Source organism: Adiantum capillus-veneris, chromosome 21, assembly GCF_014529385.1.
Source record: "Adiantum capillus-veneris isolate H3 chromosome 21, ASM1452938v2, whole genome shotgun sequence".
Taxonomy (NCBI): Eukaryota; Viridiplantae; Streptophyta; class Polypodiopsida; order Polypodiales; family Pteridaceae; genus Adiantum; species Adiantum capillus-veneris.
In genome coordinates, this window is record NC_140951.1 from 52279468 (window position 1) to 52343559 (window position 64092).

At 42.7% G+C, this 64092-nt stretch overlaps 1 protein-coding gene across 3 annotated transcripts; it reads right to left on the reverse strand.

Annotated features, from left to right (window-relative positions):
* Positions 1-28388: 28388 nt before the first annotated feature.
* On the reverse strand, positions 28389-45771 carry LOC147430950 (serine/threonine-protein phosphatase PP1-like). Of its 3 annotated transcripts, none has more exons than XM_086493482.1 (5): positions 45213-45771; positions 43925-44484; positions 43631-43852; positions 32500-32565; positions 28389-28743 (listed from the first exon to the last, which is right to left on the reverse strand). In XM_086493482.1, the coding sequence occupies exons 1-4, from the start codon at positions 45388-45390 to the stop codon at positions 32560-32562; spliced, it is 966 nt and encodes a 321-aa protein (XP_086349608.1). In that variant the 5' UTR covers positions 45391-45771; the 3' UTR covers positions 28389-28743; positions 32500-32559. The 3 variants fall into 3 exon arrangements, with proteins under 3 accessions (XP_086349608.1, XP_086349607.1, XP_086349606.1); XM_086493481.1 differs by lacking the exon at positions 32500-32565 and having other exon boundaries at positions 45213-45396; positions 45577-45770; XM_086493480.1 differs by lacking the exon at positions 32500-32565 and having other exon boundaries at positions 45213-45769.
* Positions 45772-64092: the final 18321 nt, after the last annotated feature.

The window sequence follows — 64092 nt, forward strand, 5'->3', positions numbered from 1 at the left end:
CCTCTCATCCACACTCCCTCGACCTCACTCTCCCCTCCCTCTCTCCCCTCTTGCTTTCCTCCACTGGTGGGCCATCATTCTCTCTCTCTCTCTCTCTCTCTCTCTCTCTCTCTCTCTCTCTCTCTCTCTCTCTCTCTCTCTCTCTCTCTCTCTCTCTCTCTCTCTCTCTCTCTCTCTCTCTCTCTCTCTCTCTCATTTCTCTCTCTCTCTCTCTTTCTCTCTCTCTTTTCCTCACTATCTCTCTCTCACTATCTCTCCCTCCATCGATTTACTCTCTCTCTTGCTCTCTGTGGAGACCACAGCTCGAAGGCGCATAATAATATTCTCTCTCTCTCTCTCTCTCTCTCTCTCTCTCTCTCTCTCTCTCTCTCTCTCTCTCTCTCTCTCTCTCTCTCTCTCTCTCTCTCTCTCTCTCTCTCTCTCTCTCTCTCTCTCTCTCTCTCTCTCTCTCATAACCCAACACCCTACTCTCCCCACCCGTTGACCTCACCCCCCTCTTCCTCGTTTCCACGGGCGGGCCACCCCGAGCCCAAAGCCTCTCTCTCTTCCTCTCCCGCGCTCCCTCGACAGGCCCGCAGGCAGCCAGCATGGTAAAACCTCTCTCTCTCTCTCTCTCTCTCTCTCTCCCTCTCTCATAACCCAACACCCCTACTCTCCCCACCCGTTGACCTCACCCCCCTCTTCCTCGTTTCCACGGGCGGGCCACCCCGAGCCCAAAGCCTCTCTCTCTTCCTCTCCCGCGCTCCCTCGACAGGCCCGCAGGCAGCCAGCATGGTAAAACTCTCTCTCTCTCTCTCTCTCTCTCTCTCTCTCTCTCTCTCTCTCTCTCTCTCTCTCTCTCTCTCTCTCTCTCTCTCTCTCTCTCTCTCTCTCTCTCTCTCTCTCTCTCTCTCTCTCTCTCTCTCTCTCTCTCTCTCTCTCTCTCCTCAACACCGCACGACACACCCTTCCCCCACCCCTCAACTCTCGCTCTTCCCATCACTCCCGATCTCTCCCCTCCCTCGTTCAGTTCATCCTTGGAGCGCAGATACGAGGCCTCTCTCTCTCTTACTCCTTATCCACACATACACATACACTACCCCCCCCCCCCCCCCCTCAATACCCCTCATCCCCTCCTCGTCTTCGTCAGATACTCTCTCTCTCTCTCTCTCTCTCTCTCTCTCTCTCTCTCTCTCTCTCTCTCTCTCTCTCTCTCTCTCTCTCTCTCTCTCTCTCTCTCTCTCTCTCTCTCTCTCTCTCTCTCTCTCTCTCTCTCTCTCTCTCTCTCTCTCTCTCTCTCTGTGTGTGTGTGTGTGTGTGTGTTCAAGCACGTAGGAGCCGCAGGGTAAAACTCTCTCTCTCTCTATCACACACACACACACACACAATCTCGCCCTCACTCACACACCCTCCTCACGCCATCTCTGTAGCAGGCAGCATGTTCAAAAAAAAAACCATAATATAGATATATATATATATATATATATATATATATATATATATATATATATATATATATATATATATATATATATATATATATATATATATATATATTAAATATATATATTTTTTGCCTTATATCCCCTATCCCATGCACACCCTTGCCGTATACACTCACACACTTATACGCACACACACCCCTATAAACACATAAACACATACAACCCTAATTCCAACAATTGGTACCAGAGCAGGTTACTTCCTCCCAGGCTTAGTCGCCAACAGCTCCAGCACACTCTTGCTAGCTTTCTCCTATTTCTGTGACCTTTGGCGAGCGTTCGCAGGTTGGCAAAAATTTTGGGTTAGCTCATAGAGCTGAGTCTGCTCAGATTTCTGATTTGGGCTCATTTTGGCCACCGTTTCCACTACATGCAGGTCTGCACAAGCAATTATGTCATTTTGTGGAGAATTTTTGTCAGTGCCAAATACTGCATAACACGTCCCATACTGTCTACTGTAGGTTGTGCTATATAGCACGTGCTAGTCTCACTCAATTTCTCCTCATTTCGGGCAGTATTCACATCAGGTGTAGGCATTTTCCATGGCTGACAACAACACATATGTGTTTAAGATGTTTGCTGCTGAGGACAGATTGGATGGGGACAATTACCCTATGTGGGCTTACATGATGCAACATGTTCTTGTGTCAAAGGGCGTCTGGAATATTGTGCAGGGCATTGATGTACGTCCTGGTTTTGAGGATGTAGGCAATGTTGAGGATGTTGCAGGTCTTGCTCCAAGGATTGTTGCTATTAGAGTTGTTTTCCCTACAGTAGAACAAGCTTGTTGGGATGTAAAGGATACGCATGCTCATGCATTCATTGCATTGTCTGTGAAGCGCACCATTACTCCTCACATTCGTTCAAAGAAATGTGAAAAACACGCTTGGGATATTCTAGCAGGTCTTTATGCAAGCCGCAGTGACGCTAAAATTGCTTTGCTGCGTAAAGAGCTAGAGTCAAAGATTATGCATGAGGAAGATGATATGAACACTTTCCTTGCTGGTTTCAAGGATACCAATGAGCAACTTATTTCTGCAGGTGAAGTCATTTCAGACAGTTTTCTTGTGCGGATTGTTCTTGATGCCTTACCAGATTCTTACCATACTTTTGCTAGTACTTGGAAACTTATGACCTAAGGAAATCCTAAAGTTGTCAAGTTTGATGAATTATGCACATTACTGTTGCAAGAGTCACTTTCCAAAAAAAACAAGACTAGGCAGCGTGCAGTTGAACAGGCTTTTATTGCTTCTCAAAGAAAGGGTGGTAACAACAATGCAACCACTTCTTATGGCTCTATTGCGAGTGGCAAAATTTTTGTTCCTAATGCTTCTGCTGGCAGCAATTCGTCTGGAAATTCTAGTGATAAGGGCAAAAAGAAGATGCCTTGCCATTATTGTAAAGCTAATGATCACTTAATCAAGCAGTGTCCTAAGTTGAAGGCTAAAGAGGTGAAGAAGAAAGAGGGTGGTTCCACCGCAAATGCTGGTTCCACTACAAATGCAGCCATTGTTGAGTCTTCTATGAAAGGAGACTCTGATGCTAATGTTGATGCAGAATGGGCTTTTAGTGCAGAGTGCACTTATCTTGTTGTCCATGATGCATGCGTGTCAATTGTTGCAGATTCATATGTGTGGTATTTCAATAATGGTGCTACAAAGCACATTACCTCACATCGTGAATTTTGCACCTCTCTTGAGTCTGTCCCTCATGGGAATTAATTCACTTGTGCCAACAATGCCTCTATCCGGTTTAGGAGGTTGGAAAGATTGTGCTTATTGCTGCAAATGGCAGTTCTTTCACACTTGTTGATGCACTTTATGTACCTGGGATCAAGAAGAATCTTTTACCTGTATCTACACTTGCTAGACTTGGAGTTGTAGTCAAATTTGTGGATGACAGATGTACAGTTCATGATCTCAGTTTTGGTGATGAAATTGTTGCATCTGGCCTTTTGTGTTGTGGGTTGTATAAGCTCACTTTGTATGATAAGTGTGGACAAAATTTTGCAAATGCAGTTGTAGATTCAAGGGCTGTTTGAGATGTAAAACTATGGCATGCATGTTTTGGGCATCTGAATTTTGCCAATTTGCTGTGTTTGCAGAAATCTGATATGGTTGCTTCTTTGCCGCCTCTTGAAGCAACTGTCAAACATGTTTGTGAAGGCTGTATTTTGGATAAAATGCAGTATTCTAAGTTTCCAAAGGATGGTTCAGTTAGGGCCACATGCAGGTTGCAGCTTGTGCATAGTGATGTTTGTGGGCCCATGCAAACTCCATCCTTGGGAAATTACCCGTACTTCGTGACTTTCATTGATGATTACTCCAGGCATGCATGGGTATTTCCGCTTAAAACGAAGTCTGAAGTTTTTATGTACTTCAAACTATTTTTGGCTAAGACAAAAAATGTCTCGAAATGTACTATGGGCACCCTCCGTTCCGATCGAGGGGGGGAGTATATGTCTCATGAATTTAATGCATTTTTGTCTAGTCGTGGGATAAAACACCAATGTACAATGCCTTATACGCCTCAGCAAAATGGTGTTGCTACGAGGGAAAACGGGTCACTTACTAAAATGGCACAATGTATGGTCAAAAGTCAAGCTTTGCCGCATTCTTTTTGGCTTGAGGCCATCATGTGTGCCACTTATGTACTTAACAGGTGTCCTACGAAAGCTTTGCAGTCTATTACTCCATATGAAGCATGGCATGATAAAAAGCCTTCTATTGAGCACACGCGTGTTTTTTAATGTTTGGCATATGCTTTGGTGCCACAAACACAGCGCAGAAAACTGGATGATAAGGCTATCAAATATATTTTTGTTGGTTATAGTGTTGAAAGCAAAGGTTACAAGTTGTATCATTTGCAAACAAAGCGTATGTTGGTTTCACGGGATGTAATGTTTGTGGAAGATTCTGTTCAGCCCTTGCTGTCATGTACTAGAGACAGTAATGTAAGCTCAAAGGACATTTATGACACTTTGTTGCCTCTTTTTAGTGGTGAAAGTTTGAATGTAAATTCCAATGAGGCAAATGTATAGCCTATGGGGGTTTTTGAAAATGTTACAGATCAACCTATTACTGATGCAGATGTACTTGATGAGGAAAGGGCTGAAAATGAGGAGGCTAGAGGTATGCCAAAATGGTTGGTGCATACATTGCATGACAGTAAATTGGATGCACCTTTGTCTAGTCATACTCGTTGAGGCTCTCGCCATGCATCTTATTCATCAGATTGTTATGCTTTGGCTATGTCTAGCTTACATGATATTGAGGAACCTCTCTTTTTTTATGAATCACAGAATTCAAAAAATTGGATGGCTACCATGCAATCAGAATATGATGCACTTATAGAAAATGACACATGAACTTTATGTGATTTGCCTCCAGGCAAAAAGGCCATTGGTACAAAGTGGGTTTACAAGTTGAAATGCAAGCCGGATGGTGAGGTTGATCGCCATAAGGCTCGACTTGTTGCAAAAGGCTATGCGCAACAAAAAGGCATAGATTATGAAGAAACTTTTGCTCCCAATTGTTGTATGACTACTGTTATTTCTAGGGCACATGTCATGCCAAACATCACTCATGAGGTCTTTATATTTCAAAAATTTGGAATGGAAAATAAAGAGTCAATTATTGACAAATTGACACCCGATCCGAGAGAATGGGCCATGGTGGAAATAACTGTGAAGGCAAAGTATTCCCATGGTGCTACACCATGGTACAACACTCGTGTGAATTGATTTCTCAACTTGTGTTGAAGGTGATACCTACACTACATATTTTTACATTAATGTATATCATTTTCAATATGGTTTTATATTTTAGGATGACTTCAATGCATTTATGTCCAAAGAGAAAGCAAAGCTATATGCACTTGGACTAAATGTTCTTGAGAAGAAGAAGCGACTAGACAAGGCCACAAAGGTGGAGGAGGAACTATTTGAAAGATACGGGATACAAGTGCCTATCAATCTCCAATCCTCTAAATGGTGACGAGTTCTTCGAGTTGCTATTTGACATTAAATGGGATGAACCTGGCAAGCTAAAGATCAAAAGAGATAAGCTATATTATCTAGCAAGATCAAGGATAACTCACGAGAGGTAATCAAGCTCTTTGTTTCTCATCTGATAATAATGTTGTTGATATTTAATTTTTCCATATGCTTGCTTGATATGATTTATTGTAGAAAGAAGATAATTTTGCACCTCATAAGTCTCATTAAGTCTAAAGATCCACAATATCCTCATTTTGGTGACTACAAACTTTTTTAGAGTTACATGAAGAAGGAAACTTATTGGGCTCACTTGCATGGGGAGGCTAAACTTATGATTGAAAGGTTACAAGTAGAAGGTCCACAACTTCCAAATTATTTTGACCTATTCAACAAGATGAGCATTAGGAATCATTTTTTGCAGGTAGATATGTAAGCATTGTATTTAATAGATTATAGACGTGTTTGGATTTACACAAGATCAACTTGATTATGTTTTTTGCTTGTCACTATGTATGTAGGTTGTTTTTAATCTAATGGACACGGTGAAGTCTTCTGACACTAGTGAAAAAATGTTGAAACTTGTGTTTTTGGCTAAGAGAGTAATTTACAAGTTTGTATCTTTGTCTTACACTCTTTAGCAACGTGAGATGGTCGATTTTGTTTTAAGTACAGCTATGTGATGGTTGAAAATTTTGAGAATGCATTACATTTAGGTGTATAAGAAAATCCTTAAATCCCACGTGGGAGCCCAATATGAGATGGACGGTTTTTTAAGAAAAGAAATTATGTGATGGATGAGTGTACTGATTACGGCATTAATTTTGTTGTTCAAGAAATTCCTTGAACCTCATGTGGGAGCCCAAGATAGGGTGGATGGTTTTCTTTTGACAAAGAGGTATCCGTACAAAGGAGACTGTGGAAAAAAATTTAAGATTTATATTGTTTATATTTATCTCTCTATTGTGATTCTATTTCATAAGATTTGCAAGAAGAGGCCACTTGAATCATTTGCCATGGTTATGTGATTGCTGGCCATACTGAGTATGATATGGTTTAGCTTTTGGTTTGTATGAAAATCCTTAAATCCCTTGTGGGAGCCCAACATGGGGTGGTGGATGGTTTCTTTTGGTAAGAAAGATATGTGATAAGTGACCATATTGAAAATACTTAAATCCCATGTGGGAACCCAAGATAGGGTGGGCTTTTTTTTTTAATTAATTGCCATGGTTATGTGATGGTTGAACATATTGAGTATGGTTTAGCATATAATTTGTAAGAAAATCTTTTAATCTCATGTGGGAACCCAATATAGTGTGGACGGTTTTTTAAAAGTGGTCTCCATACAAAGGAGACTAGCAAATTTTTTATAAATCGTATGTCTTCTTTAATATGTATTGCTTGTGATTCTATCTAATTCTATTTGCATGTGTTTTTTAAAGTGGATGATGCTTTAAAAATTGTCTCGATGGATTAGGCAATTCATTGATGAGGAGCAATAGGATGCAACCCCACCAACATTCACTACAGACTGGATTAATGTGCGTGATGAGAATACCATGTCCTCTCCCTCTGTGCTTGAGAGAAAGGTGACAACATGGGAGGAAAATGTTTGCTCTTGGTGGTTGGATTATCCACTGGGAGTTGTTCCAAAGCAAGAGATATACTTACGGGAGAGTAAGTACTTCAACACTTGTGGCTCTTATTTTCTTGAGGATGACCATATTCTTTAGTGCTAACATATGTCACATTATGTTGTATGGTTGTTGAGGTGAAGGGTTTCAACACAAGAGTGATGAGTACGTGGAGGACACATTCACTTTCTCTCATTTCTCATGAAACTACCCAATACACCATTGGGAGTGGGTCTCAAGCTACTCCATTAGCAAACAATGCACTCAAGAAGTGGGGCGCAATTTTTGGGCGAGCAATTTTTGGCGAGCACTTTTTAAGAATCGGGCGAGCAGATTCCCAAAATAAGGAACAATCTACCCATCTCTCTCTCTCTCTCTCTCTCTCTCTCTCTCTCTCTCTCTCTCTCTCTCTCTCTCTCTCTCTCTTTTCAACTAAAATTTGATTGTCGTTTCATGAACAACTTACATTCAAACAAAAAACACCATGGATTCATTCAATACACTATTAATAAGAGAAACAGAAGTTCCCTACACACAGTTCTGGTCTATTTCATATAGCAAACCCCAAATCTATGTGTTCCATTGCATCAAAAGTAAATACATATGGGGGGGGATACATCGTGGGTGATGTGGATGAAAGAAGGGCGATGGGGAGCCATATGCTCTGGGAGGAAACCAAGGTCGTGCCAATGGGGGCAGTACACCAAATGGTGGGGGAACTCCTCCAAATGGCAGAGGGTACAAACTATATGTGGGGGGGGTTGTAGGTAGTGAAAGAGGCAATGGATCAACTCCGGGCAGGGCCTCAGATGTGGAGGCAATGAATGCACTGGGAGACGGTCCAGTTGCACGACATGCCAAAACTAGGGCCATGAAACTGGGATACGGTGTTGCTACTGCCCCGCCCTGACTGCTGAGTGGTGTCGAGAAAGGTGGCTCGAGCAGATGAAGCTGCTCTGACACCTACTTCGGTTGCTCAGCTACCTGAGCTCTGACAATCCTATGAAACATCATTGTCAAGCCTAAATCGGAAGGTAGGCGCTGAGCTGGCTCCAGACAAGCACTGAAAACTGCCCAATCCTTCTCACAACTGATGCAATGCCTACGTAGTAGTAACATTGTGCTGCCAATGTCCCCACTCCTGCAAAACAATCCAACACAGCATCTCCCATGTCTGTGAAGGTACCTAGTAACCATCTACAAAAAAAAAGTAATCTTTAGATTTATTATACCTATAATTTTATAGGAACAATCAGAAAAATTTCCAAAAAGTTTCTACCACCTAGCAAACGCTGGACTCCTCTCAACACCTCTACGATAAGGCCGGCCTATACGATCAAGCATCCACTGTGTGGAATCTGAACCTAGTAGCTTCTCCCACAACGTGTCGTCATCTGCAGAGAAGCCACGTACATTTGTTGCAATCTCTCCATCCGCTCGATCATACCTCGGAAGCCGATACCCACCGGTTTTAGGGGGTGAAAAAATGACCAGCAACAAAGTACCAACCTAAGAATGGAAGTAAAACATTATTATTTTGAAATGAAAACATCGAAGTTACTATTCATTATCAAAACCAAAAAAAAAACATACCCCCTCTAAATAGTCCTAAACAGTCGTACAACTAGATTCGGGCAGCCATATGTACAATATCCTCAACAACTGGAAACCAGCTCCCTCTATCTTTGAAGTGACAATGGATGGATGTTATGCACGACATGTCGCCACAACCATGCCATCTACCAAAAGAAACTCGGTTTCCAGAAGGAATGCAGCATCCACAAGCTCACTATCCCATTGGTTCCATAAAGGAACCCCACCCGTGCTAGCTGCATGTGGCCTAGTGTGTAAGGGAAAGGCCATGTACACCAAACGTACGCCACCCAATCTCAAGCTGGGGTTCATCTGCCCTGTTCTTGATAGAGAGCCCAAGAATCTACGTAATGACTGCATAGAACTGCATGCAATCTTTGTTAGCACTAAAATTGTGCACATAACTATGATTGTAAATTAGCGTGGCTTACCTGTCATTGTACAACACATCTGGAATAGCTTTTGCCAACTCCTTGGCACTAGCATGCACTGCAAGGTGGCATGGCTCTACATGCATATCTGTATGTAGATCAAATATATCTTTCAAGCAATGCTAAAGAGAACAACACAACATTAACCATTTTCATGTACCTGGATGGTTATCTCCCACACCTCTGGCCGTGTCTGATAGGTCCTCTCCAGCCCTGCCATGTGATGGTGAACATGGAGGGGACTCCTGAATGCCCCCCACTGGTCTTGGAGTGAAGGATAGTGTCGGTACATTGTGTCTCATAGCACCAAGGCTATGAGCACTATCACTGACTTCTACAGAATACTCCACAACCACATGCTCTCACTATCACTAGAAACTACAGCCCTCTTCTTTCTCTTCCCACGTTGCTTGTCAGCCGGTTGTGCTTGCGAGTCTTTCTTTGAGGCCTGTTTCTTCTTGTCCGGTTTCTTTGATGTGTTTGGAGATAGAGCATCCTCTATCACAACCGCTTTCTTCTGTGACGCAGTATGCTCTGCTATTAATTAAAAAAGAACAGTTATTGAGCCCATGTTGTATTGATGCATGGCAAAGGTAAAAACTATATTGAATGATACCTATGTATAGCTCTTCCTCTTTGGGTGGGTACTCCTTGTCCGGGTAGTCCAGCCACCAAGGACACTTGAGCTCGCTCCCTTTAGCCGCAAGTCGTCTATCCAATCCTCAGGATATAAGCCCGTCTCCTCTCTCTCCGACATGCACCATGAATCATTGGGGTGCTTGGGAATGGGAAATATAAGAGCATCTCTCCACCATCTACAAGACAGACCACAATGTTTTGAGCCACCAAGAACAAGATTAGTGTGTCCTACTACATTCTTAATTTGTCAATTAAAGATGTCAAACCTATACAACAAGCATCGTGCCGTGCAAGCAAAGTGGGGTTGCTCTTCGGGATCCTGTGTGGACTTGATTCGAGCACTCCACTTCTTGAAGGCCTTTTCAAAGTGCTTGCGTCTGTATGTCAGTAATGTGTGGGCAAGTGTGCAACCATGCCTACCTTCATCCTTCTCGTGTTGGATAGAAACATCATGATTCTCGGCCTCCATTTTCTCGGCAATCTCAAGCACTCTCCTGCAGCAAATAATAAGTCACAAGTTAGATTATCAACAAATTGCTAGCTGGTGCACATAATCACAAAATCTAACCTTTCCAATTGCCACCAATACACGTGATATCGAAGCCACTGGATCCAGGCCTTCTCCGTCAAACCTATGCCATTCTCCTTCAAGGATGCATCACCGCCTTGGAGCAAATCAAGCAAGCGGGCACTTCCTAGAAAAGGAAAAGCGAGATTTATTTTTCATTGCTACATAATAAAAAGAGAAATATATTGAATGATTTAAATGACATTTACTTACTCTTTCGGGCTAATGTGTGCACGCGCAACCTCTGCCACTCTCGAGGGTGTCATTTTCGTGGTCTTCTCGGTCCAACCTGTAAATGATATACATTTCTGGAAAAAATCATTGCCATTCTCTAGATTTGCAATGGTGGCTATCTCAAGCCCTTTGCGTGTAAAATATTGCTCCGTTTGAGATAGCGCTAGATTGATGCTTTCCTCGTATGCGTCAGGTTGATGCTTTCCTCGAATGATTTAAATGACATTTACTTACTCTTTCGGGCTAATGTGTGCACGGGCAACCTCTGCCACTCTCGAGGGTGTCATTTTCGTGGTCTTCTCGGCCCAACCTGTAAATGATATACATTTCTGCAAAAAATCATTGCCATTCTCTGGATTTGCAATGGTGGCTATCTCAAGCGCTTTGCGTGTAAAATATTGCTCCATTTGAGATAGCGCTAGATTGATGCTTTCCTCGTATGCATCATGTGCCAACTCGTAGTCAAAACTCCCTTTTGATGGCAGGCCTTCCGTTTTACTACTAAACATATGATCGAACTCTTCCTATCATTTGCCAAGGACTCAATCAAAATACACATAATAAGATTTCGCAATCAAAACATATTCTCATTTAGCATTGGTTTTAAGCATACCTTCCAAATTAGTTGCGGAAGGACAACCATTGGCAATTTTAGCCACTTTGACTTGTTTGGACCTCTAAAATTCAAAGCCCTTTCTGCTGCCAAACGCGCTCTTGCGGGGAATTTTTACAAAAGTGAAGGTCCACCAACCCTAGCTTTCTCATCATGAAAATATCATGCGCAGTTGTGTGAGGCACTGAAACCCTTGTGGCCCTGTTTAACACTCGATTGTAATTTACATAGCTAAAAAATAAGATGCATTTACATTCACACAAAAAAAGTTGGGCCTACCTATTCATCATTCCCAAAACCAATAGAAACTCCGTTGTCTCATGGGGTTGAAAATCAACTAGAACGCACTCCACCTTTGGTGCCTTCTCAATTGGGATGTCGTTCTCGTTTTTGTCCATGCCTCCAATCGGTGATTACCATCCCAAACCACAAAGTACCTCTCGACCATGTGACTAAGCTCAGGGATTTGACGAAGCTCCTCATCCAAACCATATGGCATTGCAAGATCCCTCGAAGTGTGACCACGACGAGAAAATTGTTTGTGATCCTCTCTAGGAATCCGTTCACTAACAATAAATCTTGCCATGGTTGGCTGGTAGCTTTTGTTTGCTGTGGAGAGTTGCAAATCGGCCACATGGTCATCATGCGTGCAAATGGTGGGGTTTGAAAGAAGTCGACATAGAGGCAAGTGTGGAAGTTTTCCATCGTATGGTGCTCTATGAGAATCCACCCAGCCCAATGAAATGTGCTTGTCGATCACATTTCCAAACGCTTCATCTCTTACATCTTCAATTGTGGTACCTGTTTCCACACGATGACTAGGTCCGGCGCTTGATTGTGTTGTTCCATCCACTCCAGTTACGATGGACACAATGCAATGTAAAGAACTCAAGGCTTGAGATTGTTCGGTATCCTGTGTGCATCGTGAAAGTACTTCTTGCGATGTACTAACATCAACCTCATCCAGGCACCAGTATTTTTGGATTGATTTCTTGTTCTCATGCTTGCGCTAAAGAATTAAAGAAGATAGATATAGGTTAGATTTATGAGAAATTGTAGGTAAAAGTTTGAGAAAGATAAGTGAGCAAAAGAAAACTTGAGAGAGAGAGACACAGAGAGAGAGAGAGAGATATCTGCAATAGAAGAAAATAGACATGAGGAAAGTGAAAAGAGGAAGTCAATACTCTTTATAAAGCTTTCATTTTTATTTATTTATTTTAATTTTTTAATTTAATTATTTTGTCCTTGTGTGGGTGGGATAGAGGAGAGTGAAGGTGTGTGTGTGTGTGTGTGTGTGTGTATGTGTGTGTGTGTGTGTGTGTGTGTAGGCGTGTGCGTATGTGTGTGTGCACGTGCACGTGTGTGTGTGTGTGTGCACGTGCACGTGTGTGTGTATGCATATCCATGGGCGTATACGTGTGTGTGTGTAGGCGTGTGCGTATGTGTGTGTGCACGTGCACGTGTGTGTGTGTGTGTGTGCACGTGCACGTGTGTGTGTGTGTATGCATATCCATGGGCGTATACGTGTGTGTGCACATACACGCTGCACGCAGGCACATGCGTGTGGTGTGCACACACACATGCTGGCACACATCGTGTGTGTGTGTGTGTGTGTGTGTGTGTGCATACACACGCACCTGCGTGGGCGCGTATGTGTGCGTTTGTGTGTGTATGTCACACACACACACATGCTTTTTGCAACGTGTATGTGTGTGTGCGGACACACACACGTGGCAGTCCACGTGGCCACGCAAGCCGCAGCGTGTCTACGTGGACTTCCCACATGTACCTTCGATGGTCGATGATACACGTGGCAGGCCACGAGCACTGCCATGCAAGCAGCACGCAAGCCACGTGGCATGCCATGTGTACTGCCGTTGGGCGATAGTACATGTGGCACGCCACGTGGTGCCTAATAAGGCTCCATGTGGCATGCCACGTGTACTGTCGACCTACCACGTGTACCGTCGGCTAACGATGATACACGTGGCAAGTGCACGTGGACATGTGGCAGCCTGCATGGCCTTGCGTGTCCATGTGGACTGCAACGCATGCGATTCTATGTGTGTAATTTGCCTCTGGCCAGAGGCGGACACACGCCCCTGCGTGGGGACGTGTGGGCGCCCATAGCCAACGCACTGGCCATGGGCGCTTGGCCGCCCATCGCCAATGCCCCGCCCTCCCCCGCCTCCGCCCCCCCTGTGAATGTACCCCTTCCCACCCATGGCCAACGCGCCGGCCTGCAAGCCTCCGCCCCCTGCCCCCCCCCCCCCGATAGCGCCCCCGCCTCTGCCCCAAGTAGCGGCCCTGCACGCAAACCCCACCTCGCCTCGCCCTGGCCCCCCCTTACCCCGCCTCTACCCCCGTTAGCGATAACGCACACGCCCTCCCCCCCCCCCCCTTCCTCGCCGCCCGAATGGCGTGGGAGGGGGGCAGGGCGTACTATCTCCTAAACGTCCTCGTTACCTCACTTTCCAACACTTCGACTTCCACTTACAGCTTCTTGCCCCCCTATCCTTAGCACAACCGACTACTCACACATCTCCCTTACACATAAACATTGAAAAAAAAAATAGAATAATTAAATTCACGTGATCACACAATCACAAACAAATATTTTGTAACAAATATTTTTAAAAAAATTGTTTTGTATTTTTTACATTAATTTTTCAAAATAATAAAATAATATTGATTTTTAAATTTATAACGGCTATATTATTAGACGTGAGTATATAAACAATTTGTTAGTTTATACAATGTGATCTTGTGCTTAATTATTTGCTTAGCATATTATTATGGCTTGCTCTTTATTTTTCCTTGCTAAAGAGTTTTCTTATCCTTACAATGATAAATTTAAAATATCTGAATCATTTCTTTTAGAATTAATTTCTCCAATGCAATTTACAACTTTAGATGCAGTTATCGAAGTTGGTGATATTGAAATAAATTTGCCTCTTGAGAGGACGCTCAACAATTTGGGTGAATTCATCTATGTACTGGATGAACAACTTTCACGTAAATACAAAGTCAACGTATCCCATCAAACACAATATGCAGGCTCACCTAGCATGACTCCCATTGCCATTGTGGATAGTCCGTCAAAGGTGCAATTCGATTAAAAGGAGTTAATAGATCTACGTACCCCCCCCTCGAGTTTTGCTCTCAAATAGCTTCAAAAGGAGTACAAGACAAAAACTCTTACAGGCCGAAAAGAAGGGCACATTGACAAAGCTTTTAATGCAAATACAACAAGTGGAACAAGTTACAGAGATTCCAAGGTCTTACAATGGTGATCTCGTTCTAGAATTTCCATCTACCATGAGAAAGTTGCACCATATGGATGCGATGGAGCATAAGTACGATCCTCATTTGTGGTCGAAGCTACAAACGTCCAATATTGTTTTTCCAGGTGTAGTGCGTCTTAGTCATTGCATAGGATCTCTCAAGTGCATGAATGAACAATGTATCCGCTTGGTTAATTATCATATTCCCAATACAAGTCATTTCAACATGTACATACAAAAGGCAACTGCACCCGGACAATATTGTAAGATTGGAGATAAGAGCCTTACATGCCACTTTTGTAAGGCATTTGCTTTCTGTATTGCAACATGTGATTGTGTAGTATACTATGTCATGCCATCCGATGAGATTGCCACTAAAGTCATGATTCATCATGACACACATCGACACGATGTGTGCAGAGGCACATCCAAAACACTAACGGACAACACCAAGGTGATGGTGCAAAGGATTTTGACTATTGACCCACACCCGGGAGCTAGGAAGGTTCAAATGTGTTTGGCAAAAGAAATTATAAATATAACACTTCTTTGCAACAACACCAACGAAGGAATTTTCGGCGAGCAACAGCTATTTGCAATCGTTGAGGAGTTGGGGCCATTGGTGCCAGATAATTGGTATGAGCATTTCCTAGATTCTGATTTCCATGCAAAACTCTATGCTAAATTATTTTTTATCTAAACACTTTTAACATTGTTAGTTTTCGGAGGTCAGTATTTATTTTACGTAGAGGGGTTGACAAAGAATCTTTTGGCATTGATGCACTCCTAAAGCTAAAGCGAGACTGCACATATGAGTTTTTCCATGGAAGCCGATTTCCTGGTCAAGGTACGGAGGGGGAGAAATGTTATGTCTTCAAAATGTCCACAATTGGTCCAGCATCCGGTGTGGACCTAGTGAACCAAATGAGACAAGATCGGGATGGCGATCTTCGATGTGCGTGGATCCAGTTTGATCACACCAGACGTGTTAACGAATGGGTGACTATGGCCTGTCATGTCTATGATCCAAGGTACATGGTGAACCTTAAGAGCTTTGTGGCTTGCCTTTGACTCTCTCTAAAACAATTTGTTTGCAGCATGCAGGACCTTTTGACTATTGCAACTTGTGAAATGAAACAGGAAGACATAGAAACGCAATGTTTGTTTTGGGAGTACCTCAATATGTAATGATATTGTGTGGGTGTGACAAAGCTAATTTCTTTGGCTTTATGGCAGATGAAGCTCAGGAAAATTGGAATGAAGTTCGAATTGTTTTCAATGGTGGTGACAAGACCAATACAATGAGCGGTCGAGAGCGTTCTTGTCTTTTCCATTGGAAGCAAAGCTTGAATCAACACACAATGAAGTATGTGGTGCAAGCTTCTAAACACACACACAAAGAAATGTGTGAGAAGTGGAGGCAAGCACCAACAAAAGAGGCTGCAGCAGCAGAGGCTCGTCTGATACGTCAATGGTGGCATAACGGTCATTGCATAGACCGTAACATTCCATACATGGATTCATGGCTTAGTTGGTGGGAAATTCATATTGCACATTGGGATGGCTTAGTAGCTCTGATGGACCAAACACTCCACGCACTAACCTTGTGGAGAGCAAGCATGGCAGCTGGTTAGCAGGGGAGGGTTTTCGTAAGCGTATTTCATTATATGATGCATGTACAACCAACCTTGCGAATTCCATCTTACAGAGCACAAAGGCCATTTCATACAGCCATGGAAAACACATTGGGAAGGGTCCAACAATACAAAAGCTTACAGAACGCCATGAAAAACGTCCCATCCAAGTGATAAGAGCGGTGAATGCGGCTATTGAGGGCACTCCAATGTATAAACAACCAACTCCATTGACAGGAGATAAGGAGACATCAAGGCAAAAACGCAAGCCAAATGAGGTTATCAACGTGGAAGATGATGCATCGCATAGGCCTAAGTACAACTTAGTCACCAAAGATTGCAAGAAGTGTGGAAGACCACGTAAGATAAACTTTGCAGAAGAAGGGATATCACAAACCCCAAAACGAAGTATAGGTTCTGGTGGGCAGTATGTAGTTGAGCGCGAGGTCAATGAGGCAATGTGGGCCATATGCCGAACTCCACAAGGTAGTAGGGTCACATGTAGCGGAACGCCAAGAGGAGGACGTTGGTGTGGATGCAGTATAGCAGGTTCTAGCGTTGGTATACCAGCCCCATCTTTTGAAGGATATCAAAAACATCCAAATGGTGTGGTGCGTCAATGGTTTTGGTTTTGTCCGGATCATGTCTTGCATTTCCATATAGTAGATCAGAACATTGAGCCGCAGCCTCTGCATCCACCACACACTTGGCCCGTGCATGTGGGCACCAACCTATCGGAGGATGAGGTGCAAATATTGCATGAAAGGGGGTATCAAGTGGAGCTCAGCAAAGATGGAGTATCTAATGTAACGTCGGTTGCTCCTGCACAAAATATGACCAACTCTCCTTTCAAGTCAAAAGATACATCCACTCCTGAAGGCTGTGCAAGAGCCACAGTGCAAGATGGTGTGCATGTACAGTATCGAACTTCCATTTTCAAGGATGTTGCTCACAAGCTCGGTTTAGCACTAGCCCTGAGAGCGAAGGTCGTAGAAGAGATATGTGCAGCAGATGGTGTTAATGAGGTCTTCAAAGTAGAGACCAAAAGTGAAGATGGTCATGCCGGGATGTACAAAGTTTGTATTAGCAACCAGCCATCGTGCACATGTCCAGACTTCATGGAACGGGTGTCAAAGCAAAAACCATATCTTGCATGTAAACATTTGTATTTTATTTATCTACGTGTGCTAGGGTTAAGCCAAAATGAGAACATGTTTATCCATCAACCAATTCTTGCAAATGCTGATATCTTAAGGGCACTAAGCCGAAGCTGAACCTATCCAGGCATCGATGCATAGCATTTGTCAATTCTCACATTTTCTTAGTATGCTTCACCTGGACAACTGTACTAGTTTCTAATTTTATCTTATGATGGCCACATTTTGATACATTCATTTGCAGTTTTTTTTCATATTTGACTGGTTGTTTATGTGTCAAATTGTGTATAAAGTAATATAATATTTCCAAAGTGGCTATAAATTGCCATAGCTTCAATTATTTTTGTGAAAAGCGTCCACTAGCTTCCATAGCACACCTCTCTTACTTTTCACGATGTCCGACGATTTTGAGAATAAAATCAAGTATGTGTGGGATGCCATGGAAGCCATTCCGAACAGAGAGGCGTTGTATGGAGCCGACTGGTTTAGGGAGGCTCTAAAGACAACAATCACTGTGTATCGCCTCTATCAATGCTGCAAGGAACTCAATATGCGGAGCTTACTAAGCTTGAACGAGAAGGGACAATTTGCTTTCTCTTGATGGAAGAAGATTGGACTCATCATAGAGGAGGATGAGGAGGAAATGATGCAGCAGCTAGGAAACGTGGTGAATCTTCATTTGCCACTCGAAGGTAGCACATCTACTCCTAAAATCGGGCCTTCCAAGAGATGAATGCTTCTTGCCTATGTAATGCAAGTGCAATAAAATGTAACTTTCTATTATTAATGGGTGTTCTTGTTTTAAGTACCCTTGTCTCTGTTGTTTTTGAAACAATTTGTTTAGCTTCCATATCTTTGACTATGTCTCAACCTCCCTAATACCTCTCTCTCTCTCTCTCTCTCTCTCTCTCTCTCTCTCTCTCTCTCTCTCTCTATGAAAAAGACGAAAGAGTCGACAAGGAGGAAGACAGAATCTTTTTAAGAATCTGCTCACCTGATTCCTAAAAAGTGCTCACCAAAAATTGCTCGCCTGGAAATATCCCCCCAAGAAGTGTAAAGGGAAAATGGAGCCTTGTGGTACATCTAGGATATCCATTGATTCCTCTATGCCTCCCATTATACCATCTACGGTTCCCTTCATGTCCTCTTTGGCATCCACTACACCTCTTATGGCACCCTCCTCTAAGGAGCCCACTACATCCTCGTGGGTGCATGCTACTTCTTTTATTGCAGAGTCTTCACTTGGGCGTGAGGGTTGGGAGAGGAGGCCTATCACGCGATCTATTGGTAAGTTTTAAACCATTGTTTGAAAATGTGTGTTCCTTGTTTTCTAGTTCAATGCTTATTAGAATAATGACTACAGGGCTCCATTAGTTGATGTTTTTCTTGTGGATATCTCTCAAATTGATAAGTTTGCCCTTGATAGGTAGATTTGGGTACTAATTACTTATTTACATGCTATGTTGCATAGTTCTAGAATCTAAACGTGATTCATGTTTAGTTTTCTTATAGCATCAATAAGTTTTTTATAACACAAAAGACAAATCTATATAGAAGAGACAGTGTGTTGTGTCGTGAGGTTGCTAGGTTTATGTTTGCATATTTTCCTACAAGTTTACTTATGGACGGTTTAGGACCGATCCCATTGAGTAAGTAACTACTCTTTGGAATAGTACCTAAAGAACACTATGGTTGTATGTTTACAAACCATCAATCTATTTTGTAGAGGGCGTGAGTGTTCCCAAGTGAAGCACATTTTTCAGGGATCTAGTGATGGGGTGCATGGATCTTGCACATGAGTTTTTGGTCGATGACGGGTTTTTGGTGACCCTATGCATGGCATAGCACATTGGAGATTTTATTGTAGAAGCATCGAGGGTAGGACTTGTGCTCCTCCATACATGGATCCTCATGTGTAATAAGAAGGCATATCGACATCCACTCACTAGAGAGGCAGTGAGATAACAAACTTAGTTTCCTTATTTAATATCACAACCAAAAACATTGTAACTAAGTCACTCATTCTTTAAGTTATTATTTATGGAGGTACTTGATCTTACCATGTGTCTTTGGTATCGTGTTGGGCATCCCGTACCGTGCTATGATAGACAGGTCCGAGGGAGAAGATTGTGGAAGTGCGCATGTGGGGAAGCGTGAGAGAGAGAGAGAGAGAGAGAGAGAGAGAGAGAGAGAGAGAGAGAGAGAGAGAGAGAGAGAGAGAGAGTAGACCACAAACGCAAGATATGGTGAAGAGTGGGGGATCAATCCCCCCATGGCTACCATGAGCAGAAGACCCTCAGTACAATATGTATGATAGAAGTGGGTAACCCCCTAGCCCTATAAATAGGTGCCCAAGGGGAGGTAGGGCAATGCCTAGAAAAATCCCCCAGAACCCAACAAGAAAATGATATATGGAAATATAGGAAGATGCCCAACCAAGGTGGGCGGCCGTCCTGAGGACCAGGTACAACCTAGCCTATGGGTGGCCAGCCCAGAGACATACTAGCCATACAAGTATGCCCTAGACCTGTGTGAGCAGCAGACTGGTGTAAATCTAATACCCCCTCTCAGCACCGGATGTTGAACAAACCGCATGAAGCTAAAGAAGGATGAAGATGTTTGTTGCAATGTCCACGGAAGGACAATAGTGCGGCAAACTCCACGAATGTAGTAGCAATCTGGGGTAAAGTGTCATCAGGAGAGCAATGTAGCAAACTGTTGTACTCCACCGATAGTGGGTGAAGATATTGCGTGAAGGTCCTGTACTGAGTGTGAAAAAAACTCCTTGTCGTGAAAGTAGTGCCAATAGACCTACAAGTGTCATGCCCAATAGGATCAATTATAATAACCTATAATAATTTTCAACATATAATAACCTAGCCTTAAGACCAATCATCAACACAAAAACAGTTTCCAAATGGAGTTTAGACTTTATGGGACCTTTGCACCCACGGAAGTTACTCATTTTTCAACATGTAATTGACTATTTTATAAAGTAGGTGGAAGTAGTTTCTAGCACTTAAAACAAAGTTCAAGTGAACAAAATTATTCATACAAAACATTCTTTGTCGAATTTGGCTTGCTTATAGAGATCACAAGTGACCAATGAAGGCACTTTGGCAATGAAATGAATATGGCCTTCAATGAGTTTATGATGACTCATAGGAAACCATTGCCCTATCATTCATAGGACAATGAACAAGTAAATGGCACAAACAAGATACTATGCTATGCACTTATGAAGAATGTAGATGATAATAAAAATACTTGGGAGTAGAAGCTACCCAATTTTATGCGGGCATATTGACATCCTACATGTGTAGGGGATTAGTCTATGGCCTAAATGCACTTATTTCAACTGAATTTATAATTTCAGCTTTAATATTACTATAGAGAATAAATGGCATGGGCTTGCACTTATAGACCAGATAGGAAAACTTGAAGAATTGGATGAAACAAACTCCAGGCCATGCATAGTATATAAATAGAGAAAATGCATTGCAAGGCTTGGTATGGCAAAAGACTACAAACCCTAGGCTTTAAGAAAAGAGACTTTATACTTTTATATGCATTGATTAGGTCTCCCCAATCTCAGAAAAATAAAAATTCTCTCAAAACATATTAAGTGTCTAAGTGAAGTGTGAGTTTAGGAAATGAAAAGACAAATGAAAGTGGAAAGTCAACAGACATATGAAGGTGGAAAGTCAAAAGACGCATGAAGGTGGAAAGTCAAAAGATCGTTTGTGTCCATAGAAACAGGTGTTTCTCTTCTCTATTATTTTCCCTTTAGCGTTTTCTTCTCTTCAAAGTGTGTCCTCCCTCTCTCTCTCTCTCTCTCTCTCTCTCTCTCTCTCACACACACACACACACACAATGTTGCATCCGTCTTTTATAGCTAACATTGTTGCAGATCTAGGTGCTTCATCGTTGCCCGTGGCTACGTGCTTAGACTAAAGCATCATTTTTGTTCTTGTTGAGCGAATCTTTGAATTAGGGATACCTTTTAATTTTTTTCAAGCCATTAGGAATACACTATCGTTTGCAATTAAGGAAAAGAGGAACTAGACAACATAAGGTGTAAGACCGTTTGGAATTAAGGTCATCACGAATGGTGGTGTAGGTATAAATGGAAGCAAAGTGTGACATGTGTAAATTGTCAATCCACATGGTTGCAAAGTATTATAGGAGGGTTTTAAGCATGAATATTGGTCATAATTATGATTTTTTGAAGAGAGAAAAGCAAGGAAAGTGCAACAAAGTTCTTCAAGAAGGATCTTGGCACAAGAGAGCTTGACATAGCACATCCTAATTTACCCCTGAAAGATACCCATATACCAAGGCAGTTGTAAGAGTGCCTACTTTGTCCTTACTTCTTTTCAAAATGTTTGGGGATTGAGGTAAGACCTAGATTTTGGTGGTGGATTCAAGCCCTTGAAGGCTCCAAGGCTCGCCTCATATAAAAAATATATGGATCATAGGGAGAACCACCATCCCATTATTTTTTGCGGCTCCATTTTATTTGGAAAGGGTCCGCCCAAATTTTCCCAGATTGCTTCAATAACTCACCATAACCAAAACCATACTAGAGTATGACCTTCAAGTACAAGAAAGAGAACGGACGTCAAAGCTTTGGATAGGGGCCACCTACTAGGGACATGCTAAAAATATTGAAGGATGGGATGGTTTTGATGCCTACCTATCAACCTTGTCTTTAGTAAATAATATCCTCCTTGCTTTCTTTGATGACCAAAGCAAAGTTCAAATAATAGCATTCATCAAGGAAGCTTTCATATGAGAGTTATTTGATGCCTACTTATAAACCTTATCATCTTCAAAGAAGCTAATATGCACCATCCATGCAAAAATCTCAACATTATTTCATGTTTGGAATAATTGTAAAGAATACATCATTTAAAACAAGAAAAATATGTATGCATGTTTGATTTGAAAAATCCAAGCCTTGTTAAGGTAGAGGAGTGGTGGCGAAGCAAGACAATGGAACGCCACTAAGGGAATGACAAGAAGGGGAGGATATTAGAATTTTGCTGAGAGAGGTAGAGAAAGAAGAGATTCTACCAAGAGAGAGTACAGTTGTGATACTTGTGGGAAATACGAACACTTTTCAGTGCAGTGTCCAAAAATTGGCAACGTTGAGGGAAGGCTGGTAACCAAGGTAAAGAGGGCCAAACCGGTACCAAAGCATGTGATCAATGGGAGCTCTACTATCATCATCTAGGAAATACTATAGGATCTAGCCATTCAACCCAAGCAAAGTGAAGAAATTCAAAAGTGGGAGAAGGAAAGGTATGTGTGGAAAGCCAATGGTAAAGCCAAATAAGTGGATGACTAGCAAGAGCAGAGGGTTTTGGTTGCTTAGATCACTCAAGATCAAGAGCAACTGAAGCCAGAGAAACTAGAATGATGAGAGTCGAGAACCATTTAGAAGCCTTTTCCAATAGCTTTAGTAGCCAAAACAATAGGACTCCCAAAATCTGGCCCTTGTCTCGCAAAAAACAGTGTTTTTGTATGGTTGTTGCAACTCGGAGGTGATTTGGTGGAGGCTGATAAACAGGAAATAGAAATATAACAAGTTCAAAAACAACATGCACAATCTAACAACCTCAAATAACTTGTATTGTGCTGTTAGAAAAGGACACAAATTACATGTAAAAAAGCTTGCAAATATTAGTTTAATTACAAAGCTCAAAATCAGAAGCTCGCAAAAAGACAACACTGTTAAATGCTATCTTGATCATTTTTCTCAAAATGTTTTTGAGTCCTAGCTCATTAATGGGAATGTCTTCAAAAATTGAGTGATATTGACAGAGAACAGATTAAAAAAAATTCAGGGAGGTTAAGTGTTACTTCTGTAAAGTTTTTAATGAGTCAATATGGATTGTAATGGATTTTAGGAAGTCTAAGTACATTTTTTGTTTTTTGGCACAAACCAATTCAAATTCGGCTAGCAGGAGATCAAGACACGTAGTAATGTCTTTAGTAATATTTGTGAAAATACCGTTAGAGGCATGTGAAATCCATCTGAATTTGTGGTTGTGGTATTTTTAAGTCGGGAATAACACAGGTAGTTTGTTTTCATCTAGTGAGTAGCCAATATTACTAAAATGATCTGTAATGAAAGTGGTGGCCTTTTTAGGAGATAAGTTGGGTAAAGTAAACTCATCCCCAGCAAGACACAAGTGAGCAGTTTTCCGTGCAAGATTTTGCAAATAAAAGCAGGACTATAGCAGCCTTATCAAGACCAACCATGAACCATTTGTGTGAGTCTCAAAAATTCATGCTAATTTAACCAAATTGGTTAAGTCCGGTAGGAATGTCATCTCCAATCGGAGAGTATTAGCTCAATCAGTCAGATAGTTAAGTAAAGCTATAAGGGCAAGATAAGGATTTTTAGGAAACATAGAAATATGATTCAAACCCTTACCACTAACATTCCGAAATAGTATTGCCACGTAAAAAGTTTGTGTTGTAAATAAGATTCTTAATAGGCTGACAATAAATCCAACCTATCATGACATTTTTCAGCATGTTATGATTACCAAAAATATATCAAAACATTCACAAAGATAGACTTTGGAGGAAACCACTCAAGGAGTTCAATGTAGTAAAGACAATGTACATAAATCCGATCCATCGCAAGGGTTTTGCTAGAAATTGTGTTTCTTCCACAAGGTCCAGAAATAACATGCACACCAAAATGTGCTACATGTCAAGGAGGTGTCGAATAGGGGCACTCCTTCCTTTCCCTCTAGTAAAACTACAAGATTTCCCTCTATGAACGCTAGTACAAGTGCCGAGAGTTAGAAAAGATGTAAAAGAGTTGTTGGGAGTAGTTAGTGAATTTGGTCTTTTAAGAGATGAAGAATTATCATCTTCAATACACGATTTAAATATTCCTTTGGCTATTTTGACCCCTTTGTAGTTGGCATAAGTGGTGAGATAGGTGCCAAGTTCATCAGATTCAAGTTCCTTGATGATGTCGAGCATCAAGCTTCTAAAGGCATCGAAAGCAATCTTGGCAATAACGAGGGATCTAGCGTGCCCTCCAAGACAAGGCCAAATTAGAGACAAGTGGAAGTCCACGTTTCTCAGGTAAGAGTTGTTCCAAATGATTAAGAATGTACCAGATAGCATGGTCAAACCACATAATGCTAGAATCACAAGCTGCCTTTGGGTCGAGGAATTTGCAAGCACATTTTAAGTAGGGTCGATAGACATTCCACATTGATTCAGCATAGAGGTCGGGATTGCTCTTGGAAAAGTCCATATTCTCTTTTGTGCGGATATAGAGGCTAGCATTAGAGGCACATTTTGCTTGATCAGTAAAATTGATGTTGAAAGGGGCCTTTATAAGCTCCCCTTTGTCCAAAAACTAGCTATCTTTAAGAATCTTAAGACGGCAATCTTCATTAGTAGATGCTCGCAAGTTAGCAAGGTATACCCAAGTTTCACTCCGTAGAACCTTGAGACAGCAATCTTCAACAATATGTTGGCAGGTTAGCTATACCCGGGTTTCACTGAGTATGGGTGCTGGAAAAGCTTTGTTAGGGAGAATCCAAAGCTGATGATCTACTCCTAAAGATTCTACTTTGATTTGTCAAACCGATAGAGAAAGGAAAACTTTAGACTTTTAGCACCATTTCTAGGAGAGTGGAGTCACTGAGAGTACATAAATTACTTTGGAATTATTTAACAGCTTCCACAGTAGCACTCTCTATAGATAAGGTCACCAGGTTGTGGGACAATAGAGGTAGTTGGAGTCCTAATGAAAGCCAGACTAAGCTCGCATAAATTTTTGAGAAAATTGGCAAGTTCATCAAAAGAAGAGAATTGAGCTAGATCTTGATTATATTGCTAAGCTAATACATGTAGTTGCAGTGAGTCCCTCAAATTCCACTTATAGAATCGGCCCACAATCCAAGCTTAACGGAGCTACAAGGTTAGTACAGTAGGAGTCCTTCGCGATCGCACAGGAGGAGAGAGAAAGGGAGAACCAAAGGCCATGCGATTACGCGCAGTAAGCAGGCAAGGGTACATCTAGAGAAATGTGCAAGAAGACCTTTACACTCGAGAGAAGGGAAAATAAAGGCCGCGTACAAGGATCAAAAAGTAGGTGATGGGGTAATTACCCCTTTACCAAAATGACTTTGGGTGAGCTCCCACCAAATAAACAATACCTTCTCAAGGGTTTTAGTATTAAACAGTAAAAAGAAAGCATATTTTTAAAAAAAACTTACCAATCCATTTATTCCAAGAAATTAAAGGGAAGACGTCAAGCCCACGGGAGGTGAATGTCTTAGGGCGTTTTTTTTGTTAAGCCTAAAGTGGGTAGCACTCCAGGAGATATAGTCAAATCAAAGTGAGAATGCTATAAAGGCTTAAGACAATAATATCTAAGTATAGGATAGATGAATTAACAGGGGATATTTGTCAAAAGTTTTTTTTTTCTCAAATGCATCATGTTTGAATAGGTTCTGGTAATGATCTTTGGGCATTAGAAGTGTATTTGACATTTGTTATCGTATATGTTGTAGTGATGTGACACTTAGGACTGCCATGGCACTTTTTTTCTCACTAGGACGTTTTTCCCCTTTGCATTGTATACGCACCTATTACTCTAGGGCTAATTTATCTTTCTACTTGCGCACTCTCTTGTGTGCCTCGAGCTACTTCATCTTCTCCAAGCTATGTGTACATCCTTGCAACCCTAATCCCAACAATTAGTATCAGAATAGGTCACCTCCTCTTTGTATTGTCATCCAGAACCCTTCATTTGAGTTCTCAAATTCGTGCAAGATTTGGCGAGCATCAAGTCCACTAATACTTGAGGCTCAAATTTGTCAACAGGTGTATTATCGAGATATTTAGAGAGAGAGAAGTCACTTGATAGATTAAAAATTTCTTTGCAGACTATACCAACATGTCATTTGCATATTTGGCATATATTTCCATCAAAATCTAACCTCCTTGTTAGATGATGATATATAGATACCATGTCTTAATCAAAATTTCAATGCTAGGTTCTGATGCCACCTTCCCTTTGTTTTGATGCCACCTGCCGAGGTCAAAATTTTATTGAGTTTTGTCATTAAAGGGCTTGTTTGAAAACTTCCCTTATATAGAAATTCGGAATAAAATAGGGTAAGGTATCAATGGAGTGGGAGTACAAGAAGATGCCTTTAGTATTTCCTCTTCTTTTCCATTTTACACGACACATTGGTAGGTTTCTTTCACCCAACTTGTTCTCTCTCGATGCATTTAGTAACTCCATGCTTGGGCACGAATTGACCTCAAACATGAGGAATGAGCGGAGCCAAAAAAAACAGGCCTTTAATGTGGTTTTAACATAATACAATTGCAAAATGCGGTTTAGGTTTCAAGCTTGCCTTGAATAAGGCTTGTCAAATTTTAGTGTTGTATAAAAATTGCCAAATCCTTCGACAAATAATGTGACATTTTTTCAAGGTTTTTATGGAGGCTTGAATGCATGGTAGAACTGTAGTATCACATCCTAATCAGCCTTAAGATTTGTTCTTGCGCTTTCTATAGGCGATCTGTGAAGACTAGAATAGTTTCGTGAGATTGATACCTATATCTTGGCACCGGCTAGAGGTATTCATAATAGTTACCATTTGGCTTAATGAGGACTCTAACTGCTTGATTTTTGTATGCAATGTCTTTGTTCGAAGCATAAAATGATATAATGATGAGGAGGTCGACCATAGTATCTTACTGTCAATGCGAGGGTACACAGAAAATTCCCTTCATAGCAATTGTAAGTCAGGAACACTCACAAAAAAAGAATTGTACTGTGTAAAGAAAAGTATGGTAACAATTGCAATATGAGGCCTTCGTCCCTGCATACAAATATCTTGCATCCAACAAACATATTGTAGCCATCTAAGGCAAAGGAAAGATCTGCACAGAGAGAGAGAGAGAGAGAGAGAGAGAGAGAGAGAGAGAGAGAGAGTTTTTGCCTCTTGGGCTCTCCCCAACTCTCAAGCTCTTGGTCTTGGGAGTTTGAGACTCTTCACATGCATGCACATTATCATAGTCAAATTGATGACACTGAAATTATCATGTACATCCACAACAGGGCAAATCAACCATTCTCTCTCACACGGACGGAGCAAAAAACCTCGAGAAGGCAGGGCTTTGCATGCCTTGGATATTCAAACCCAAATAACACACGCATGTGAAGTTTGCCCAAGTATGTTCAACATCTAGAGCAACAACATTACCCTTCACAGACATGAAAACATGTGAGTGTACAACTATATAATATAAATATGCGAGCAAACATACAATTGTACACAGTTACACATGGACACAGCAGAAGCAGAAGAAGAATTTTAGCTTCGTAGCAAACAATCCAAGAAGATCTTCAAGATCTAAGGAGTCTTCAACTCAAGACCTGTTATTCAAACGGGTGTATGCGTGTGTGAGTGGGTGCATGTGTGTGTGGCCGCGGGCGGGGGGGGGGGGGGGGGGGGGGGGGGGGGAGGGGGAGGGGCAAGACACGGCACTTGGGTCGTACAAAACCCAAAACAGACAGGTAATTAAAAAGAAAACTTCCGTCTCCCACCACTGCTTAAAAGTTCAAAGATGTTCAAAGACATGACCTCACCCAATCAAGTTACCAGTAAGCAGCAAGTTTACACTACACCAATCAGATGTTTCCAATGGCAGCCTGCTGCTTCAGCAGCATTAGTGAATGCCAATACAGAATGGGAAGCAAGAGCAAGTCATTAGCAATACATATAGTGCAGCTGGTATAAGCCTTACCCCTGTTCAATTGGTCTCTGCTGATTTCTTTGCCCTGACTCTTGAAGAGGCAGCATGAGGTTCCTGTGGTGCTTTGCATCCACTCGGATCAAAGGAACAGGTACTGAGTATGCAATTCCTTAGAAAACCAGAAATCGAGATAAATTCATGTATCCCATCCCTGAACACGGTTGTCAAGATTATACTCCTATTGAAAACTTCCGAGTGCCGCTAAGACGTGATATAAAAGCCACTTGGATTTCCACTTGGACTACCAGTGGAAATCGGATTAGAGACACAATTTAAAAAAAACCCTCACCACCATCAAATCATCTAACAGAAAGGACTTGGAAGGGGTTCCATAATCACTTCAAGTGCAACAGGATATACATTTTACAGATCAAAGAAAAATGAGAAAGGAGAAGGGTTTGAGATACAACAAAACAAAAGCCAGCAGCAAAAAAGCATCTCTTTAATCCAATTACTGATGGAGACAACACAATGATCTCCACAGGTACTCACATAGAAAAACAGATGAAGGTTGAGTGGTCCATCCTCCTGGCTATGATACTCTGCCATCTGTTCCTTAAAGTGTGAGTCTCTTGAGCCAAACCCAGAACTTTTGGAAAAGCCATTGGAGACCAGCTACATTTGTCCACAACCCTATTGCATCATTGGATAGAACTACACTTTGCCACCCTACATTTTGACAGACTCAATTTTCAAAACATCTCTCTCTCTCTTTCTCTCTCTCTCTCTCTCTCTCTCTCTTTCTCTCTCTCACACACACACACACACCCACACACAAAATCAATAAAAGTGGGGCCTTGACCCTTTGCATTACATATACACCCACCATCGGTCCATATACAAGAAAAACCCTAGAAGATGTACAATGAGATCATGCGGAAAAATCCCATAATAAACCACAGGAAACATTTGGGTATAAACATGCTCTAACCAGGTGGTGAAATGTAGCAATCTGGATAGTAATCAAGTCTACACACCATGTGGCACTTCATTTATAGGCCATGGGCCTTCTAAAAGAAGTGTACATGAAAAGCTTCGAGTCTAAAAGCGTCTGGGTCCCAAAAGCGAACTCTCCACTAGCCAGCATAAATCACAGAAATCCGTACATGTGCCACATCAAAAACGTAAATCGCAGAAATCCGTACGACCAGCCACGTCAGTAGCGTAAATCGTGGGTCCGTACGTATGCCACATCATCGGTCCTCTTTACGCTCCTTTTTTAGCCTTTAGTCCTTTTTGGGCCCCATCGGACAAGACCTAGGAGTTGGTACAACTTATAAAGTGAAAGTCCTTCCATTTTTGGCTTCTCAGCTTGGTTCTGCAAATTGACTTGATACCACATCTTTTGTATCTTTCAGTGGGGCCCGGAGTCCATCCTTTAGGTCATGCCACGTCATCACTTTGTGACACAACCCCTCTTGAAAGAAATGTAATCACCCTCGATTATGCTTACAAAACCAACATAAGTCAGTAACCAATTCAGTAGACACTGACTCAAAGTACTGACGCACTAGACAACACAAATACAGGACTTGCACGAAGACAAAAGTCACAAAACATTCACATGGCATTCACGTCACAATCCCCGTCGAGATCGTTGATGAGAATCATGATCATTGTAACATATTTAGCAATCACATCCAGATCTCACCAATCTCTAGCAGATGTCGGGATTGACTAAATCTTGTTACTATCATATCCACATCACCACTAAGGTGAACAAGACCAAAATGTTGCAATCATTTCGTCTTTCGATCATGCACTCAAACATCAAACACATGAGAGAGCACATACATCAAATTCATTTAAGAAATTCCCATTTCAAAGTTTTTTCTTAAAATCATACAGCAAAATATTGTCAGCCCATCAGTACCCCTGAAATCTGAAAAGAAATCGGTGACATTAATCCATCTGGGTAATCGGTGACAAAGAAGCGGAAAACTCCCCTCTTGTGCAGTCCGTACTGCACCAGATTCAAACCGTTGATCATCCGTAAGTCGAAGCCAAACCAAAAGCCTCAAGGTAAAGCTCTAAAATCCGAGGAGTATCTGCTAGGTCCTCCTCCGTCCATTTCGCATCCAGTGCCGGATAGTTCTTGAACTTGATTAAATACAAGCATATCAGCTTACCTTTCACTTTCCTTTCCTTGTGAGCGAGTATCTGTTCTGGAATGAGAATCTCCTTTGTCTCTTCCACCTAAGGTTGTTCCTCAGACTCCCTATCCACTGGCACCTCCCCGTTGAAAGGTTTCAACAAACTCACATGAAATGCATTGTGAATCTTCCAAGTATATGGTATCTTCAGTCTGAAGGATACATCATTTACCTTTTTCTGAATCTAGAAAGGTAAATAGTAATTCATACTCAACTTTGAAAAAAGTCGCTCCTTACCCTTCGTTTCCCTAGGCATGCCTTCTCAAACCGTACAAGCACCCAATCATCTTCCTTCAACTGCAAGTCACATCAATGCTTGTCCACTACCGTCTTATGCCTTGCTTGAGACTTCTCAAGAGCCTTGCACACCTTTGCAAAGCAGTCTCCAAATCCTAAACATATTGATCTTCCAAAACCTTATCCTTGGTGCTTAGAATACATGGAACCTGCTTAGCACCCTCAATGATCTCAAATGGCATCTTCCGTTCTCCATCGACGGCAAAAACTTCTCCCACTGAGCTTCCTGATCAGAGATAAAAGACTTCAATAAGTACTAAATTTCACAATCTTCGATTGCTCATCAATATGCGGGTATAAAAAGAGGACGAGAATTGTAACCCAGTGTCAATATTCTCCCAGATTGCCCTCCAAAACAAACTAGTAAAACGGGGATCTCTATCTGAATCTACAGACTGAGACATATCATGAAGTCGAAATATATACAAGACAACACAGTTTAGCCAGATGACCTGGCTTAACCGACTTCTTGACTAGAATAAAGTGAGTCTACTTGCTAAATCTATCGTCCCAATGTCATCATGCCCACTCTAAGTCTTGGAAAGATTAAAAATGAAACCCATTGCTATACTTTCCCAAGGTCAGCTAAGTATAAGTAAAGCATGCAAAATACATGGTGCCTTCTGCCAATCGAATTTGACCTTCTGGCATATCAAACAACTCGTAGAGCGTATTCACAATCGGTACCTGTCGCTTAAGTGCGAAAAGAGGACCTTTCCACATTGGCTTCACACGATCACCTGCAAATTCTGGACAACAAAGCCTCCAATAGCTAGTGCTGGTCAAACTGGGGGAGAGAGAGAGAGAGAGAGAGAGAGAGAGAGAGAGAAAACGCTGGTTGGTTTTATAGACACATGGGGCCGGCAAGAATAGCAAGTGCGGTGCCGGCAACAATATAAGCAGAGAAGCACTAGAGAAGAGGGAGGGCTAACGGCAAATTTGGGGGAGAGAGAGAGAGAGAGAGAGAGAGAGAGAGAGAGAGAGAGAGAGAGAGCACACGTAAAATTGTAGCCCAAGAAGTAGCGCTTGTTTTAGACCCTTAATTTTTTTTATAACTGGCTATCCACTTATTCAATGGGCCACCGATCATCTTTTAAAAATATGTAAACTTGTCTAAAAACTCAATAAAACTCAATGAGCTGAAAATTGATGCCACACAACACTTCCCAGGCGTCCCTGGATGCAATTCTCAGGCACGAATGCAATGCAAACACAAATTCCTCGCAGAACGCATCTGCTTTTCTCGAAAAGCACTTAAAAATATTCCGCTAAAAAGCTTCTCAAAACCCATCTTTATTCTTGTGCTTGCGTCTTTACACGTATTCCTTTTTCCAGCTCGAATTTCCTGCCAAACCAATAGAATATTCTCTTTCTCATACTCCAGTCACCCATCATGTGACGCATCACGAATATCCACTTCTCGGTCTCTCCCACCGAACTAACGGTACAACTCCTTTGTGATGTTTAATGTCACCCATCATATGACACATCAAAGTTGTCCGTTCCTCATGGCTTTTATCAATTCCCATAGATCTACAATTCCTAGCCTTTACAATTCAAGTGCACATATTTCAATAACCTAATTTCATTAAATAGAAATTACTATGAAAAATAAGAAAACAGTCCTCAGACTCTGCATCCAGATGCTCTGAGAAGTGAGTCCCCCTTGGGTCACTTATAAACATAACAAGGGGTGCTAAAAGCATAACCCCAAAAGCATGAAAAGTCAACTCAATCCCAAAAGTTGCCACCAAAAGCAGTCAGCGCAGTATGCGGAAATTCGTACAACCACGTCAGCGCTGTCGACGCGATATGCAAAAATCTATACGCTTTGCCACCTCAACAGTCAGCACAATCTGCGACGGCCGTATAGTTGCCACGTCAACAGGCTTCTACACAAGTTTTTCATCTCTTTGCGTCCCTTGGACCCCTCGTCACTTGGCCATAAGTTGGGACAACTTTATTAGGAGTTTACCTTGCTACGTAAGCAGTTTGTGACACACCCCCCTCTTGAAAGAATTGTAATCGCCCTCGATTACGCCTGCAAAACAGACAGAGGCCATAAACCATTTCAGCAGACACTCACTCTAAGTACCGACGCACTAGACACGACACATCTAGCACTTGTACAAAGACGACAATCACATCAGTGAACATGACATCACAAGACATCACATGACAAATCAATCACAAAAAAATTCATTCCAAATCTTAGACCATGAGTACAAGTAACGTATATAGTAACCACATCTAAATCCATCCCGGACCTCACTGATGCTGGATTAACTCATCCATATTGCGATCATGTCTATAGAGATTTATGAGACCAAAATGTTGCAATCATTTCGTCTTTCAGTTCCTACACTCAAACAAGTCAAATTAGTCAATCATATTCATTTTCGGGGATTCCGTTTCATAAATTCATACAACAGAATACTATCAACCCAACAGTATCCCTGAAACCCAAAGGGGCATGAGTGAATCTATTCAATCGAGGTAATCTGTGACAAAGGAGCGGAGTGACTCCCCTCTTCTACAATCCATATGCACCAGATTTAACCTTGCCGATCTATGGGATCTATCGAAGCAGACAAAGCTGGATTGAATGCTTCAAGGTAAAGTTCCAAAATCTGAGGAGTATCTGCTAGGTCCTCCATCCACTTCGCATCTAATGCTGGATAGTTCTTGAATTTAACCAAGAACCGAAGAATACATTTCATCTTTCCTTCCTTGTGTTTCAAAATCTCTTCAAGAATGAGTATCTCCTCGCTCTCTTCCACATCGGGTTGCTCATGAAGCTCCCCATCAAGTGGCATCTCATCTTTAAAAAGTTTCAAGAGACTCACATGGAATGCAGTGTGAATCTTCCACGTATCGGGCAGCTTGGGTCGAAAGGAGACATCATTTATCTTTTCTTTAATGGAAAGGGCTCTCATGCTAAGCTTTGGGCAAAGTCGCTCCTTTCCTTTTCGTTTCCTTAAGTGTGCCTTCTCAAAACGTAAGAGCACCCAATCGTCTTCCTTTAGTTTCAAGTCTCGTCGATGTCGATTTGATGCCTTCTTATGTCGTTCTTGAGACTTCTCTAAACTTTAAAGCCTCAAGGACCTTGGCAAAAACAGTAGCCCCTCGTGTACTTGTCAACTTCAAAAATCTTGTCTTTAGAGCTGAGAAGGGTGAAACCTTTTGAGCACCTTTGATTATCTTAATGGCGCCTTCTCCATCAAAGAGTAGACAATGTTATTGTAGGCAAATTCCACCAAAGGCAAAAAAAAAATTCCCCTTGAGTCTTCTAATCAGAGATGCAAGACTTCAATAAATCAAGAACAACTAAATTTGCGATTTCAAATTGCCCATCTGTCTGCGGGTGCAATGATGACGAACTGCAACCACGTGCCAATGTTCTCCCAAATAGCCCTCAAAAACAAACTCGTAAATCGGGAATCTCTATCGGAAAATATTGTCTCAGACATGCCACGTAATCGAAATATCTGTGCAGTGAACAGTCGCTAAATGGTCCGGCTTGACTGTTTTCTTCACTGGAATGAAGTGAGCTTGCTTGCTAGATCTGTCAATGATAGTCCAAATGCCATCATACCCACTCTGTGTCTTTCGGAAATCAAAGATGAAATTTATTAAATACTTTCCCAGGGGCGGGTGAGAATGGGTAAAGTTGTGCCTTATGCCTGTCAAACTTGACCTTCTGGCATACTAAACAAGTGCGAACAAAGTCCTCCACTCCTTGAGTCTCAGCCAAAAAAAATAACCCTCCATACTTTTCAAGGTGGTATCAATGCCGCGGTGACCCGTAAAAGGTGGACAATAGCACTCAATCAATACCTTTTCCCTCAACGACTGTGTAACACACAACATTGTTTTCTTCATCAAGTAGCCATCCCGTATGGAATATCCTTGCACTATCTCCCCATTCTGTATCCGAGAGTATAAACATCGGAGAAATCCGTATTGGTGGCGTACCGGTCAACCATATCCTCCAAGCTTCTATGATGGATCGCGGAAATAGCCAAGACGAGGGGCTTCCGAGACAATGCATCTGCCACTAAGTTTTTTTGTCCCTGAACATGGACAACCTGGAAGTGAAATTGTGACAAGATGTTAGCCCACCGCATCTCCTTTTCCGAAAGCTGCTTCTGTGACAAGAAGTAGCGTAAACTCTAACGATTAGTAAAGACCGTGAAATCGGCTCCAAGTAGATAATGTCGCCACTGAATAAGAGCATGGATCACTGCCAATAGCTCTCTCATAAATCTGTGCTATCAATTATGGCCTTGAAAAGATTCTGCTTTCATAAGCAAAGACATGGCCCTCTTGCATCAAGACCGCTCCCAGACTACGGCCACAAGCATCACAATAAACTTCGAATGGATTTTGCAAGTCTGGCAAAGCCAACACTGGTCCAGTAGTCAATTTTTCCTTAGCTGTCTAAAAGACAGTCACCTCTGTTGGTCCCCACGAGAAAGGGACTCCGTTCTAAGTCAATAAGTACATAGGTGAAGCTACCTCTGCAAACTTCCCGAATGAACCGTCGGCAGTAAGAACATTAGCCCAAAAAGCTTCTAACTTCATGAACATTCTTCAAGTCTGGCCAATCACGGATAGTCTCAATTTTGGCATGGTCCATCTGTACTCTTGCTGATGAGACGAGGTGTCCCAGGAAGTGTATCGCTGGCAAGAAAAACTCGCTCTTTTTGGCATTGATAACCAATCTGTGATCACGCAATGCCTGAAAGACCTTTAGCATATGGTGTCGATGCTTTGCCTCATCCTTGGAAAAAACTATAATATCATCAAAGAAAGTGCCCACAAAAGAAAGGCTGTCTTGTAGACATCTCCCGGAGCGATTCTAATCTGATGATATCCGCTTTTCAAATCAATCCTACTGAAACAAGAGGATCCCTAAAGTCTGTCAAGAATATCATCAATCCAGGGAATCGGGAATCTGTTCTTGATAGTGATTTTATTTAGAGCTTTATAGTCAAGGCACTCAAAGATCCGTCTTTCTTTAGTACCAATAAAACAGGAGAACAGTAGGGTGAAGTACTAGGCTGGATGAGACCCTTTTCAAGAAGGTCTTTCACTTGGTTCATGATTTCTTCATTCTCGGCTCGGCTAATCTGTAAGGTGGTCGGTTCAATGGTGTGGTTCCAGCAATCAAATCAAATAGTATAGCCCTCAGGACGACATGAGGGTAACTCACCTGGCACGCCTTCTAAGAAACAATCAATATGTGTGCAAAAATTCTTGTCGTAGTGCAAAGTCAAGACATGTTTGTTCGTTGTTCATCATTTAATTCTTTCAAATAGTTCGAGTAAACAAAGAGACTGGATTTCATTAATTTTGAAATGGCCAAAGCCTATACAACAGGGACGAACTCTCTCTTCAATTTTACATCAAAAACAATTTTCCTGCCCTTTTCATTTGTCAAGGTCGCTTTCTTAGCCCAATAGTGGACCATGGCGATGTTCTTATGGTACCAAGGGATTCCTATAAGGACGTCACACCCTTTCAAAGGCATGATGTAAAAGTCCTCGTGCCCAAAATACCCTTGACAATGCAAACAAAGTTTGCCAATGACAGGTGTAATGGCTACATCCGGTCCAAGCGCCGCTACAACTGCCTCCGTCAGTGGCCCCATCCTATCAGGCGTAATCTCGAGTCGCGCCACCTAATTCAAGTGAAATGAAATTGGCCTTGGCTCCTCCATCAAAAAAGATAAGTGCTTCCTGATCTTTCACTTTGCCCCATGCACAGCAAAGTTCTGTACTTTCATCCATCTAGCTTAGGTCTGTTCTCATGCATTCTGATACCAGCCTTGCTTTCATCTTGCCTTTTCTGTTACGTTCCTCCATTGCTCTAGAACTCTTTGGCTTGTCATCAGTCTGTCCTCGTTGTGTCTTTTTAGGGCACCTTGCGGAAATATGCCCTCGTTCTTCGCAACCAAAATACTTCCCCTCTTTGAGATAGTTATCTCTCTTCAGTAGTCAATCGAGGTCGTGCAACTTTCTTTTTCTGGAGATTTTTTTTCTTTCTATTTTAATTGGTCGAGGTCTATGTGGCCCTTTGAGTCAAAATTTCATTAGTGGGGTAGGTCAAACTTCCCAAATGTATCGAGAATCCCCATTTTGCGTGTCCCATTAGTTGTTGAATAGACTTAGACTTTTGTTCAAGGTAGTAATCTCCGATCTCTGTAGGGAGTCCGTAGCAAAACCGCTAAATCTATTCTTTAAAAGTGACCTTAAACGAAGAGGTCAGTAGAAAAGAATTCCAAAACCTCTTGCAATATGGGTCCAAAGTGTCACCCTTGGTCATCTGAAGATGGTTCCAAGCGGTTCTCACATCTCGTTTGTACTCCTGGGTCAACCAAGAAGAAATAAAGAGCCGGTTGAACTTCAACCACTTGACCGGGGCTTCTTTCCTCGGAAGAAGAGTGGACCACCGCTAAATCTGTTCTTTAAAAGTGACCTTCTTAAACGAAGAGGTCGGTAGAAAAGAATTCCAAAACCTCTTGCAATATGCGTCCAAAGTGTCACCCTTGGTCATCTGAAGATGGTTCCAAGCGGTTCTCACATCTCGTTTGTACTCTTGGGTCAACCAAGAAGAAATAAAGAGCTGGTTGAACTTCAACCACTTGATCGGAGCTTCTTTCCTCAGAAGAAGAGTGGACCACCATGTTCGAGCATTTGCCTTTAAAAATGATGTTGCCCTCTTGATCTTGGAGTGCTCTGAGTAATGCCCTCCGGAAAAGGCTATGTCAAATTGTTGAATGAAAGCCAAAGCCCTTGGAGCTTCTCGAGATCTAAAAAAGGATTCAAATTTTATTGATTGTCCACCCTCTTTAAATTCCTTTGTCTTCTTGCTATTATCTTCGAGGAAATTATATTGGTTGGCTCTGTAAAAGTGTTCCTTCTTTGCATAGACCATGTGATCGTCCGAGTCCGAACTGTCAGAGGATGACTCCTCTGTAGAACTATCAGAAACAGGTCGGAATCTGATCTTCTTTGCCTTTTCTTGTTCTTTCCAAAGCTTTGCTTCTTGCTTCGCTTCTTGTCCTTTCTGTCCTCCTCACTCGAGTCAGATGAGAAAGAGCTAGAAGAACTGTCGCAAGAAGAGAAAGAAGAACTGGGTAGTCCTTCAAAACGCACAGACTTCTTCTGTTTTCGAGCAAATGCAAAAGAAGATTGACAACCCAAGTAACCCGGGTAGTCAATCCTCCTCTTGCGCTTCTTCAATTGCTTCTTTGATAGCTTCTTCGTGTCCAGAAGCTAACTGATTTGGGTGTGGACCACATCCTGGAGTTCTTGTTCAGAGAACATCCTCGGAGTACGAGGCTTCTTGATTGCCGGTTTAATTGGTGGTTCAGTGGCTTTCTGCCACTAAGTATCCACTTCAACCATCGACTGCGTAGCAAACTAAAGCATCTGCTTTGTTCACTCGTCAACCCGTTGTCGACGTTGCATCTCCAAGAGTTCATACTGTGTGGGCCGAGGTGGCCCGTACTCATCTTCTGCTGTCGCTTGAATTTTCCGTATTGCCTTCTCCCACCTCAGCGACTGCAGAAGAGGTCAATTGATTCTTTTCGGAATCCATAGGTGTCATGAGAAGAGGGATCGATTTCCCGGTAGAAGAGAAAACGATCGTGCTCTGATAGCACTGTAACAAACTTGGACACCCCAAGTCTAGATTCTGTTGCGACACAAAAGAGATTCACCTCAAAACACTTCACAATTCAAGAGTCGACATTGCCCAACGTAGTTTCGTGCCAAGAGAGATTGGCCCTAGAGACAGACGCCCCTTTTGGTATTTCTTTTATATTAATCTTTGAGCAAAGTACAACTCCTACTGGTGCTTGCTCTCAGACTCTGCGTCCCCCCCCTTGGGTCACTTATAAACATAACAAGGGGTGCTAAAAGCAGAACCCCAAAAGCATGAAAAGTCAAAAGCAACTCAATCCCAAAAGCTATCAACCAAAAGCAATCACCCCAAGTCTAGATTCTGTCGCGACACAAAAGAGATTCACTTCAAAACGCTTCACAATTCAAGAATCGACACGGCCTAACGTAATTCCGTGCCAAGAGACATTGGCCCCAAAGACCGACGCCCCTTTTGGTTTTTCTTTATATTAATTTGAGCAAAGTACAACTCTTGTTGGTGCTTACTCTCACAATCTGCATCCAGATGCTCTGAGAAGTGAGTCCCCCTTGGGTCACTTATAAACATAACAAGGGGTGCTAAAAGCAAAACCCCAGAAGCATGAAAAGTCAAAAGCAACTCAATCCCAAAAGCTACCAGCCAAAAGCAGTCGGCACAGCCTTCAAAAATCCGTACAACCACGTCAGCACTGTCAACGCGATATGCAAAAATCCATACGCTTTGCCACGTCAACAATTAGTGCAATTGACGGCACGATATGCAAAAATCCGTACGCTTTGCCATGTCAACAGCCGGCGCAATCGACGACGTTCGTACAGCTGCCACGTCAGCAGGCTTCTACGCAAGTTTTTAGCTCTTTGCGTCCCTTGAGCCCCTCGTCACTTGACGATAAGTTGGGACAACTTTATTAGGAGTTTACCATGCAACGTAATCTATTACAGACTTGGTAAACTTTCAAGGAAATTTTTGTCCGAAGCTACATGGTTTCTGACATCTTCCTTCAGAGAGCATCTTTTGGCAGAGTGGGGTATCTTGAAATGCTTGCCACAGAAACCCTAGCAGATTATGACTTGAAATTTTTCAACATCTCGCACCAAGCATTTCTTCTCTAGCTGATAACCTTGTGTTGAAGCAGGTGGGCTTCACCAACTGGAAGAAAAGGTGAAAGAGTGCAGGTTTGTGCACACTGAGCATAGGCGATAGAGGGAGAGAGAGGTGGCGATGGAAATCTAAAATACAAAGAGAGAGAGAGAGGCTCGTACGATTTGGGGGAATTCGCTAGTGAGGTTCTTGAGGCCTCACTTGTTCCCTTTATTAACTTTGGACCTTTTAAAAGGTCTTAAAAATGACCTTAGGCCATGTTCAAATGTGAACATGGCCAGAGCTAAAAATATGACTTTATATATTGTTAAATGTACAAAGAGGGCGGCATTAGGCCTTTAACCCAACAACCTCCCACTTAAAGGCATAAGTAGCGCCTTTGAGTTATCCAATTCCGACCATCTGTATGCAATGCTAATGTTGAGCTTTAGCAAGGCTCTTGGTGAGAACATCTGCAGGGTTATCATGTGTGTGAATCTTAGTCAAGGTGACTAGACCATCCTCCAATACCTGTTGTATGAAGTGGTATCGCACATCAATGTGCTTTGTCCGTGCATGAAACATGGCATTCTTGGCCAAATAGACAGCACTCTAGCTATCACATTCCAAGACAGGAGTACTAGCAAGCATACCAAGCTCTTTGACAAGTCTGCCCAACCATATGGCTTCTTTAGAAGCCTCCGTGGCTGAAATATATTCAGCCTCAGTAGTACTCAATGCCACAATTTTCTGTAGTCGTGAACACCAAGAGACCAACACAACCAACAATAGCAAACACATAGCCACTAGTGGACTTCTTGGTATCCAAGTCACCTGCCATATCTGCATCACAATAGCCCTCCAGCTTCAGGTCACTTTTGCCATAGCATATACACCTAGATTGTGTACCTGACAAGTATCTCAGAATGCATTTCACAACTTCCCAATGTGCTTTGCCGAGATTAGACATGTATCTACTAACAACTCCCACCGCATGGGCAATGTCAGGACGAGTGGCAACCATAGCATACATAAGAGAACCACAAGCTGATGCATAAGAGATTCCCTTCATAGCATTCACTGCCACGTCATCCTTTGGCAATCGGCTTTGCTAAGTTTTGTGTGTGGAGGTAAAGGTACTCCAAGTGACTTAGCTTCAGCCATGTTAAACCTATCAAGTACTTTAGCAATGTACTTTTCTTGAGATAAGAAGAAAAATTTCAACTTTCTATCCCTCTTGATTTTCATGTCCAAGATGTGCTCAGCATCACCTAAATCCTTTATTGCAAAATCTGAATTCAGCTGACGTTTAAGAGCATCAATGGTAGACTTATGCTTCCCAGCAATCAACATATCATCTACATATAGCACAAGGATTATAGGACTTCCATCATTATCCTTCTTTGTATACAAACAATGGTTTGAATGGCTGTGTTTAAAGCCTTGAGACAGCATAAAAGTATCAAACTTTTTGTACCACTGACATGATGACTGCCTCAAACCATACAGTGCCCTTCTTAGTTTGCATACAAGTTCCTTTCTATCAGGAACTACAAAACCCTCAGGTTGCTTCATGTAGATATCTTCTTCAATGTCACCATGAAGAAAGGCTGTTTTTACATCCATTTGATTCAATTCTAAGTCGAGCACTGCAACGAGAGTAAAAAGGACACGCAATGTCGTAAGCTTTACAACAGGAGAAAAGATCTCTTGAAATTCAATCCCCTCTTTCTGTGCATACCCTTTGGCAACTAACCTTGCTTTATACTTGGGCTTTCCATCAACACATTTGACCTTGTAAACCCATTTGTTAGGAAGAGCCTTTCTTCCTTCTGTCAATGGCACAAGATCCCAAGTATTGTTAGCATGCAAAGATTTGATTTCCTCTTGCATCGCAAGCTCCCACTTACTGCTTAACTCACATGATTTTGCCTCTTTATATGTAAGAGGCTCACCCTCATCTGTCAACATAACATGATGCAAAGAGGGCTCAAAGCGTTGTATCAACCTTCTGACACGAGTAGACCTGCGTACCCAATGATCTACATTCTCAGGCACTCAGGAGGCAACTCATTTTCAGCATGCTCATGCTGCTGAAAATCATTTTCAACCATGACAGGTGGCTGTCCATCCTCATTTGGAGCATCTAAATCGTGTCCTACCTCTTTTGGCTCAAGGTTAACCGGCTGATTATCAATTTCAGCTTGCGGTAATGCATCCTGAGGCTCTTTTTCAACATCAATAAGTGGCAAGAGAGGCTGAAATTTGACCGATTTCTTGTCAATTTCAGAAGATGTAGCATTTTTCAGCAATTTAGCCTCATTGAACACTACATCTCGACTGCGTACCCACCTGCTTCAACAACTGGTATCAGAGCCAGGTTTGTGCACACTGAGCATAGGCGAAAGAGGAAGAGAGAGGTGGCGATGGAAATCGAAAATACACAGAGAGAGAGAGAGGCTCGTACGATTTGGGGGAATTCGCTAGTGAGGTTCTTGAGGCCTCACTTGTTCCCTTTATTAACTTTGGACCTTTTAAAAGGTCTTAAAAATGACCTTAGGCCATGAACATGGCCAAAGCTGAAAATATGACTAGATACATTGTTAAATGTACAAAGAGGGCGGCATTAGGCCTTTAACCCAACACCTTGGAGGTCCGGTGTGATTTCTATATCTTAGGCTACCATCACCGCCACAAGAACATTGTATGTTGTGGCTTGTTTCGACTATTCAAGAGCTTATGGACGATGATGTGGTCGGCTACAAATTTATGGAAGAAATCTAACCCTAATTTTGGTGCAGGTTTCGTGACGAAAGCCTTGTCGACTTTCAAGCTCAGCTGATGTCGAGAATGCTTTTTCAGTTTGAATTAACAGGTTTCTAAATTCTGTTTGAGAACTTGTTTGGTGACCCTGTTTGAAATTTGTTTGAAATGGATGGTATCTATTTTGGACTTGTCTTGGTGTCGATTTGAATTGTGTGACTCTGGTTTTAATACTGGTCTCAATAATTGGTGATTCTCCGATGGAGCAGTGAGAAATGTTGTTTTGATACTTACTGAACCTCGTAACGACGCAGACAGGATGTTTGGGGAGCGTTTCGTTGTATGCTGAAAAACCTTTGAACAACGTAGACGGGATGTTTGGGGAGCGTTTGGTTTTATGCTTCAACCTCCAAACGACGCAGACTGCGGTCTGGGGGGGCGTTTGGTTGTAAAAGGCCTCTACATCTCCCAGCCCAGACCTTTCTAGGTTATGCGGGAGAAGTGATGAGGGAGTCGTTGAATAGCTCATGGCTCAGACCTGGATGGTTATTTGCGAGGGGAGTGTGCATTGGCAACTTTGTGTTTCTATGTCTTGTAACATGCATATGTAAGCATTTGTGTTGCATTGTGATGTGCCAACCAATGAATACTCCTTATTAGATGACATTTTTCTAGGAAACCAACGACCCAGAATATCAAGAGCTCGAATCTGGAATGAGACTCCTTTTGGATAAGATTTTTTGGGAAGCCAACGATCCAGGATATCAAGAGCTCCAATTTGGAATGAGAACCTCGGAAATGAGCACAAAAGTTAAAACAAGTCTTTTGACACAATGACCCTATGATGCATCAACACAACGACACTAACAGCTTCAGCTCTTCCACAATTCTATGACAATGGCCTGTTAAGCAAAACACCCTACGTTTGATAACGCAAAGACACTAACTACCCATTTACGATTGCTATCACAGTAGCAAGTTAAGCCGATGATCTTTAGCTACATAGCCATAGATTTGACCAGATTGTGAAAAATTTACTTTTAAGTAGGTTTCTTTTGAGAAGAACCGGCTTAATCTGTCCTCAAAGGCTTCTAGAAACAATGGATAAAGTAGGGAACCGGGTGTTGGGTTGATGTCCGCCCCATCAACAAACAATTAACAATGCATTGAAATGATCCCCTTACAAGAACACGTCCACCTTAGCCAATGGCTACTCTTTCTTCACCCAGCATTAAAAATGAAAAAATGACAGATTGCATGCTGTTGTAATCTAAAGCTCCATAGAGCAAAGCCTTTGTACACTGGTTTAACAATGAAGTTAATCGACTACCCCCTGCTAAAACAGATTCACATTGCCAATTAAAAGAACCATACAGTAGTCACACATAAACCTTAGCCAATGGCTACTCTTTCTTTACCCAGCATTAAAAATGAAAAAATGACAGATTGCATGCTGTTGTAATCTAAAGCTCCATAGCGCAAAGCCTTTGTACATTGGTTTAACAATGAGGTGAATCGACTACCCCCTGCTAAAACAGATTCACATTGCCAATTAAAAGAACCATACAGTAATCACACATAAACCACAAATTTACCTTCGCTCCTCTGGGTGGCGTTCCTGGTTTTGCTGAACTGACAGATGTGTATGAGAATTTGGGCTTTTTCTCAGCAGGTTTCAAAATCTGAAAAGAGCACATAAGTGTTTCATCTACACTCATCATAGCTCCTGAATTGTCAAATTCTCCGCAGTAATTGGGAGCAGAGAAGATTGTCACTAGCTGTCTGTCAGCAAAAAACTCATAGCCATCCTCTACAACCTGCCAATATCAGGTGCTTATGAATTCCTGACGATTTTGAGAGGGTTAAAGACAAAAGAAGTAAGAGTTTACCTGATGAGCTCGGCAGACAAGGTCAAGATCATGCTTCTGTAAAAACTCATTTACTTTGTCTGCTCCAAAAGTGAAAGAAACGCCTCGGTCGTTCTCACCCCATCCTGAGATCTCCCTCTCAGGATCTGCCCACAAGAGATCACAAAGCAACCCTTGATCAGGCACATCAGTTGGACGAGATAGTGCTCTGATTTGGTCCAGGTTGTTCAAGTCTGGTGAAAGTCCACCATGCATACAAAGAATCTTCTCATCAATCAGAGCAGCCACAGGAAGACAATTGAAACATTCAGTGAAGACCTTCCACAACCTGACATTGAACCTGCGCTTGCACTCATCATAAAACCCATATATGCGATTGATAGAAGCACATTCATGATTTCCTCTTAGCAAGAAAAAATTTTCTGGGTGCTTGATCTTATATGCCAAAAGGAGACATATGGTCTCCAAACTTTGCTTGCCCCGGTCCACATAATCACCCAAAAAAAGATAATTAGCCAACGGAGGAAAACCACCATATTCAAAAAGCCTCAAGAGATCTGTATATTGGCCATGAATGTCACCTGAGACAAGAAAGAGAGAAACATACTACAAATGTCAAAATTGAAGCTCAACAGCGCTCACTCACTAATGATAATCATATATCATGTAACATAAAGAAACAACCTCCCACAGACAGGTGTAATCGTGCAGTTTAACAGCACAACATCTATATATAATATAAAAAAGACTCTATCCATGGCAACAAGTGTAAATTAATCTGTGAGAAATGTTTTTGCAATGCTCACTGCACGGTGCATAATGCAGAGGACATTGTTTGACATTTTTCTTTCGGAAGTTTTTTTCTCTCTTTGCGCATAAAAGTGTTGAAGGTACTGTCATTTGACAGTGAGCAAAGCATTGTCAATGCTCACCTCATAATCAAAAATTGCTGAGGAATGGTTGACCTTTTTCCTCTAAGCAATGTTTACCTCTTAGCGCTTGACACAATGCATTGTGACAATTGCTTAATGCTAGTTGCATTCTAATGTCTTCCATTCTAATGTGATGAGAAAGAAAATGGCAGTTCCAAATAAAGTACTCATAACATTAGCTACCAATAAATGATGATTTCAACTAACTAATGAATTGTGTTCTGCTGTGGCAAGTTGCAGAAACAACACAGATACAAAAATAACCAGTACTATCAGCAGAGCAAGTTTCACAGCAGTGTAACCAGTCATAACAATATTTGGTACATGGATAACAAAAAAATTAACAGACAGGAAAAAACTAAAAACCAACTGCATACCGCAGATCTTGATGGGCGCCTCGAGTTCCAAGAGGTTAGGCTGTTGCATGAAAATGGCCCTTGCCGTCTGACAAAGCTGACGGATCTCAGCCTCTGAGAGCTGCACCTGCTTGCCAGGTCGAGAGTCTCGCACTTCCAAAAGACGATGAATGATGTCATCCAAGGCAGCTGGGTCCATCAAACCCTGGAAATGAGCAAACTAAAGGAGAGTCCACAGAGAAGCTGCTGTGTGCTTTCAGAGCCCAAATCCAATGTGATCGAGAAAGGGGAGCCCACAGAGGAGCACGATGTCCTGATCCTTGCTCTGGTAAACACGCCCACCGCCCCAAAATTCAAATGCGATGAAAATAGATGAGAATCTCACCTTCTCCGTCCCGGTAGGAAGAATAGAAGGCAGGGGAGAAAAACGAGGTTAAAGCCCCTTCATCTGCATACAAAAGCAGACAGAAGGAGGGGCGCGGGACGGGGCAAACCACCCATCTGTGGTTGCTTGTGTCGATTTCAACGGCCGCCTCTCGACGGCATTCGCTTCATACGTCACCATTCCCCCGCGCATTTACTTAGCACTTTAACACCTTAATTATGATCGATGACTTAACCTAAGTCTCAAGCAGTATGCATGAGCATGGGCAACATTAGACTACCATGTCTGGACCCCAAGCGAGAGAGGTCGAGAGAATAGGGAGAGAGTACTACGTGGGTATGTAGCCGCAAATACCACCATCGTGAAAACAAGTGCGCTACTCGTGATTCTTGCATGACACTACTTTCATATGGGTTGGTATGAGAAGCGATACCGCTCTCCCAACAAGGAGAGCACAAATTTTCTGAATAAAAATATGATGGTTGAAGCATCGGGCCTTTCAGAATGTAAATCGCACCCCCCGCCCTCCTCCCTTCTCTTAACAACCATTCTTCCTCTTTTCCACTCTAACACCCTACCTCTCTCTCTCTCTCTCTCTCTCTCTCTCTCTCTCTCTCTCTCTCTTTGTGTGTGTGTGTGTGTGTAGCCACACTCAGCTTGTCTCTAAACCTAAACGCTCGCGCCCCACCTTCTCTTTCTCTAATTCTCCACCCTCCCCTAACGCCTTAGCTCTTTTATTGACAATGACCGAATCCCCCTCCCCCCTCACCCCCCAAACCCAGCTAGCACCTTCCAAAGAGGCCATACATCTCGTTATTGTTCCACGCATACACACTTAGTTGTGCAATTTTGACAATTTGCACTAACCTTCGTTCATGTGAGGCCAAGGGCAAGGTGTGGACCGACATTGTCAGGCCTAGAGTAAGACAGGCCAGGCGAAGGGCCAGGACACACATGCGGTACAAAGGGGCGTAATTTAGCGGGCCAACGGCCTATATTAGGCATGGTTGGGTGGAGATATGCATGTGCTAGTCCCCAATATGAGATACCAATTGTCATTAAATATCTAATATCTAACCAACCCAAATGATTTTCTCATATTAAACTGATCATTTAATATGGGATAATAAACGGGAACAAGGGTTAGAATATAGACATGTACTTACGGATCTATCTCAACACGGGGCCAATGGTAAAGGGGCCCAAATGAGAGATGGTCTATCAAAGAGCAAGGTTAACTAATGAAGTTTAAAAGACCTTAGGGTTAGCTTCATTAAAGACCTCCAATGGTTAGTGTTAAAAGTCCTTTGGACTTTAAACAAGCTAGGGTTGTGTTTGAGGTGGGAACCTTAAGCAAACTAGGGATGTGCTTGAGGTGGGAACCTGACCTAAACTTATGCAAGCTAGGGTTGTGCATGAGGTGGGAACCCGACCTAAACTTAGGCAAGCTAGGGTTGTGCTTGAGGTGGGAACTCCACCTAAGGTGCTTGTCATGCTTGATGACTAAGGTACTTGTCACATTTAATGAGAAAGTTTCTTGAGAAGCTTCCTATGCATGGGGGGTACATGATTTTTGTCAAAGAATCCCTAAAAGGTCCTAATGTTTCATCAAAGGTGAATAGTAGGAATCAACAAGAGTTAGACTTGTCTAACTTTCTAAAAGGATTCCAAGATGCGTTCATTGATGATATCCCTATGGACTTACCTCCAAAACGAGGGGATGATGACCATCGAATTGAACTCCTATCAGGAAGCTCACCGCCTAACAAACCTCCTTATCGAGTTTCACAAGCTCAACAAGAGGAGATCGTGAGGCAAGTATAAGAATTGGTAGACAAAGGAATGGTGAGGCCTAGCTCCTCTCCCTTTTGCTCTCCAATCCTTTTAGTGCAAAAGAAAGATGGTACATACCGCATGTGTGTGGACTATCGTGCACTAAACTATATCACTATCGAAAACAGATTTCTCGTACCCCAAGTAGAAGATCTATTTGATAAGCTACAAGTCTCCACCTACTTCAGTAGGATTGACCTTAAAAGTGGCTACCATCAAATAAGGATAGTGAATGAAGATATCCTAAAGACCGCGTTTCGTACAACGTTTGGCCGTTATGAATATCTAGTCATGCCTTTTGGCTTGACTAATGCACCAGCTACATTCAATCAATTAATGAATAAAATTTTTAGACCCTACCACAATTCATTGGAGTGTTCTTTAATGATATCATCATCTACTCCAATTCCTTGGAGGAACACAAGCAACATCTCCAAGTGATTTTTCAAGCATTAAGGGAAAATAAGCTTTTTCTCAATCAAAAGAAAAGCGAAATTTTCCTTCAAGAGATTCAATACTTAGGTCATATTATCTCTCGAGATGGTATCCGTATGGATCCATCAAAGTTGGAGGTAATAAAAGTGTGGCCTACACTACAACACTAAATGAAGATATCGACGACCATGCTTTTCCACGCGTATATCGATGACATTAGCGGGCGTCGCTATACACGTCGTAGTGTGCGTTGATATACGCGTGGAACGGCTTTATTTGCCACGCGTATAGCGACGCAAAAAAAATTGGGGGAAAAAAACAAAGCCCGTGCGCAGGGGCCATTTTCGCCTGCTCGGGTCTTGGCCAAAACCTGCTGCGCAAGTATTATGTCCATCTCCACCCTCCCCAACCCCTCTCTCTCTCTCTCTCTCTCTCTCTCTACCTCTACATCGTGTGTGTGTGTGTGTGTGTAGGAAAGAGAGAGAGAGAGAGAGAGAGAGAGAGAGAGAGAGAGAGAGAGAGAGAGAGAGAGAGACGGTGTGTGTGTGTGTAGGAAAGAGAGAGAGAGAGAGAGCGGCGTGTGTGTGTGTAGGAAAGAGAGAGAGAGAGAGAGGTGTGTGTGTATGTGTGTGTGTGTAGGAAATAGAGAGAGAGAGAGAGAGAGAGAGGTGTGTGTGTGTAGGAAAGAGAGAGAGAGAGAGAGAGAGAGGGAGGGAGAGATCTAGAGAGAGAGAGAGAGAAATGTGTGTGTGTGTAGGAAAGAGAGAGAGAGAGAGAGAGAGAGAGAGAGAGAGAGAGAAATGTGTGTGTGTGTGTGTAGGAAAGAGAGAGAGAGAGAGAGAGAGAGAGAAATATGTGTGTGTGTGTGTAGGTAATCAAAGAGAGAGAGAGAGAGAGAATTAATGTATGCTTAGGAAATTAAAATTAAAGAAAAAAAATTAAAGAGAGAAATGAAATGAAATGTTATATTAACGTCTTCGAAAGGCCAAAGTGACCTATGAGACACGAGACAAGAAAGTTACAATGTGATGGATCTGATACAAAGTTAGAGTAAGAAGATGACAAAATTAAATATTATGGAATCCTAAAATGTTGGGTGTGGACTAAACGAGCTAGTTGGGATAGGTAGATCTCCTCCATGGTCTGTACTCTGATCGAGCGTTGTGCATGTCGAGCCAAAGTGACCTAGCTAGATCCTCTGATGCAGCCTCTGTCGATGTTGTGTAGTCCTCCGCAGTCATGGGCGTCTAGATCTCCCTAGATCAGTCGCTCGTTCGATCATTAGAGAGATAGGGAAGTAGAGAGCAAGAGAGAGAGAGAGAGAGAGAGAGAGAGAGGTAAGTAGAGAGAGAGAGAGAGAGAGAAAGAGAGTTATATATATATATATATATATATATATATAGAGAGAGAGAGAGAGAGAGAGAGAGAGAGAGAGATAGGGAAGTGGAGCTCCATGAGTTATGGCAGAGAAATAGGAAAATAGAGAAATAGAGAGAGATAGGAAAATAGAGAAAGAGAGATAGCGAGAGCGAGATCGAGAGAGAAAGAGAGATAGCGAGAGCGAGATCAAGAGAGAAAGAACGAGAGATAGGGTACGTAGACAAAGAAGAAACTATGGAACTAAAAGAGGCAAAGGGGTTTTGCCTGCTACATGCATTGCCATGTACACCTGGGAGTGCACATATGTGTCTACCCATATAGGATTTGACCAATAAATACGAGATTTTGACCCGGTGGTCTTGATCTCCGTACACCTCTGAATCGAGGTGTACGGAGATTGGGCAAGACTAGAGAATGCGAGGTAGTTTACATTGTGAGGAGTATATATATATTTATTTATTTATTTATATATATTAAAACAACATTCATAATCATTGTAGATGGCAACGTCATCAACTAACATGGAGGAAAAGATTGCATGCTCGTGCACGCTCTGCAAGTATCAAATCCTGCGCAAGCGTAGGATATGTAATGAGCATGTGCACAAGTACGGAGAGTTTGCTAGAGAAACCGTACAGAATCTGCGATACTGTTAACCCTTGTGGCTCACGGACACCCTATCGCCTACAACGGACACTGTAACCTTATTATGTATTATTTAGAGTCAGGTACCGGGCTTGTCGGACCAATAGGGAAAGGTAGAGTGATCGCCGATGAGAGGCGCACTCTAACACGAACATGCTAGGGTTAGTTGGCTAAGCATGGGCGCCCAAGTGTGAATGGGGTGAGCTCCTATAAAAGCCAACTAAATTTAATTTTTACTCATTCTCTCATTTGTGCAATAGAAGAGTGCTCTTGCTCCATCTCCATCTTCTTCTTCTTCACCTCCTTGTGTGTGTGTGTGTGTGAGAGAGAGAGAGAGGGAGAGTGTGTGTGCGATCGAGCATTACGAAGGCACGACGGCAGCGAAGCGGTTGAGCGCGGCACGATTGCAGCTTCTTCTTCATCGCGGTGAGGAATCCACCACGAAGGCGAGCGTAAAGCGGTGAGTGACACACCCTTTGTTCTCTTGAGCTTGCTAGTTTAGGCTTGTTGTGTGCTTGGAGCCGTTTGTGGCTCGCACACGGTGTATCGGCAAGTCCCTTGCTTCGACAGTGCGGCAAGGAGCGCACATTTTTGGCGCCGTTGCCGGGGATATGCCCTACACTAAGCTCGGTTAGCACTTTACGCTTCCTTGTGGTGCAATTTCTATCATAGGAAAGGCAGGGAAGGAGTGCGTGGAGATTTCTGTTTTTTGCGTTTTCTGCATTTGCTGTCAAGTTTCAATTTCTGCTATTGTCTACGTTTTTTCAATTTTTGCATTTTCAAGTTCGGCGTTTTCAATTTCTGCAATTTTCTGCATTTCTGCGTTTTTCAATTTTCTGCATTTCTGCATTTTCAATTTCTGCAATTTTCTGCAATTCTGCGTTTTTTCAATTTTCTGCATTTCTGCATTTTCAATTTCTGCAATTCTGCGTTTTTTCAATTTTCTGCATTTCTGCATTTTCAATTTCTGCGTTTTCAATTTCTGTATTTTCTGCATTAAAAAAAAAAGTTTTTTTTGAAAAAAAAAATCTGAAAAATAAAATTAAAAAAAAAAACGAAAAATAAAAACGCGAGCGAGCGGGCGGCTAAATTTTTCGAAAATAAAAAACGTGACTCTTAAAACGGACGGGTTGGTTTGTATAAAAGGTAGATCGGGATCGAGATCATTTTCCCATTCCCATTCCTAGGCCCAGCCGTCAGTCCTCAGTCTTTTGATATATACTAGACTCACTCTTATATATATACCCTACTCCCTCAAGAGAGAATGAGAGCATGTGGGACAAGTCCTCCACTCTCCTCCTTTCTCTTCCCACTTGCACCCTTAGACTTTCTAGTTTGGGCCTAGTTCCCTACTGGAAATTGACAGTTTTAGGGATTCCGAGGGCTTAGAGTGACCAAACGGAGGGCTGTAAAGCACGGCACGACCCTCTGACCGATACGCTCGTTTCGAGCTATCACACGGCCCATTCTACGACACGCTCTAAAAAATCTAGCAAAAAAACAAACAAAAAACACGCTAAAAACTAGTCACAAGGCCTCCTAGAGCAGCTTTTTGACACCTTAGGGTATCAAAAGCACATGCACTTACGCTCTGGGCAGGTGCTAGAACACGAGCATATTGAGGGTGCCTCTGTTCATACGGACACCCATTACCCATCCACGATAAGCTCTAGACCCTCAGCGGGGACACAAGGTAGCACCACCCAAGACCCTAAAATAGCCGCTAATGATTCCTCCTCCGACTCAGAAATCATGGAAGCATACCCTAACCAAAACACTGAGAGAGAAGGCCATGCACCTCCCGAAGCTCCACAGCCTAGTACTAGTATGTTTAGCCGTTTCATGGAAACATTAGGTAGAGCTACTCGCTCGGAACCTGATGCAAATGAAGCACACGAAGGGGGTGGGGAAGTGGACTCTCCTTTCACATCGCACGTGGACCCCACACCCCCAAAGAGTGTCCATGTGGATATCCTACCAACTTCTTACCAAGAAGGCCCTGTTGAGCTGCCTCCTTCAGAAGTTCCCTCTAGAGTACCGTTGGTGACAAGTAAAACCACGGGGAGCCACATTGCTTCTACCTCACAAGAAACCGTTAACACGTCGACTCTAGAAGGATTGTTCATTAATGATCATTGGACATACGACCTCCACACTGAGGTGTTGACGGATCTACACTCTGGCCACGCCTACCATGTAGGATGGATAGAGATTGTACAATCCACCTCTAGTGCCACGAGCATCGAAGATCAACAGAAAATGATCTGTAATGTTATCCATGGCATTATTCAATTAGAAAGGCAAAACCGAGGGGTAAATATACTCTCAATTGGCCCCATGAGATTTCTATATACGAGCAAGGCTCAACAGCCTACTCTATCACAAATGGAGACTCCTCTAATGAGCCCCATGGACCCATCTTACGTCATTTCACTTGGGGTCTCTATGCAATCTGAGCCTCCAAGCGAAAACTTTAGCTTCCCTAACTTGGCTCAACCCTCTATCAAGGAAAACACAGTGCTCACTCCAGGGATAAGCCTAACAGAGAATGTACCGATGACATCTACGGTTAGCGCAGTGCCACTACCTAGTGTTGTAGTACCTAATATGGGGCCTCGACCGTATGTGCCTCTAGCCCCTTATGCACACATGGCCCCCACACCTCCAATTGTACCACTTGCTTATGCTCCTCGAGTGCCGCTCCCTAGCTCTTATCCGAGTGGACCTATGCCCGGTTATGTTCCATATCCTGCATCATCTATACATATGCCAAGACCGGTACCCGTTCCTCTCCCACATATGATTCCAAGAGTACCTCCACCGGCCCTACCTCCTCACATAGGTGACTTGGCAGCGTTTGCTCAAACCATAGGTCGATCTATCGCAGAAAATATGCGTCATGCATCTGATAGAGAGCCTGTTGCCAAACTCACGCAAAAATTCAATGGGGACGAAGATGCTAGGAAACACATTGAAGTGTTTGAACAAGTATGTGATTCCTTAGGGGAACGCAACGAACTACATAAGTGCAATGCCTTAAGCTTGACATTAAGTGGGAAGACTGGAGATAGGTATAGGACCCTAAGGGTGGACGAGAAAACAATCTACCCTACCCTTCGAAGGTTGTTTCTAAAGGAGTACATACGAGAAGGTGTGCTTTGGGGTGTAGCATCTCAGCTACAGAAGGCCGAACGTAAGGAAGGAGAGTCAGTAAGGGACTTCATTAGTCGTCTAAAGCACTTAAACTCTCGCTGCCCTGTAAATGAGCGCTTCAACAATAACCAACTGCTTGATCGATTCATTCGAGGGTTGAGGAATGAAGGAATCTATAATGGACTAGTGATTAGAGGTATCACAACCTGGGAAGATGTCACTGCCAATCCAATCCAATTAGAGGACAACTTGATGATAGCAGGCATGAGGGTGTCTACTGACACGAGATCCACTAGCTCACAAGCCATTGAGTATGAACCCATGACTGCAAAGCCCATTGCCAATGAGCCAAAGGTATTTGAGACATTCTTGACAAACCTCACCAAGGCAATCCAAGAGTCTCTTAAGGATAATCGACCCCCTCAAAATAGTCACATGTATCCAAGAAGGGAGCAACAATGGTGTTCCATTTGCTTAGGTCCACATAGCACTAGTGAGTGCCCTACTTTTAGAGTAAAATTTAATGGAACTTGCAACGCATGTGGTAGGTATGGTCACCAAGCTAAGGATTGTTTAATGATCAAACGTATGATGGCAAATAGACCACCTGTAGCCTGGACGGATGCGCCTCGAGCTCCTGTATTGATGCCTACTCCACCTGTTGAGCAACTACCGCAACACATGGTCCCTAGATCTCAAAATGTTGTACAAGCTACACCGTTACCACCTCCTGTGCTAGGACCGCAGCCCCCGCATCCAAGAGTCGCCCCTATGAACCAAGTGGGTTGCGAGCCATCAAATGCTTATGCAGATGGCTGTGAGGAGGAAATAGACACTAGTATTGCCTACGGACTTGATACATTGGAAGAATGTCCTATATACTACATGGAAGATTGTTGGGGACAAGTCAAGCCGGTTTATCAAGCTGCCGCTCTCGCATCCAGAGGTCAAAATATCAACACCCAGGCTAGGAGGCCACCTCTTCAATGCTACGAGTGTGGTGGACCACATCGAGTAGCGGAGTGCCCTATTAGGCTGCAAAAGAATGCTGCACAGATGCAAATGAATCAAGGGAGCACGTCTGCAATGCCATTACTCACATGTAATCGTTGTGGCATAGATCACTTGATTGCCCAATGCCCCTATAACCCAAATGCGCCTAAAATCACACCCCTAAATTTGGTCGAAATTGCTAGTGTGACGTCGCCAATACCACCCGTCGCACCCGCTTATGCGATTACACGGTCCATGCTCCAAGGGCCAGGCCATATCCTCGAAGAGAGAGATACCGCGTCAGTTATCCAAGCAAAGAAAAAGAAGACACGAAGGAAGAAGTCACAGAATACGGAAAATTCAAAGCCAAGTTCCAAAACAAACATAGGAACAGGAGATGACCCCGTGTATATGAATGACCTCGAGGATGATTCAGATTCAGTCAAGACAATGGAGACTAGAACCAATACCACAAAGGGAAAGACCGACAAAGAAAACCGTAACATGGAACCAAATGAAAACCGAATGAGAGAAAACCATAAAGAGCCTCTCAAAACACCACAAGTGTTTCCAAATCCAATCCAAGACCCCCAAGATAAACCGCAGGGGCAAAAAGGGAAGAATCGTAAAAAGAAGATTGGGACGTACCCAAACCCAGTAGACGAGATTGAGCAGGTGAAACATCTAAGAGGTTTAGTGGAGGAGACTCAAAGGAAACTAGAACCAGAACCCATGCAGGTCAAAATTCATGACACAGTGTTTCCCACGCAAGTTCATCCACCCCACATGAACCATAGACCGTTAGCCATATCTAGTATCATCCAAGAAGGGAGTGAGGACGGGACATCAGAAAGTGAGCATACACCCTTCTTGTTGGAAAGGATGTTTAACGAAGGAATACCTGATCCCATTGAGGAATATGAGATTCCATCCTCACTAGTTCCTAGTCAAGGACCTACACCCTGCAAAACGCCAATGAATGTTGCCAAACTAGTGGACTTCATGTCTTCTGAGGTCCGAACCACGATCATAGCAAAGCTGTATGGAGATCCTGAGTTATTCCTTGCACTTCGAGCATTCCTTAACGGAGAGCTACGAACGGGATTACCGCAGTTTGCGCAACCAAATAGGCCTGACTCGATTATGATTGATGAGGAAAATCATGTGCAATCACTTGACTTAGATGGACACGAGTCTGTGATTGAGGTACCCATTAACGAATTAGGGCAGTATTTTGAAGGCGACGAGTCTAATGCGACCCTACCCATCACTACCAAGGGATTAACTATAAAGGGAATTCTTGATGGTGGTGCAGGAGTTAGCATCGTTACAAAAGATTGTTGGGAATCCATGGGAAAACCCCGCCTCAGTGTTACTAACATTGTGGTAAAGATGGCAAATGGTACCATAGCATAACCTATGGGGATGCTCAAGGATCTTAAGATCAAAGTTCTAGGACACAAGGTACGACATACGTTCATTGTAATGGATTTCTCTAAACACCTTATGTCATATGAAATGATTTTAGGACGACCATTCATGAGGGAAGCACAAATGGTTCACGATTGGTCTAAAAATCATGTTTATTTGCAATTCCAAGACTCTGTCCTTAGAGTGGATTTGGTGACTGGTAAGGTACACCCCTTAGGGAGTAAAACCATTATTGATCATCGCTCTGACACCACAGTTCACTCGGCCACACTACAATATTGTTACACTTGTAAGAAGGATACAGACATTGGCCAAGATTCTCCTTATATGGATATCCTACCTGGGATGACTGAGTCGGACAATGTGGATTGGGTACACCTAGCATCAACCATAGACACTTGGGGAAATAGGGGGACGACTTGGGTAACACCTGAGGGGGATGAAATGCCTATACCCTTAAATATGCTACAAGCAATGCATATCGCTTCTGACAAGACTCATCCTAAGGTAACGAAGAAAACATACAAGTGGGTCCCTAAAGCTTCTTTAGTGACCATACCTAGTGCTAAAAAACAGAAGCCTTGTAAGAAATGTACCACTCGCTCCAAGAAAAGTAAGAAAATGTTGCGATGGATCCCTAAACGACTATTGGAAGCCCAAGGCTACTATCAAGGAAATGATCAAATCTGGGTGTCAAAACGTAGATTGTGCTCTTACGTATCACCTGACCCAAGTGAGCCCAATCCCTGGTAAGTTCAAGGCAAAAAACATAGATGTTTATCTAGCTCCACTAGTTGATGAGCTCCAGGAGTTATGGCATGGGATCGACATAGCAGATGCGGTTGAACCAGTAGGACAACAGCATGCAAGGATCCATGGACTTCTTATGTGGACTATGCATGATTGGCCAGGATACGGAGAAGCTTCTGGTAATGGTTATTGATTTACAAAATTCTCGCTATTCGCAAGCCCTTTGCCTTGGCCTGATTCATGCTTTGATATATGCAGGACTAACAACTTTGGGATACAATGCATGTCCAATTTGCGGGCAGTCTTTGGATGTGCGCTATTCTCCCTCTCTTCAAAAGACAATTTATCAAGGCCACCACCATTATCTTCTAGATGGCCATCACTTGCACGAAGGCCAGCTTGGTCGCGTCGAATGTCGTCCTATGCATGTACAAGAGTGGCGTCGCCGATGGGCAACCTGTTCCAGGAATGAAACGTTTGTCCATTCTCCATACATTGCCGTACTGGGGTGATCTACTAATTAACCATTTGCTGGATCCAATGCATATATTCAAGAATGTGGGAGAGCTCTTCTGGAAGACAATCATGGGAATGAAAGACAATCGAGCTTCACGAGATGATTTGCAGTCGGTTGGAAAGATGCCAGAGCTGTGGCCTTTCACCAATGCAGTTGGTCAAACAAAACTTCCAAGAGCGCCATGGGTATTGCTAAAAAACGAAGAGCGACAAGTGAAAAGGCTGATTTCAGAGTTCAGGACGCCAACAGGATATATGCAATGTCTCAAGACAACATTCACTCGTGACGATCAACTGTCAGGGTTGAAATCGCACGACTGGCAGAAGTTCTTGCAATTCATTCTTCCAATTGCGATCAAGGGGTGTTTAACAGAGGAAGTGCGATACGGGAGGAATCTATTGTAGTCGCAAGGGCTAACTCCATTGAGGCAGTTTGCATGATTGAGAAGTATCTACCCACGAGCTGCCTAACTATCCAAATGCACTTGCTCGTCCATGTAGTAGATGAGGTTACAGTGGCAGGTATAGTCCACAGCCGTTGGATGTTCTTTCTAGAGCGGTTCATGAAAACACTTAAGGGTTTTGTTCGCCAAAAAGCGCGTCCAGAGGGGAGCATGGCAGAAGGATGGCTGGTGCAAGAGTCTCTTGTATTGACGACCGAATTTCTATCCGTTTCTGACCCAGAAATGCCTCGACTGTGGAGCGATGAGGAGGATGCAAGACTGGTGGGAGAGGAGCCGCAAGGGCAAGGGGTGCTGAAGAAAATGAACCTGGCCATGTGAGAAAAGATCATGAAGTTCTGTATACTAAATTCAGCGCCGATGCAAAAATGGCTTGAAAGGTACGAAGAAGAGAAAGAGAGACGCAATCTAGAGCGACAGGATTTCAGGCGAAGTCGAACGACTAGAGGCTTACCCTTGCCAGACTATCTCGCTCCTCTACCTGAATTCCCTATAATGGCATGGTTGGACAAGACAATGAGAGCAGCTCAACAGATCGGAGAACCCATATCTCTAGAAGAGGAAGAGCTGGCTATTGGATGTGACTGGAAGTATCATACATACATGGCACTGTGGTCGCATGGAAAGCATTTCAGAACACAACAAATTGACAGCAGAAGAAACACGTTTGACAGTGGGGTGATGGTTAGTTTCATGCAAAAGAGCAGGGCCAGTGCTAGAGACACGAATGAGAGCACTAGCAACCTGGATTATTGTGGTCTGGTGTCAGATATCCTGAAAGTAAGCTTCAGGCGGTTTGAGATGTTTTTGTTGGATGTGAAGTGGTTCAAGGTGATTACTTCTGGTCGCAATGCAATAGTACGCGGAGATGGAAACAAACTTGTGCAAATAGATTCTACAAAGATTTGGATAGATGCGAGCGACACATTTGCTCTCCCCGAACACTGCGAGCAAGTGGTCTTTGTACCGGACCCTCGAGAGCGACAATAGTGGTTTGTGGTTCAGGTTGCTCCAAGAAATAAACAAGTATTTGAAGGGCAAGATCTCTTGGAGGAAAGTCAGTCAGACGACGTCCATACTACTATGACATTAGATGAGATGGATGAAGGTATGGCAGAGGAAGCTGACAGATATACGAGGGATGACGCAGACGAGCCAGAATTGACACTTGTAGATGAAGATGCAATGGATGAAGACAATCTGCCAGAACGAGTTGGGGCAGAGTTATGTTTGCAATTAGAGATAGACGATGATACGGTGCAAGATCTTATCGATGATGCCTCACTCATCGAGGCCTAGGTCTATAAGTGTTTGTGTGAAGACTTTGATTTAAAATTAAGCTTAAAGTTAATTTAAACATTTGTGTTCTGACGCTTTATTTTACTTTCTTTGTGCAGGACTTTAGTATGGCAGACGAGATTCCAGATCCCACTTCCATGAGTGCAGATGCATTCATGGGCTTCGTTACACGGATGATGCCTGCTCAGATGGCAGAGGCTTCTCAGTACTGGGTAGCCAAAGGCACGGGTACTACGCCTCCGGGCTTCACACCCGAGGGTCCAACGCCTAGGGGGGGGACGCCTACGAGGTTCAGGACGCCTATGGGTACGACGCCTTCTTCTCCCATCACGGCCGCTTCGGCACCTAGGGGTGGGGCAGAGGCGGGTACGTCCTCATCTTCGCAGCACAGGCGCACTCGTCGATCTCGGCGATCGTCAGGTGGAGGTGGAGGTGGTGGTTGCTGTGGAGGAGGGTCCACAGATGCTTCGACCCCTCCTCGCTCACGACCCCCGTCCTACCCAGGCACACCTCTTTGCACACCTCAGACACCTTGGGGGGCACACGATCCTAGTGCCTCCAAGCTCTATATTGTACAGGGAGATGGTTCTGTTGACATGGATAGAGTCGGGACTGAGATGCGACAGCGGATTCGCTAGCTCGTGGAGCTGCAGTTTTCGACCAGCATTCTGACATCTTGGGATCAACAAGAAAAGGAAAAAGTCACTTACATAGTGGAGACCATCTTAAGAGAGTACCAGCCTGCTCCGGGTTCTTCCATTGTTCCGGCGCGGTGGATCAAGGGTGTTGCACGGGACACCCTGAAACATCGACGAGATGCAGCTCGGAAGGCTTTCAGGACCGGCTCGCCGAAGCCTTCGGGCATCCCACACGAGACGTGGCTGCAGATCAGGGAGGATGAGCGGACAGCGGCCATGCGGTTCAGACAGCAGCGTGAGGCCGCGCAGGTACGACAGATGACTAGTGGGACATCTCATCTTGGCAGCGGAGGCTTCAACACCTTTCGCTATGAGTTTGTGAGTCTCTAATCCAATCTTAACTATGGCGTTTTTTAAAACGCGATGAATCATATATTCTTATTACTTTGATTTTTGTATAAACGCAGAATCTTGCGATGCATCGAGCTCCGACACGCGAGGAGGAGTCAGATGGATATCGCAGAGGTATCTATGAAGTACTGAATGATCTTGAAGCTTCATGAGAGCCTGTAGATTGGGAGGCCTTACAGTCTCGCTGATCGCTTGAGGTGAGACGTTAATATGTGTGAGTTGATTTAATTAAGTCAGTATATGTGAAGTAATATCAATACTAATTTTGTGAGTTGTCCTATGTGCAGGTTGCGACGCCTAGTCATTAGTGGACCAGATTTCATATATATGCTTTGTGAGACACATACACGCTTATGTGTCTCTTTTTTGTACAAACAGTTAAAGTTCAAACAATTATTGTTTCCCTTATGGTTATGATTATTGTCATTGTCATTGTATAAACAATTATTGTTTCTCTTTCTGGTTATGCTTATGGTTATTGTTAATTTTGTTTATGGTTATGGTTATCTGCATTACGGTTTTGATCAAAGTGGTTATAGCCGGTTATGGTTTTAAGTTATGGTTATGGTTCGTTATGGTTATGGTTATGCTTTTAAGTTATGGTTATGCTTTTCAGTTGATACGGTTGTCTTTCATTGGCCTTAAATCTCATGTGAGATCCTACATGGATAGCATATAGGAGGCGTATACATGATATGGTTTTTTTTGAAAAGTTTACGTAAAAACAAAGGGAACTCTGCCAAAATTTCTGCGCGCGGGAGCATGGTTGATATTTTTATGCTGCTCGCTTTCTTGGGCAGAGGGCAGGAAGTCTAGCTATGGCTGTGTCCATCTTTTAACTGGGCACAGGCCAGGCTACCTGCCCTCTGCCCAAGATTTTTTTTTTCTGCTATGGTCGTCGCTATGCGCGTGGCAATCTGCGTCGCTATATGCGTGGCAATCTGCGTCTCTATACGCGTCTATACATGTGTCGCAAATAGCGACCGGTTTCACAACGACACGGATAACGACGCGCTGCGTCGATATCTGCGTCGATAACACCTTTTTTTGTTGTAGTGCTAATCCAAGGAATCTACATGAGCTAAGAAGCTTTATTGGTATGTGTGCATACTATAGACGCTTCATAGCAAAATTCTCTCAAATAGCAGGACCATTACATGACTTAACAAAGAAAAATGTTAAGTATTCATGGACTACTAAGGAGCAAAGTGCCTTTGACAAGCTCAAAGAGAAGCTTATCTCCCAACCAGTTCTTATGCTTCCGGATCTCTCAAAGCCATTGAGGTCCAATGTGATGCTTGTGGTGGATTACCTTGGAGCAGTCTTGCTTCAAGAAGGGCATGCCATAGCATATGAGAGCCGAAGGCTCAACACAGATGAACGGGTCTTAGGCATTTATGAAAAGAGTTGTTAGCTGTTCTGCATGCCCTAGACACATGGAAGCACAATCTATTGGGGACTCCATTCATCTTACGAACAGACCATCAAAGTCTCAAGTACTTCATGACGCAAACAAAGCTTTTCGACAAACAAATGAGGTGGGCAAATTTTCTTTCACAATTTAATTTCCACATTGTTGGTAAGCACAATCAAGTGGCTGATGCACTTTCACGACAACCAAAAGTTAATGCTGTGTCAATAGCAACTCACAATGATCTATCTTCTATGATAGATGAGTATGCTACTGACCCTGACTTTAAAGACATAATGTCAGCCCTTGCTTTGGGGAAGAAAGAGGAACCATTCACCTTACACGATGGTTATCTTCTCCGTGGCAATAGGCTATGTGTTACCCACTCCCTTCGTGAGAAAGTCATGTATGAATCCCATGCTCCTCCCTATGCGGGGCATAGAGGCATTCAACCTACTCTTCGAGGAGTAGAGACGTACTTTTATTGGCCTACCATGAAAGTTTCAAAATGTGTAGTATGCCAAAAGACCAAGTGTGATAGAGGGAAGCAACCTGGATTACTCCAGCCATTGCCAACTCCTAATTCACCATGGGAGAGTATATCCATGGATTTTATCTTTGGATTACCAAAATCTATCCATGGGAATACGGGAATATGGACAATAGTCGACAGGTTTAGCAAGCAAGCACACTTTATCCCTATCAAGAAGACTATTAAGGCACACCAAATGGCAACTCTCTTCGTATCACAGATTTTCAAACACCATGGATTGCCAACATCCATCGTGTCAGATAGAGATCCTAGAATCACCATTAATTTTTTGAAAGGTCTCTTCGAAAATCTATGTACAAGATTGAATTTCTCTTTGGTCTATCACCCACAAACGGATGGCCAAAGTGAGATAGCCAATCTTACGATTCTTGATCTACTAAAGACCTATGTTACAGAAGTAGATCAACGCTCACAATGGGAAAAGTACTTACCTCTTGTAGAGTATAAGTATAATAATACTATCCACACTTCTACGGGAAAAGCACCTTTTAAAATCATAGAAGGAAGACCTAAAAGTCCCTTGCTACTTAAAGTACATGGGAAGATCTTCGTTGCCGATGAGTATAGCCGTGACCTACAAACATCTTTTCAAAAGATTAAGGAGGCTATATCCATCTCCCAACTAAGGCAAAAAGCTGTTGCTGACAAGCACAGAAGGGCCTTAACATACAAAGAAAATGATTGGGTCTTACTTAAGTTTCCTAAGGCTCGATTGAGGCAAACGACGGGCAAAAATCCTACGGGCCATCAGAAGTATTATGCTAAACTAGCAAAAAGATACTATGGTCCTTTTCAAATTTTGAAGCCAATCAATGAGGTAGCTTATCAAGTCAAGTTACCTAACCATTGGCTCATACACAATGCTTTTCATGTGAGCCTACTCAAGCCCTACAAAGGAGAGCCTCCAATCAATGAGGTAGCTTATAAACTCAAGTTACCTAACCATTGGCTCATACACAATACTTTTCATGTGAGCCTGCTCAAGCCCTACAAAGGAGAGCCTCCAAATGAACCAATTATTGAAGACCTCCCGAAATCGAAGGTCAAGAAGAGGTATAACAACCCGAAGCTATCCTTCGGCATGAAGACAAGGTACTACAACATGGTAAGATTATCCGACGGTATCTTATTAAGTTCAAAAATTATCCTTTTGAAGATGCTAGATGGATGCAAGGAATCCAACTTAAGGATAATATGAACCTTGTCAATGCTTACAATGCTCCATTAGAGTAACCAAATGTACATGTTTCTTTTAAATGATCAATGTTTTTGTCTTATAAGACTAATTCTCTCTTTATTGTGCACAAATTTAAGTAGTATGCATACTAAGAATCATGTTTGGGATGACGACGTCTCTCAAACACCATGTAGAATTTGTCACTCTACTTGGGAGGATGAAATGGACTAAACAGCAGACATGCTTGCGGAAGCTATGTCTCCCAAGCACCAAATGGATTAGTCATCCATCTTGGAACGATGTTGTAGAGTAAAAAGGGATCCTCTACCCGCTAAGACAAATTGACTAATGACTATGACTTTATCTCTTTTACCTCATAATCGAGGACGACTATGATTTCAAGAGAGAGGTAATGTTATTAAATATCTAATATTTAACCAACCCAAATGATTTTCTCATATTAAAATGATAATTTAATATGGGATAATAAACGGGAACAAGGGTTAGAATATAGACGCGTGCTTACGGATCTATCTCAACACGGGGCCAATGGTAAAGGGGCCCAAATGAGAGATGGTCTATCAAAGAGCAAGGTTAACTAATAAAGCTTAAAAGACCTTAGGGTTAGCTTCATTAAAGACCTCCAATGGTTAGTGTTAAAAGTCCTTTTGACCTTAAGCAAGCTAGGGTTGTGCTTGAGGTGGGAACCTTAAGCAAGCTAGGATGTGCTTGAGGTGGAAACCTGACCTAAACTTAGGCAAGCTAGGGTTGTGCTTGAGGTGGGAACCCGACCTAAACTTAGGCAAGATAGGGCTATGCTTGAGGTGGGAACTCTACCTAAGGCACTTGTCATGCTTGATGACTAAGGTACTTGAGATACTTGTCACGTTTAATGAGGAAGTTGCTTGAGAAGCTTCCTATGCATGGGGGGTAAGATGCTTGAGTAAAAAAGAGAACCTACTCACTTAATGAGGAAGTTGCTTGAGAAACTTCTCATGCATAAAAATCTCAAAGTTAGGAGAATTCTAAAAGAGCACATGGGACACATGTCAGACTCTCACTAAGCTTAACCACATGGTGTGCTTGAATGCTATTGGTTGGGCTAAAGAGGGGTCCAATGAGCTTCTACTTCCACCTAACAAATATCTAGATATTTTCAAGCTCTCTCTCTTTAAGGGGTAAGGAGGACACTTGTCAAAAGACTACCCATGTACTTGACTGCATGCTACATGTGATTGGCCAGGGGGAGAGGGGTCCAATGAGCCTGCAGTATGTGGAAAAGTCTCCACTCGCCCAAAGCAAGGAGGGGGGGTGCTAGGGGGATATACACCATTACACACACTCATTTGAGACACCATTCTCACTTGGTGAAAGTTGAGGAACACCACCTCCTTCTCCAAGCTTGTGAAAGTGAAAGCCTACACCAACAC

Coding starts and splice junctions, on each gene's coding strand:
- LOC147430950 (XM_086493481.1), bottom strand. CDS start 45,390: ATGGACCCAGCTGCCTTGGATGACATCATTCATCGTCTTTTGGAAGTG. Junction 44,485..45,212: donor GGCGCCCATCAAGATCTGCG/GTATGCAGTTGG, acceptor TTCTTGTCTCAG/GTGACATTCATGGCCAATAT. Junction 43,853..43,924: donor TTGTCTGCCGAGCTCATCAG/GTAAACTCTTAC, acceptor TGATATTGGCAG/GTTGTAGAGGATGGCTATGA.